The sequence below is a fragment of the Rhineura floridana genome, chromosome 6 (genome assembly GCF_030035675.1).
Source record: "Rhineura floridana isolate rRhiFlo1 chromosome 6, rRhiFlo1.hap2, whole genome shotgun sequence".
NCBI lineage: Eukaryota > Metazoa > Chordata > Lepidosauria > Squamata > Rhineuridae > Rhineura > Rhineura floridana.
Window position 1 is genome coordinate 143,358,767 of NC_084485.1, and position 72,089 is coordinate 143,430,855.

Consider the following 72,089-nt stretch of genomic DNA (forward strand, 5'->3'; position numbering starts at 1 on the left):
ATTGCCCTGACTTCAGATGATAACTACACACTTTGCTTTTAAGAGTCAGAAAATCTTGACAAGAACTAAACAATGGTTTTAAGAAGATCAGACAAAATGGAGAATAACTGGCAATTAATAAGATACCTGTATTTGTGAAGGGTGCTGTCTCTGTTTTTAGGGAATGCCCGTATATTGTAGAAATTCCAAGCAGAGGCTTAGAACCTAAGAAACACTCACAGAAGGGGATTGGTGGAAGGGGACATTGAATCCTTGCAGTCTCCAAGCCCTCTGCTCACAGATTTGGGGGAGAAACTCCCTCCTCCATACCACAGTTCAGCCCATTCAGGAGGGTCCTCCTTCTGCCAACCCCCTTCTGTATGCTTTATAGGAGCCAAGCCTTTGTGTGCAGAGACTCCTTACCCCTCCTGGACTCTGCCAAACAAGGCTGGACCATCCAATATCAGGGGCAGGATTACCTCCCACCCCTCTGCCACACCCAGGAGTGAGTGGCAGGTAGGAGTGGATGAGGTATCCGATGCAACATGTGGGATTAGTTTCAGTTGATGTGGCCTGATGACACGGACAAGGTGCTTGTGACAATGTGGCCAGCTACATGTCTCCTTGTCCTCTTGGGATATGAAGGTGATGATGATGACTGAATTTATTACCCCCCTTCACCACCACTTCCCAGGGTGGGTTACAATAGTTTAAAATTCAATATTAAAAACAATTTAAACAAATTAAAATCACAGGAATAGGGTGAGTACTGAAAACAGACATCTCAGGTGTCAAAGGCCAAGGTAAAGAGGTACATCTTCAGCATTTGCTGAAAACCAAATTAAAGCTTGCTGAGGTATGATTGAGTGGATCCAGGGTGTAGTCAATGCATCCTTGTGGGAGGGAGTGGTCCCAGCTGTCCTAGAAGAGGCAGGGATCTGACGGCTTCTGAAAAAGCTCACCCGGGGCCAATTGATTTGTGACAACTACCACCTAGTTGCAAATACCCCCTTTTAGGGAAGGTAATTGAGAGGGTTGTGACACAATCATTTTTAGTTGGATGACACCAGTTATCTTGACTCAGTTCAATAGGCCTTGGTTGCCCTAATGGATTACCTTTATTGGGAGAAAGACAGGGGGAGTGCAAGCAACCCTGTTATTTTTACTTGATCTTCCAGTGGCTTTTGATACCACTAATCATGCTATCCTTCTGAGAAGACTTAGTGAGATGGGTATCAGAGGCAATTATTTACAGTGGTTTCAATCCTATCTCTAGGGTCAAGTTCAGAGAATAGTATTGAGTGTTTGTCTTTAGGCCCTCTAGCAGGTGTGCTGTGGGGTGCCACATAGTACCATCTTGCTATGGATGGACAATGGCCTGCACTGGATGGTGTTGCAATGTGCTCTATATGAGGCTGCCCTTGAGGTTGGTTTGGAAGCTTCAGCTAGTACAAAATGCAGTGGCTTGACTGATCACTGAGGTAGGATATCACCACCATGGTATGCCACTAATGAAAAAAATTACACTGGCTGCAAATTAGCTACCAGACTAAATTCAAGGTGCTGGTTTTGGCGTATAAAGCCCTGCACAGCTTGGGACCAGGATACCTGAAGTATCACTTCTCCCCTTGTATACCAAATTGATCACTGCACTCTGAAGATGAGGGCCTCCTGCAGATTTCATCTTAGGAGATTTGTTCTGCAATATATAGGAATCAGGCCTTTCATGTTGTGGCACCTATCCATTGAAATTCCCTTCCATTAAATATTAGACAGGCACCGTTTCTGTTGTCTTTTTGATGTCTATTGAAGACCTTCCAACAATCTTTTTAAGTATAGATCTTGCAGAGTCTGCAGCTGTATTAGAACTGTTTTTAGATGTTTTATTATCGGTGTGTTTACTGCTCTGGACTTCTTTGGAGGAAGGGTGGGATATACATTTTAATAATAATAATAATAATAATAACAACAACAACAACAACAACAACAACAACAACAACAACAACAACAACAATAATAATAATAAAACCAGGGGTAGCTAACCTGTAGACCTCTAGATGTTCTTGGAGTCCAACTCTCACCAGCCCCAGCCAGCATGGCCAATAGTCAGGGATGATGTGATCTGTAGTCCAGAAACAGCTGGAGGGCCAATGTTAGCCACCTCTGACTGATTTAGAGGACATACAAAGTGCTGCATCCACAGAGATACTAATGGGAATTAAGGTTTAGCTTGCCTCCTGGGATATCTTAATGTCTGGCAATCGTCCCCTCAGCTAGACCTTTCTCAGATGTAGTTGTATGGGCTATAAAAGTAGACATAGCTGAAGGTGGAAAGCTGTTCAATATTTTAAACATACATACAAATCCCACCCCTTATGGGTTCTTGGTGCTTTTAAACACATTCCTTTTTTTAATATCGTCACTATTTTCATTATACACGTTTGCTACAATTTCCAACTTTAAAAAAAATACAAAAAGAAAAGATCTTTAATAAGTAGCTCTTGCCAAAATAATAAAATTTGGAAATTAAAATGTATTGATTGGGAAGGAACTGCAATTTCTCTGCTCCAGTGTGGACAGTAATGCACTTTATTGATCACCCAAGTGATAGGCATAATTCTTCATTACTTGTATCACTCCCAATTTAAGGAGAAGATTACTCAACAAAATGTTTGCAAGTAGTTTTACGTGACTTACCCAGGAGTAGTTAACTTGTATGGGGGGGAAATCTTCATATTGCAGTATATTAGCTCTAAAATATAAGTAGTTTTTTTTCCTTTAGTCATATTTTACCATTTTTCTGAAAGTATATTTTCAGTTACTATTTTCTTTAAAAAACCAATGCTATATTTCTTGAGCTTTTAAGGAAAGAGTAGAACAGAAAATAACTCAATATGCTTTGAGAATACATTTGCTGTCAGCCCACTCACATTGTATTTTCAGTTTCCATGGGGTGAAGCTATAAAATCCTTCTCTCATGAATACTTTTATTTGTGGAAGCTTCAAGATGGCCAAGAAAGAAATACAAGAAGCTGCCTTATACTGAGTTGGATCACTGGCCCATCTAGATCAGTGCTCTCTACTCTGATTGGCAGAGGCTCTCTAGAGTTTCAGATAGGGGTTTCTCATAGCCTTAGCTAAAGCTTCTGGGGACTGAACCTGGGACCTTCTGCCTGCACAGCAGATTCTCTGACACTGAGCCACAACCCTGGTCTCCACCTGCCTTGAGATTTTGGACTCAAGTCCCCTTGAAAATGGAGAGCAATGTATCTGGCTTTTTAAATGTTAGATAAATATTTGTTTGTTTCTGGGACTTTTGCCCTGGCTTGATCCAAAAAAGCACAAACAAAAAAGCACAACTCATGGGAAGAGGTGGTGTCTGTCTCATTTCTGTTAGTTTCCCCATCCTTGGCACCACATTCCACACACAGTTCCTGAGGGTTCCCACAACCCTCTCAAGTGGTTCTTTGGTGGGCAAAAGAGGCTGCAAAGGGCATGAAGAGGCTGGAAAGCTGCCCTGTGTCACTCGAATTTCTCTTGTAGTTCTCTGGATCTGATCATACATTTTTTTAGAAAAAGCAAAAAGACAAACTCAAAAGATAAAAGAGCCCTGCTGGATCAGACCAAAAGCCTGGCTAGTACAGCATCCAGGTCTCACAGATGCCTATGGGGAGCCTGCAAGCAACTCATCAGACTATCATAACAACAAAGAATAATAATGATTGGTGGCTGGGCTGATGGGACCTGGAATTCAGAGCATATGAAGGGCCACAGCTTCTTAGCTCTGCCTTAAAAAAACAGCCTTGATTCTTTCCCTAATAATCTGGAGTGACTCACCTTGGGTTATATGGTGAGCCTCTCCGGGCTGGAAATTCCATATGTGGGGAGCCTGGTAACACCTTGTAACTTTGCCTCCATGTAAAATCTTACAGTGCAAGTGTGTGTAGAGGTATTTCATATGATAACCAAGGCCCTGACCAGGTTCTCATTAGGAAAGATTTGACTGGTGATGGAGAGCAGGGGCAGAATATCTTTCTTCATCTTACCTGCAGCACATAGCCATAATCGGGCATTAGGCAAGTATTCAGTGTATGTGCATGTGTCTACATTACATCATCATCATCTTATTGAATTTATACCCCACCCTTCTTCCCAAAGGAGCCCAGGGTGACAAACACATCAACAAGACAATTTAACAACAACAAAAAGAAAATCATTCTAAAAACAGTTAAAAACATTCTAAAATACAATTACAGTTAAAAATATTCTAAAAACGGTTACAGTTAAAAACATTATTTCATCCAGTGATCTCTAGGTTTCCAGGAACAGTCCTCTTCAGCCAACAAATGCCTGGGTTAACAGGAATGTTGTCAAATTCCTCCTGAAAGTCAATAACGGAGACAGGTGCACGTCATTGGGGAGGGCATTTCACAAATGGGAATGCCCTCACACACTGAAAAGGCCTTGTCACAGATCAGTGCCAATGCCTCAGTGGTGGTACCAGCAATAAGGCCTCGTCTGCCAATTATAAGGTCCAAGATGGTTGATACTGGGAAAGGCACTCTTCTAGATACTTGAGCTCCCAGCCATGTAGGGCTTGATATACTTGTACTAACACCTTGAATTGGGCCTGGAAGCTCACTGGCAGCCAGTGCAGTGCTTTCAGGACCAGTGACACATAGTCCAATTGGGCTGCCCCACTTAGCCAGACTAACAGCTACATTATGCACTTGCTGCAACCTTTGGACCATATTCAAAGGCAGCCCCAGATACAGCACATTACAGTGATCCAGATGGGAAGTCACCAGGGCATGGACAGCTGAAGCCTGACTATTCCAGTCCAGGAATGGGTGTAATTTGTGGCTTAGCTGGGCATACACTAGCCAGTTGGAACTCTAGTGATGAGTTGAAATCCAGCAGTACATTGTCACTGTGAAACTGGTGAGGATGTTATAATAGTTATTCATTTCTCATAAGTCTTTTGATCAGGCAAGTATATGGCTATAACTACCAAAACTCCAGTTGGCAGTAGTCAATCTAGCCCAAGGGCAGAGGACCTTTGGTCCGTGGGTATAATTACGCCCACTAGGCCTCCACATTTGGCCCGTGAGACCATTTCAGCCAAGCCACAACCATCTGTCTTGTAACTGACATCATATTTATGATTGAGTGTAGGGGAGGGCTCAGTTGAAAGGAGGTGTGAAAGTACTGCTGATCACCTGACTGGTGGTGCCTGCAAAGCCCTGTGCAAAGTGCTCCCTAAGATCAAACTTGTTGGGTCTTGCAAAGCCCCTTGCAAAGCACTCTGCAAGACCTCTGAGGGCAAAAAGGGTCACCGGATATTCTGATGTCAGCGACTGACAGATGGACCAAGCCACCCACCTATCAAAGCTTACTGGTGAGGGGTGGAGGAGATAAAGATCCCCACCCTTGATCTAGTCCAGCATCTTGCTTTGGACAATGAACAATGCTGAATGGTATAGAGGAATTGGATTCAATACATAGAATAGCGATGTGTTGATTTTTGACCTGTACGATGGCTGTACTGGGCCCAGGGCTCTGTACTTGACAATTATTCCTTTGCTTTATTCGATATCATTTTCACACTTTTCTGTCCGTCTTTGCTGTCTTCTTTCTGTGCTAAGAAGTCTTATATGTCTGCAGTCATTTTGGTTACCCTTCTATGCACATTTTCAATTTGTAAGATCCTTCTTAAGAAGAGAAAAAAAACAGATCTACATAATAGTATTCAAGGTGGGCATTCATCTTTGATTTATACCAGTGGTGTTATGATATTTCTGCATTATTATTTTCCGCTTCATTTGAAATACTTGAATTCAGCTCTCTTGCCTTTTAGATAGATGCAGCACATTGAACTGATACTTCAAGGAGCTATTCACATGGTGACTCACACTGTAAATAATATTAAGAAAACTATAACAATTCTACAGGTAGGGCTGCTGGAGCCACAATTATTTCTATGGGATTTAGGCTTCAATACTATTTGCACTTACATGGGAGTAAGTCCCACTGAAGCTAGAGAGTCTTACTTCTGAGTAGACATGTGTAGGGTTGTGCTGCACAGCTATCTGGGTGCAGAATCACAGTCTGAGGGTCAGTTCACAAATAACTGCATCACCTGCACCATTCAGGGAGGACTCATGTGTGAAAAAGCCACCACCGATTTACAACCACTGTGGTGTCACCTCAGACACAATGCTTCTTAATGGAGCCAGTTCACACTTTCTCCTGCAAGCCATCAAGTGCTGAGTGACCAAATTGGTCTATAATCTATAATCTATAATGTGATGCTGCATTTCCCCCCTCCCAATACAAGTTATATGTTATCAGTCATCAAGGAACTGCTTTCACTGGGGTGAAAACAGCAACCTGTTGGGTGACTAATGAGGCTGGCAAATGACTGACCCATCAATAGACAAGATTTTAAAATGTCTCAGTGTCCCAGACTCAGTGAAAAAGCTTTTAGGAAGTTAACTGATACATTTACCTGGGATTTTGGAAGGAATTGTGCTTTGTTATGTCATTGAGGCCTACAACATTGACAGAAGGGCACATGCTTTACATGCAAAAGGTTCCAGGTTCAACTGCTGGCACCCCAAGGTAGAGCTGGGAAAGACTGCTTTGAAACCTTAGAGAGCTCCTACTAGTCAGTGTGGATCAGATGTGGGCAGATTTCAGGCTTGTGGGATCACTTTTCTGTTTGTACTAGAACCCCACGATCCATCAACCAGAGCAATGTGCAGAATTAAAGCATTCTGAGAACAGGAATTTGTTGAATGCCAGAAATGCCCTCCCTCCCCCCCCCCAAAAATCCTTTCTTGGCTACAGCTCCCTTCCCCCCAGCTTTCATCATTTCAGCAGTATAATTTGGAAATGGGCAGTAATTTTGTCGTTGCCCCTCTTAAATTACTGAGAGTCAAAAATCCTTGTCAATCTACTTCAAAATAACCCACAGATCTACCCAAAGATCTTGATCTTTTATTTTATCCACTCCTGATGTACACAATACTGAGTCAGATGGACCAGTGGTCTGATTCAGGCCACATATAGTCATGGCTTCCCCCCAAAGAATCCTGAAAACTGTAGTTTGTGAAGGGTACTGAGGGTTATCTGGGAAGAGGAACTGGTTGTTAACCCACTTTGGGAATTATAGCTCTGTGAGGGGAATAGGGACCTTCTAACCACTCACTGGTTGAACTGTGGAACTGCTTTCAGGCACTTGAGGGTTAGACTGGAGGATAGTCTGCACGGGAAGAATTACAGGAGACCCCATGTGACAGCAAGCAAGAAGCTGAAGTTCAGTCAAGCAGAGGCAATGAAACCACACCCCACGACAACAAGAAGAGTAGTAATAGTTGTGGGAGACTTCCTGCTGCTTGGATTGAAATCCAAGTATGCCGAGAAGATCCATGGACTCACCAGATATGCTGTCTCCCTGGAGGATGGATTAGAGATGTGACGGAAGGGTTGCCATCATTCATAAAGCCCATATATCCCTTTCTTCTCATCCATGCGGGAACAAATTATACTGCCAAGTGGAGCTACGAAGAAATCATGTCAGACTTTGAAGCTCTGGGAAGGAAACTCAAGAACTTTGGGGCCCAGATAGTTTTCTCATCCATCTTTCTGATATTTAGAAGTGGAGTAGAAAGGAAAAGAAAAATACTCTGGGTGAATGACTGGCTACAAAAGTGGTACAGATGCGAGAGATTTGTATTCTGGGAACATGGGCTATGTTTCCTGGAAGATGGACTGCTGACAAGTGAGGGATTGCACCTCACAAGGACTGGGTTGAATGTGTTTGGACACAGCATGAAAAACTTCATCAGGAGGGCTTTAATCCTAAGGGGGAGGGAGATGTAAACTTGGTGGTAACAACTAATAAAGGCCCATGCACAATAAGAGGACATGAGAGAACGGCTTTAATGGGGTCCAGTAATAGTCTTCATAAAAATGTAGGAAGGAAGCCAGGCCATAAATCACATGGTCTTCGATATCTGTATACTAATGCCCAGAGAATGGGAAACAACCAGGACAAACTTGAAGTCTTAATACGGGAGAGTAAATATCATGATAAGTATAACTGAAACTTGGTCGGATGACTTCCATGACTGGAATACAGCAATTGGAGGATATAGCTTGCTCAAAAAGAACAGAAGGAATAGGAAAGGAGGTGGAGTCATGCAATATGTTAAAATATATATCCCTGCACAGTAGCTTGGTAGCTCCATCGAGAGCATCTGGATTAAAATTAATGGGGCAAGGTATAAAAGGAACATGATGGTTGGAGTCTACTACGAACCACCCAATCAAAGAGAAGACAAGGATGAAACTTTTTAAAAGAAAATTGACAATGTTTCGAGGAGGCATAATGTAATAGTAATGGGGGACTTAAATTACCCTGGTATCTGTTGGGAAACAAATTCTGCCAAATATGGCCCCTCCAAAAATTCCTGACTTGAGTTGGAGATAACTTTCTCTTACAGAAAGTGAAGGAAACAACTAGAGAATCAGCTCTCCTTGACTTGATTCTGACCAATAGAGATGACTTGGTGGATGAAGTGGCAGTTACAGGAACTCTGGAGGAAAGTGATCACACTATACTTGAATTCTTGATTTTACAGGAGGCAACAGCTGAGAGTAGCCATTTGCATACCCTGGACTCCAGGAAAGCCAATTTTAATAAACTCAGAACAATGGTAAGTAAGGTTCTGTGGCAAGCGACCCTAATGAGAAAAGGAATCCAAGATGGGTGGGAGTTTCTAAAAGAGGAAATTCTAAAGGCACCATGCCAAGCAATTCCAACAAGGAAAAAAGGGGAAAACAGCAGAAGAAGCCAATGTGGCTTCACAAAAAACTTAGAGATGACCTGAAAACAAAAAAAGGGCACATAGAGTAGTAGTATAGTATAGTTTATTTATATACCACTTTTTGGCCAAAACCCCCCCAAAGTGGTGAACAAAATATTATAAAACATATTACAAAAAAAATACATAAGAAATAACCAGTAAAAATACAATGCAACAAAAACAATACAAATGCAATGCAACAAGAACAATGCAACACAAGCAAAGGAAAAATAATTAGCAACAAAAACAATGTTTCCAAATGATGCACACAATTACCCCAGCAGACGTGGTCTTAGGAGAGGCATTCCTTCTTTTCTCGGAGGTGCATAATGTCGTCGGACAAGTTGTCCCTCTCCACCTCGACTCGGCCCTTGTTGTTGGTGAGCTGATCCAGGCTGTGGGGAGGATGTCCATCTCAAATTCATCCTGGCTGAAGGGCTCTGAGCCTGGGATCTACAGCTTTTTCCTCGGCTTGTGGGCTTTGGGGAAGCTTGCAGCCCTATCCGGAGGACAGAGACATGTTTCTCTCTTGAGTGCTTGACTTTCTGCCAGAGCTACCCCTGCCAAGCTGACTCCGTTCTATTTATTCTTCGCCGCCCACTCCAAAAATAAACTTTACTCTCCCTCCCTAGGGAGGGACAGGAAAAAGCATCAGGGATTAAAGGGTGCAATTCTGCTGCAGACAAAGGCAGATATCATATTGTGCACGTCCCTGTAAGAAGGACCTCAGGGGGGGGAGGGGGAGTGTGAGTGTGTGTGTGTAGCACAGAATAGCAGGGATGACCAGCATTAAAACATTTTAAAAAACAACCTTATAAAAGGGTTTAAAACATTATTAAAAAACATATTAAACAATTCTGACACAGATGCAGATTGGGATAGGCCTCTTAAAAGGCTTGTTGAAAGAGGAAAGTGATACAAAATTGGGAGGGATAGCTAATACCTTGGAAGACTGGAACAAAATTCAAAGGGATCTTGATAGGCTGGAGCATTGGGCTCAAAACAACAGAGTGAAATTTAACAGGACTAAGTTCAAAGTTCTGCACCAAGGAAAAAGAAACCAAATGCACAGTTAGAAGATGGGGGGTACTTGGCTCAGCAATAGTACATGTGAGAAGGATTTGGGGATTCTTGATCACAAGCTGAATATGAGCCAACAGTATGATGTATCTACAAAAAAGGCAAATGCTATTTTAGGCTGCATTAACAGAAGTATAGTTTCCAAATCGCGTGAAGTATTAATTCCCCTCTAGTCTGCGTTTATTAGGCTTCATCTTGAGTACTGTGTCCGGTTCTGGACACCGCATTTTAAGAAGGATGCAGACAAACTGGAACGGGTTCAGAAGTGAGCAACAAGGATGATCAGGCGACTTGAAACAAAGCCCTATGAGAAGAGACTGAAAGAAATTGGCATGTTTAGCCTTGAGAAGACTGAAGGGAGATATGATAGCACTCTTCAAGTACTTGAAAGATTGCCACACAAACGAGGGCCAGGATCTCTTCTTGATCGTCCCAGAACGGAGGACACAGAATAATGGGCTCAAGTTTCAGGAAGCCAGATTTTGACTGAACATCAGAAAATATTTCCTAACTTTTAGAGCGGTACGACAATGGAACCAATTACCTAAGGAGTTGGTGGGCTCTCCAACACTGGAGGCCTTAAAGAGACAGTTAGACAGGCACCTGTCAGGTACAGTGGCATCACTAGGGGGGTGCGGACCGCACCAGGTGACACCATCAGAGGGGGTGACTCTCAGCTTTAATTTAAAAAAAAAATTAAGTTTCTAGATGGTCCGGTCTCGAGATATACATAAAAACATCAGCTGCCCCCCAGTGGTGTCACTAGGGGGGTGCGTGGGGTGCGGACCACACCAGGTGACACCATCAGAGGGGGGTGATAATCAGCTTTAATTTTTTAAAAAATAAGTTTCTAGGTGGTCCGGTTCTCGAGATATACATAAAAACGTCAGCCCACCAGTTAAATTTTTTTAAACTACTGTATAGCACTTCGTAGCTTTAACCCCACCTGTTCAGGATTGCAGCCAATCAGTGAAGTGTTTGGTTGACCTGTGTCTAGTAAACCTCATTGCAAGGCCAGAAAATGGTGGTCCCCCCCCCTGTTTATCTGAAAATCTCATAAATTGGGTAAGTATATATATTTCAGTTTTTTCCCCTCTTGTGTGTAGGAGTCAGATCCTGGGCAGTGTTTTCAAAACCTTCCCAATACTTGCTTTTGTGGGGGTAAACGCATTGCTAATCTCATATCTCCAGAGTAAATCCCATTGAATTCAATAGGATTTACTTTTGAGTAGACATGGTTATGAATGTGCTGAAAATCAATGGGACTTTGGAGTGAATGTAAAAAAGAATTGTGTTTGTGTTGTCTTTCTGTCCCCCCCTCCTCCAGTCCTATTTTAAAGCAAGTAGGCAGGGCTTACTTAGGTATTACAGTTTTTATTCTGTAGGAAACGAATATTGATTTTTAAAAAACTAATACTGATTTTTCTGCAATGACCAACTGGTTTGACAATAAACTATTATATGGGCTGTATTATACATCTGCAGTGTGTGTGTGTGTAGTCTTTCCAACAACACTGTGAGTTAGGGTTGGAAACCAAGGCAGCTCACAACAAGAAATAAAGCCACTTAAAATCCAATAACCATAAAGCAAGAATAAACAGTTGGAAAACAGCCTAAAGAGGCATGATTCTGAATTTTGGGTTGGGTGAATGAAGTTTATTTATTTATTATTTGATTTATATCCCGCCCTTCCTCCCAGTAGGATCCCAGGGCGGCAAACAAAAGCACTAAAAGCACTTTAAAACATCATAAAAACAGACTTTAAAATATATTAAAACATCTTTGAAAATATTTTTTAAAAGCTTTAAAAAACATTTTTTAAAAAACAAAGAAAAGGCTTAAAAACATATTAAAAAGCAATTCCAACACAGACTCAGACTTCGATAAGGTCTCAACAAGTTCCTTATAACTTGAGGTTGTAGTTCTCTGCACACTTCCCAGTTTGAGTAAGCCCCATTGAATACATTGCGACTTGCTTCTGAGTAAACAAACATCGGATTGCACTATAAATATATTTACAGATTGTGTAATTCATAAACAAATTTGAGAGTCATATAAATATTTCTTCATACTGTGTCCCAATAAGTATTTGATTTCACACTATGGTTGTAGATGATTTTTTCCTCTACATTTTAAGTGTGCCCTTCTTCCTGGGGGTGGTCATGGTTCTCCATTGTTTTCATCCTGAGGGGAGGATAGGCTGAGAGATGGTGAGTAGCACATTTAAGGTCTCTTCACCTCCCCCCCCTTTTTAATTTGTATTTATTTTATATTTCTCCAATATCTTCCCCTGGCTGTTTTTATGTATTTTAAATATTTTTAGATTAAATAAGTAGGAAATCATAATTGTGAACCTCCCTAAAAGCAATTTACCTATCCTTATGTTTTGGCAAAGTGATGGTGTGAAGGCATGCTGGTAGAACAAGAGACCATGTTTGAGGCATGTTATAAGGTGTTTGAGGACTTTGTCACACATTACTTTTTGAGACCTGTAGATTCATGTTGGAAAGAACACGTGCACGTATTGAATGGTGGCTTGGGTGCTGTTTTTTCAGTCTATGCTGCATGCGTAGGGAAGGTGATACATCATCTGACAGCTAGCTTCATAACGTGAGAATGAAAAACATTTGGATCACCATTCACTTGTTTACTTTTCTCCCTATTGAGACCACTTCATATATTACTTTTTCATACACAGAAATTTAATCTTTGTATAGGAAAAAGTATTTTGTAAAATGTGAAGGACAGTGGCTGCCCAGTCAGTATAACCACTGTACAAGATCTACTCAGCCACTGTAATTACCTTTTTGTTTTGAGTGCCCTTTTGTCTGGGTCTTGGTTCAGGTGTGTATCCAACTTTGATGTGCTTATGGAAGGGGTGTGCAAGTACTGCCCCCCCAAGTGTGGAGGCTTGGACAAACATTGTGTTATGGAAAACCAAAGTCTGTGTGAAAGTACATATTTGGGAATGCCATCAGTGTAATCCTAAACACATTTAATAAATAATATTGAACTTGGCACGTCACAAAATATATTACGGTCATGTCCATAAGCACCAGGAGGGTAGTCGCCCAGGGGATCTTAGTCCCTCTGCTTTTTTGGGAGCAGGGTCCCTATGTCTCCAAGCATCCTATGGTCAGCATGAAAAGGGAGTGTGTTAGTCACTGAGAAGAGTCTTCTAATAGGCTTCCTTGCCTTTCCAGCTGATTGGAGCCAATCAGAGTGAAAGGAGGTGAGTCAGCCACTGAGAAGACTCTTCTCAGTTGCTAACGCTCTCCACTTACATGCTGATTGGCTCCTAGAGATGTTTGTTGTGAGAGAATGCATTAACAAAGATCTCATTCTTAATCCAGGAGCAAAAAAGGGTGTATGTGGCTGCAACTATCATGAAGGGACTCTGCACTTCTGAATTTTCTACTAAACAACTGATAAATACCTAGGTAACTTTGTGTCTGGAGACTTATTATTAAGAATCACTTTCCATAACTGTAAGGAGGTATGTCCACACGCATGCATCCCAGACACCTAAATGAGGGGTGAGAGCAGCATAGGGACATAAGCAGATGTCTTATACCAGGGGTTCCCAAACTTTTCTTCTACATAGACCACTTGAAAATTGCTGAGGGTCTGAAAGTATCTGAAAATTTACTATGGGCATATGCAAGATAATTAACTCCCATCAGTAATAAGAGCAAGAATTTGGGCTGTGCGTATGATATTGTAATTTAAAGGTGTAATTTTAATTTTGCTAGTTGTTGATGTTACTACTATTGCCATTACATTCAGTGATATATGGGAATTACGATTTATGAGTAACATTAGTACAAAAAACATTACTAAGGATTCTGTATGGTCTGGTATGGGAGGAGGTCCATGGGGGTGACACCATGAGTTACCGCACCAGGTAACACCAACCCTAGTGACGCCACTGGTCAGGTATGCTTTAATTTGGATTCCTGCATTGAGCAGGGGGTTGGATTCAATGGTCTTATAAGCTCCTTCCAACTCTACAATTCTATGACTCTATGACTATTTGGAAATGGCATAATTCCCTGCAGCAATTCTAGAACTCATTGTTACAGTCCCATCCATTACAGGAGAAGATGCTGGAACTCTGGTCTGGAGACACATGCTACCACCTCCACTGCTACTTCGGGTGAGAGGAATGCACATCCATAAGTGCCTTTGAGCCTTTTGTGAGTGCCCAATTCAGGAGCTAGCAGAAGGCTTCAACTTTTTTTACCAAGCAGAGGAACGCAGGTGAAAGGGCAAGAAGATACATCACTCAGCTGTTAATTGTCATGCAATATAGATGTCTAAATTCACTCAATGAAGTGCTATTTCTTTCAAAGAGGCACTCATATGATTACTAATAGAGGTCCTTTCTCTTCAGCCTAGTTGCTTTTTCTTTAAATCGAATCTCTTCTACGAAACTGTATAAATATTAATCTGGTGTTAACAGAAGAAGCTGTCAGTGCTTATCAGTCCAATTTCTGCCTTCAGCGTGCCTGGTTATTATAATAGCACCACTCTGTTTGAATTGTTACAATGAGAACATTTTCACTTTTCATTTCCCAGTGTTGACTGTCTTAAAGCAAGTCAGATAATGATTCACCCAGTAAAAATGTGAGAAGAGGCTGACTACTTGGAAAAGCAACTTGCACCACATGTTAAAGTGGATGCCCAAAATGTGTTCTGCCAACATGCACATGTAACTCATTCACATTTTGTGAATGTCCAACAGCTCAAAGATACATCAGCAAATGTTGGCCATCAACTAAATGTCATTGTCAGTGTTCACTCATGCACAGTAGTGCCCTATAGGGTGGGGAGGATCCCCAGAGTCACCCTCCTAACACTGCAGCTTTCCCTGGATGGAGCAGGGTGATGAGAAGTTCAAGATTCTGCAGGCACACCACTGGGAGCACTGTATTGGTGCTACTGATGCCCCTCATGCAGTCCCAACCTCACCACCACATTGCCAAAAGCTACAGTGATACCATTGTTGGGAGAGTGGCTCCACTACACCACATGGGCCACTATGCTTAAGCAGAGAATTTATTTTGCCAACACACCCAGAGGAAGTCTGAAGAAACAAGAAATGGCACATATTTATTGGTTATAACAATAGAAATTCTGCAACCAATAATCAATACTATGTATGGGCAGGTAAGTTGAATAAACTTCTGGAGGGGGTACATCCCTCAAGTCCCCTGGGCATGTAAGCAGTCACATTGTATGGATCTGCAACCAAGAATTGGGAGACAATTCTCCCTCCTTGCTAAGTAAGCCTTGGATATGTGAACCCAACAAGTGCACCTGGGCCCCATTGTCCAAGGTGCCCACCCTAGGTTTAAAGGGTGCCATAAAGGACCTTCCAATGTGAAGGCTGTAGAAGGTGATTTAAGTGTGCCCTTAACCTAATAATGCCTCAGGGTACCTGTCAATTAAGTTCTTAAATGCTTACCTGCCCAAACTGAATGCCAAATAGATCAAATACATAGCAAGTCACCCTGCGCAGTGTGAAGTTAATGAAAAAATATGAATCCAAAGGCCAATCAAGGGCTTTGTGAAAAACCCCTTACTCAGGCCCCATAAAGCGTGACTAGCAAAGACCCACACTGTAGAGGGAGGGAGGGTAGACGCTGCAAAGAGAAGGAGGAAGAGAGAGTTGTGAAACATGCTTAAATGGCCACCCAATCGCCCCCTCAGATTGGGTGCCCCCACATATGTGCCTACCGAAACCCTTTCCCTTGGCAGAGACCAACTTGCATCTTCTCCCAACGGTGTGCATGTGTGGCAAATTCACTCCTGCTGAAAAGTGGGAGCGGCATTGGTATTCGTAAAATTCATTGCAGATCAGATGCATTCAGCAAGTTTAGGACATTCTGTAACATATATACAATGTAACCTATTGCCCTATCCCCAAAGGACTTTATATACCTTGGAAGCCACCTCCTCCATACATTTATTCCACCTCCTCCCTCTCCAAAAGTTGAGTGGATGCAGAGAGGTCATTCCAAGCATTAATTCATGCAGCGGATGATGTACATCAGAGCTTGGAAAAGTTACTTTTTTGAACTACAACTCCCATTAGCCCAATCCAGTGGCCATGTTGGCTGGGGCTGATGGGAGTTGTAGTTCAAAAAAGTAACTTTTCCAAGCTCTGACAGTATCAACTTGTTGACCTAACAGTCATCATAGTTTCCACAGATACATTTGTGCTCAAAGCCGTTTATGAAAAAACACCAAACAAAAATTCAGTCAGTGGGATAATCATAAATAACAATCAGAGCAAGCAGTATTAAAACTGGGAGGGTGTTGTGGGACTTAGAGGAGAAGTGGCAATCTTTGCCTCCTCAAGTGAGAGATGGAGGAGTGATTGAGAGAGGTGGTCTAGGTGAGCTGGGAAGGAAGGATACCACAAGGGAGTAGCTACCATCTGATGCATGCAAGTTAATTGTGGTGAGCATCTGTGGAATGTCTTTTGGGAACAGTGACTCCTTCCTGCCAAACCTTTTGTGTACTACCATGTTATTTCTGTTCTAGGCATTATTCTCTCTCCTGTTTAGTTTTAAGCTGTTAAAGTAGGTTAGTCCGTCTGTGCTGCTTTTGCAGTGTTGTATGGATTTATTTTCTGTATTTACTGACATCTGTAATTGTTATGTTTGTTTTAAATTGTATTACTGTTGTTCATTCAATGTGCTGTGAGCCACTTTGGGTACAATTTTGTGGGAAAGTGGCATACAAATAAGCATACGATGATGGAGATAATAAAAGTTATAGTATCACTACAACACTGGCAGTTAAACAATTAACCATTTGTTTAAGATATGTCAGAGAATGAAGTGAGCCTAAGCTTACCAACAGGCTAGTTAATATCGCCGAATAGCCCTAAAGCAGATGGGTGTAGTGACTAGCAATCCCCTGCCCCACTTTTATGCCTAGACTCAAAGGTCAGACTCCTTATTCTTCTGGCAGCTGCTCCCTTATGAAGGCTTCTGGGGCAGGAGGATGGGGCTTGACAGGTGGAAGCAGTCATCCCCTGATGACAAATACAGCCTCTCTCTCCCTTGATGACTGCAGCATTGTGACGAGTTACATAAGTGACATAGTCTTCCCAGATCACCTAGAGACAGCACCATAGGACAGATTTTATTCACTCCCTTGTTGCCCAGTTTGTGAACACTTTTGCTAGGACTCTTTCATTGTTTGTGTGAACATTTTCATTCCTGGGCCATTACTTAGAGCACTGAGCTAGAGGCAAAGAAACAGGACAATGAGCCATAGCCCAGTAGTGAAGCATCTGCTTTGCATGCCCAAGATCCCAGGTTCAATTTCTGGCATCTTCAGGTAGGGCTGGGAGAAGACTCCTTATCTGAGAACTACTGCCAATCAATGTAGACAATACTGAATTAAGGGATCAATGGTCTGACTCAGTATATCCTTGAATGAAACACCTCCCTCTCCCAATATTGGAAGACAAATGGCTTTTGAAACTAAGTGGACTTTCAAAAATGGTCTGTGGTATAGCAAACAGAGTCAACATTTTTTTTTTAAAAAAAGAAATCCATTTGATTAGCATAAATCTCTTGTAGTTCGAAGGACAGCTGTCCTTCAGTTCTCGCATTGTTTCAGTAAGTGCAAATTGGGCGGATTCACCTTTAAATGTGAACTCCCTCGAATTTCTCCCCTATCCCTACAACAAGTGGATTATGTCCCACTCTAAGATGGCACTAGCTCTGCCATTGTCTTTTAGATGGAGACAGATGTGAGCAAGAGATGGGGACAAGAGCGGAAAATGCCCACGTGTGACAAAAACACAAAAATGGGCTGTGTGTTATATACATTGGAGTTAAAAGTGGGCCTGAGTTCAAAAAGAACCTAGGCATGCAGGAGGAACAAAAGGAATAATTATGTTACTTGCATGAAGGGGCAAAAAGTGTAGGAAAGGGCAGTAGGGCTCTGTCCCAATGACACATGGGTGCCCACCCTTACCGTCTATGTATTAGCATGGAGTTGGGGAATCTGTCATGCATAGATTTTTACATGTGACCATGCAAGGACCCAGGAACTGGGGAAGATAATATGCCTAGAGGCATATACATGAAGGCTTCCCCATCTCAGACATCCACACTACCTTGTGAATGAAAAGTGAGGGGCTGGGAGGAGCCATGCCTGCTGTGAATAATGCATGAAGGAAGTTAGAGTAGCAACAGGTGGGTGATAGCTGTGGTGATACTAAGTTGTGGTTTGTGCATGTGTAACATCATAAAGGGTGAATTTCTGTGCTTCAGATGCATAGATGTGCTCTACGTAATTTCGGATGGATCTGCTTTATTTTTTATTTATTAAAGACTGTAAATGCTAACATTTGCCGTTCTTATTTAGGATACAAAGAAAAAGAAGAAATATATTTGACAAACATATTTTTTAACGTAACATGAGGAGACCTAATGTTCTCACAGGTGTTTGCTGAATGAGATGATGTGATGTTCATGTATTAGTGTATATATGGTAAGTGCTGTTTGTATAGGAGATACATGGTAAGTGGAATGAAAGAGGAGGGAGGAGTGAATGGGCAGTAGAATGCTGAATGATTGGCTGAGTGTTTAGAATGGCTGAGAGTATAAATGGAAGGATGACAGTTGAATCTGGGTGGACGGTGAACGTGAGTGGGTTGTTTTGGTGGGTTTTTGAGAGGAGATTGGGTGGAGAGTTGGTGGATGAGAGGAGAGTGTGGAGTTCGGATTAATACTAAGACCAGTACCTCAGGAATAGATGAAACCATATGCTTAAGTGCCTTTATAAAGTAATCTTGTTATCTCTGTTATTTAATAAATATATTTGGTTTACCAAAGGCCTGATCCTTGGCTGGGGTTCCACAGACCAGAAGGGAGGGTAAGGTAAATACCAAGGCTGAAGGGTAACAAATGGTGGCAGTGGTGAAGAGAATAACACCACAAGTATTCAGAGCAAACCAGGATTATCTGCATTGATACAAAGGGATTGGGACAGTTTAAGCACGCAGTCACAGAGGTAACCTGATAGAGAGACTCAGGCAGAGTCTCTGGGAATACGGGTTATAGGACGTGACTGGTGGTGCTGCCTAGCAGGGGGATCTGGTGAGGTCTATGCTAGAGCGGGGAGAGAAACCATAAAAAAGGACAGTCCGGACTGGTGGAGTCCCTGGTGGTGCCTAGTGACAGGCAGTAGCCACGCGCAGGTAGGAACCTGACAGGGAGAGCCAGGGAAGGGCGTCACAGGTGGTGGCAGTAGTGGTGGGATACGAACAAAGGAGACTACATCACAGGTGTTGGCTGTAGTGGTGGTATGAATACTAGAGAATCCCTAACAGTGGTGTGGCAAACAGAAATAACAAAACAAGATTACTTGTGAGAGTGACTAGCAAAGAGTGTGTGGCAAAGAGTGAGTGAACTCAAACACCATGGCTGAATATATAAAAATGAAAAGAGAGGAGCTGGTGGAGAAGTGCATAACATTCAATTTACCTCACGAGGGTTAAGGGGTAGATGAATTGAGGGTAGCACTTATAGGATTTGCAACTGCCCAGCAAAAACAACCTGTCAGGGAAGAGACCCCAGAAGGATACTTAAGCAATCCTGCTTATATAGAGTATTTGAGAGAGAAGTTAAGATGGGAGGCTGAGGAAAAAGACAAACAGCGAGAGTTAGAAACTGAGAAGTTGAGGATGGAAACTGAGAGATTGAGGATGGAAACTGAGAGAATGAGAGTGGATGCTGAGATACAAGGGGAAATATTAAAATTGGATAGAGAGAAATTTCACTCTGAGGAGACAAGGAAAGACAGAGATGGAGCAAAAATAAAAATTACTCCAAAGGACTTTGCTGTGTATGAGCCTGGTCAAGATCCTCAAATTTATCTCACAACCTTTGAAAAGGCAGCTCAGTTGTGGGGGCTACCTGAAGATAAATACATGCAGTATTTATCAAACCTGATCAAAGGGGAATTGGCAGAGGTATACCAATATTTCCCCTCAGACAGGCCCGTCACCTATGCTGAGTTTAAAGAGGCAGTCTACAAAAGATTCAGACTGGGACCTGACTATTTTAGAAAGTTATTCCGAAACTGTCAGATCCAAGCAGGGAGGTCTTTTGGTGAACTGGGAGCGAAGTTGATGGATATATTTGGAAAGTGGATGAGTAGTGCCAAAGCTCAGTCAGTGGAAGAGGTGAAAAGCCTCATGATACTGGATCAATTATTCCATCAGTTACCACCAGAAATAAGGCTCCTGGTCAAAGACCGTTCCCCTACATCGGTGCAGGAGGCCGCAGAGATGGCGGATCACTTCGCCTCCAATAGAACTGGCTGGGTGGGGAAAACATCAAGAGAGTTTAAACCCAGACCATATAGTGGCGGCAGAAAGGATGTGGTACCACAGCGAGTGAGTCCTCCAGTAAAATCTGAAGGGCACAGGACACCCCAGAGTGGATCTGTGTACCCTAAAACAGAGGAGAAATTATGCTATAAATGTGGTAGACTGGAGCACCTACGTTTTCAATGTGAGGTTGCCAACCCCATTAGTAATCCTGCTCAGGCAAGGGCAGTAAAAATAGAACCAAAAGATATAACCACGAAAAAGGTTCAGTTCTGCCAGATAAACTGGACAGAAGTAACAGACCTTGATTCAAGTCTGAGAGAGGAAGTGAGTGTACAAGGGGCAAATTATTGGGCATTGCTTGATACTGATGCTGCTCAGACATTACTGAGGCCAGATTTAATAAAATCTGAGGAAATATTACCTCAGGAAACAGTGACTATCCAAGGAGTGAGGGGTCAACCAGAAAGCTTACCCATAGCCCTAGTGAAAATGAAATGGAGAAATAAAGAGGGAAAACATAAAGTCGGTATTAATGCCCAACAACAAGAACCAGTGATACTGGGAAGAGATGTTATGGGGGCACAAGGGAAAATATATGTGGTGACCAGACAGCAACTTGGCAGAGAAACAGAAGCCATGTTAAAAGGGGCTGAAGGAAACAGGGTGGAATCTGTTTGCGAGCCTCAGGTCACCATAGCAACCCTTGGCAGGCCTGCTGAAGGAGACAAACTGTATCAAATGGTCTCTGGGGAAGAGACAAAGCATTTCAGAGAAGAACTTAATAAGGATACCAGTTTGAAGCAAATAAAGGAGCAAGCCCTGACCCAACAGATTCCTTTCACTGACAAACTGAGGAATCAAGTTGTGTGTGAGAATGGGATTTTATATAGACTGTGGATGCCTGCTGAGAGAAAGGATGAATATGAACCAGTGAAGCAATTGATAGTACCTAGCAAATACAGAACCAGATTGCTAGAGGTAGCCCATGATGTCCCATGTGCGGGACATCTGGGAATAAAAAAGACCAAGAGGAGATTGGCTGCACACTATTATTGTCCAGAGCTTGGAAAAGTTACTTTTTTGAACTACAACTCCCATCAGCCCCAGCCAGCATGGCCACTGGATTGGGCTGATGGGAGTTATAGTTCAAAAAAGTAACTTTTCCAAGCTCTGTTATTGGCCAAACATCTCCAAAGATGTAAAACAACATTGTCTATCTTGTGGTATATGCCAAAAGGTGGGGAAAAGTGGAGTAAAGACTAAGGCACCCTTAAAGCCCCTTCCTATAATTGGACAACCCTTTTATAGAATGGGAATAGATTTGGTGGGCCCTTTTTCCAAACCCACAAGGCATGGCAAGAAATATCTACTGATGGTGGTGGATTTTGCCACCAGGTACCCAGACGCAGAAGCACTAAGATCTGTAGAAGCCCCTGTAGTGGCAGAGGCTTTATTAAAAATCTTTATGAGGCTGGGTTTCCCTCATGAAGTGCTGACGGATCAAGGCAGTGTATTCATGGGAGAAGTGATGCAATGTATGTGGAAATGTTGCGGTCCAAAACATCTAAAGACCACTACTTACCATCCTGCCACTAATGGGCTAACTGAGAGATTCAATGGGGTTTTGAAGGGCATGATAAGAAGCTATGTTCAAGATCACCCACAAGACTGGGATGAACGTTTGGGATGCTTCTTATTTGCGTACCGAGAAGTCCCTCAAGAGTCAACAGGCTTCTCACCCTTTGAACTGATGTTCACTAGAAAAGTGAGGGGACCTTTGGAACTGTTAAAAAATTCATGGGAAGGAACCCTGGGAGGGTATAAAACATCTGTAGTAGATTTTGTATTGGAATTCCGCAATAAATTAACATCAATGATGGAAGTAGTGAAAGAGAATTTGAGTCAAGCACAGGAGAAGCAAAGTTACTGGTATGACAGAACAGCCAGGGAACATGTGTATGAGGTGGGAGATATGGTTATGGCATTCATACCCAGGAAACATGACAAATTACAGGCTAACTGGGAAGGACCATATACCATCAGAGAAAGGCTTGACACAGTGACATATGTAATCACCACAGACCAATTAAACAAAAGCAAAGTGGTTCATGTAAATATGTTAAAGCCTTACCATACCAAGGATGCAAAGGTGTTGCAAGTTACCTTATTCCCTGAGGGAAGTGGGCCTGAACTTCTAGATTTGGTACAGGAAAGCAAAGACAAAGGAGGGGTAGATCAATTGGAATGGTCAGAGGAGGTGCAGGAGGAAGTAAGAGAAGAGATTCTGAGAGTGTTGAAAAACTATGGGGATCTCTTTAGCAATAAACCTGGCCGAACCAGTATAGCCAAACATTCCACTGATACTGGAGATCATGCCCCAATCAGATCTATGCCGTACCGTGTGAATGGGAAAGTTTTGAGTGAAATCAAAAAGGAGGTCGAAGATATGCTGGAACTAGGAGTGATCAGGGAATCTATCAGTCCCTGGGCCTCAAGTATTGTCCTGGTTCCGAAAAAAGATGGAACGACAAGATTTTGCATTGATTATCGGCTAATCAATAAAATTATGGTCCCAGATGCGTATCCTATGCCCAGGGTAGACGCAATGTTAGAGTTATTGGGGGCAGCAACCATTATCTCTATGTTAGACCTCTGTAAAGGATTTTGGCAAATGGAACTAGACGAGCAATCCAGAGCCAAAACTGCCTTCAGTACACCAGATGGGTTATATGAGTTTGTGACCTTACCCATGGGACTAAGGAACTCACCAAGTTCGTTTCAGAGGCTAATCAATACTGTGTTGCGAGGCATGTCAGATTTTGCAGTGGCCTATATCGATGACGTGGCCATTTTTAGCAAGTCGGTGCCTGAGCATGTCCAACACCTGACAACAGTATTAGAGGCATTAAGAAAGGCAGGCCTCACAATAAAAGCGAAGAAATGCCAGTTTGGGTTGAAGGAGGTGGTCTATTTAGGACATAAGGTGGGGAGTGGGAAAATCACCCCCTTATGGAGCAAGGTGGAGGCAATACAAGCGTGGCCTATCCCCTTAACCAAAAAGCAAGTTAGGGCATTTCTAGGTGTGTCTGGTTTTTATAGGAAGTTTGTGAGAAATTTTGGGGAAATTGCAACCCCCTTGCATGAATTGACAAAGAAAAAGTGTTCTGAGCGTGTGGTATGGACGGATGAATGTCAGAAGGCTTTTGATCTGCTGAAGCAAGCCTTGTGCCAAGGACCCATATTAATAGCACCAGACTATGAGCAACCATTCATCGTGGCTACAGATGCGTCAGACCTCACGCTGGGAGTCGTCTTGCTGCAGGAGAGAGAAGGCACCAGACATCCAGTGGCGTATCTGAGTCGCAAGCTGACGCCGAGAGAGAAAAACTATTCGTCGGTCCAAAAGGAGTGCCTAGCGGTCATGTGGGGACTATGAAAAACCATAATACTATGCTGCAGAGGTGGTCCTGGGCCCTACAAGACTATCAAGTGGACTTCCAGTTCATCAAAGGCAAGGACAAGGTATTGGCCGATGGACAGTCAAGGCAAGTGGCTGGGACTGCAGTGACGTGACCAGACGGAGGAACAAAGAAAGACATTTTCCCCAGAGAGACTTGTTTTATTTGTTAACGCGGCGTATGAATCCTGGAACAGGAATAATACTCTGCCGTTATTTTAAGGGGGGAGAAATGTGATGTTCATGTATTAGTGTATATATGGTAAGTGCTGTTTGTATAGGAGATACATGGTAAGTGGAATGAAAGAGGAGGGGGGAGTGAATGGGCAGTAGAATGCTGGATGATTGGCTGAGTGTTTAGAATGGCTGAGAGTATAAATGGAAGGATGACAGTTAAATCTGGGTGGACGGTGAACATGAGTGGGTTGCTTTGGTGGGTTTTTGAGAGGAGATTGGGTGGAGAGAGTTGGTGGATGTGAGGAGAGTGTGGAGTTCGGATTAATACTAAGACCAGTACCTCAGGAATAGATGAAACCATATGCTTAAGTGCCTTTATAAAGTAATCTTGTTATCTCTGTTATTTAATAAATATATTTGGTTTACCAAAGGCCTGATCCTTGGCTGGGGTTCCACAGACCAGAAGGGAGGGTAAGGCAAATACCAAGGCTGAAGGGTAACAAATGGTGGCAGTGGTGAAGAGAATAACACCACAAGTATTCAGAGCAAACCAGGATTATCTGCATTGATACAAAGGGATTGGGACAGCTTAAGCACGCAGTTACAGAGGTAACCTGATAGAGAGACTCAGGCAGAGTCTCTGGGAATACGGGTTATAGGATGTGACTGGTGGTGCTGCCTAGCAGGGGGATCTGGTGAGGTCTATGCTAGAGCGGGGAGAGAAACCATAAAAAAGGACAGTCCGGACTGGTGGAGTCCCTGGTGGTGCCTAGTGACAGGCAGTAACCATGAGCAGGTAGGAACCTGACAGGGAGAGCCAGGGAAGGGCGTCACAGATGACTCTTCAATTCAATGAGGAATTAATATTCAGGTCATTAGAATTGGCTAAATGTGACACATATGGGTTTCACTGGGCCTATCCGGTTCAGCTCTAATTGAAAGCAAATGAACAGACAGCATCCCCTGACACACCAAAGTAATTTAAGCATGTGTTTTTAACTTAAAGCTGCACTCAAGTGAATAAGGCTATTAATACACTTGCTTGAATTGTCTGAGAGTACATCGCATAGAGAGGGTCACTCTGGATTTTAGTTATGCAAGTTCATAAACAAGCAAGGCCCGTGGGATATTTTAGCAGTAAGGATGTATAATAGATAGAATACTGACAGATTTTTCCTTACATAGATTACATTACTGATATCTCAGTATTAGGCACTTGGTTGTCTCCTACCAATGCCTCATCAATATATCATCTTAACAACTCTATGCCTCTGTAAATCTAGGGATATCTCATGGTTTATGGTGATATTATGCAAAATGAAACTATTAAAGATTTCTTAATAAAATTTGTGTGGCAGCACGATCCCTAGCTCTATTCAAGCATCCAAATCAATTTGTTAAAATAAAATCTCAAAACCTTTATACTCTGCTCACTTACGTGTAAGGATAGGATTTCTGTCTTACTTTCTATGCAAACCCCTCTATCTCATTATCAGGGCATATCAGCTACTAACTCTGAATCAGTCTTCACTGAAAATCTATCATATTTAGTACAATCTGCAACTCCCCAGTTCCAAGAGTGAGGTTGTAAGATTTTTAAAAACAACAGGGAAATGACATAAGATTGTGTTCCTCTGAAATTCTTTTATAGTTATCTCTTATAATTACTCTCACATAGCAAAAACTGATTTTAAAATATCCTCTCTATTGATAATATGCATGTCAGTTCATATGATTGTATCTCAGAGTAATTATGTGTCCTTTTAGGGGGGACACCTTTATAGGAGTAATTGCAGAAGAATTAAAATAGGTGGGGAACTCTTTTCAGTTTGAGGGCCACAATCCCTTCTGGACAACCTTCTGGGGACCACATGCCACTGATGGGTAGGGCCAGAGCCAAAAGCGGGTGGAGTTAGTTCCCACATTGTTTGATTTTCCCCTGCAGATACGTTGTAAATTGAATAAGTACCCCTAGTTCAACCTAGTTACGCTCTCTTGACTCCGTCTTCTTCTTCAGGTTGCAAATAGTTAAGGAGACCTAACTCAGCTTCACTGCTGTAATAAAATTCATAGCCTTCATCCCCTAAGAGTATGCCATTTTCCAACACACATTTTCCAAAGTTGGGAGATTCACCATGAATCATACGATATCACATGCAGTTTTTCCCTTAACTGTACAGCAATTGGGTCAGAATCAACTCAGATCAATGACCTTATAAATAAATGTGTCTAGATCCAAGTTATGCTGAGCTATGCTTCCTCAATGCCTTCTGAACCAAAACAGCAATGGACCTCTGGGTTGCTTTTCTGAAGCATAAATGTTTAAGAAGCTGCAACACCAAACCCTGTGTTTTATGCCTTTATTTATGAAGGGCTCTCCTTGGAAGAGTTTAAGGAAAGCAGATAGTCTTGTTCAACACTGAATGCAGTGCACCTGTGGCCTTTACTTGTGACTAGGTAAATGCCCTAGGGCAATTAAATATTATCCTGAACTGATGTATGTACAAGAAGCAAAAGTTTCCATAGTTTGTTTCTGATGATCTGTAACACAGCCACAGTCTAGGTCTCAAACAGAGAAAACAACTTCTCATCCTCAATGGGAATGTTAACAACTGTTTTTCTAATTAAAAAAAAGCAAAAACAGCCTGTGTGGTAATATATTGGCTTTGTGCTGAAGGGAAAATATTTCAGCTAGTAAACTACAGACACTTTTCAAATTACTGTTATTTTTCTTCACACATAAAAAAATCTAAAAAGTCCAGATGTCAGTGGAGTTGAGGTTTCCTAGCTTACATTTGCTTAATCTTCTTTAACCTTCACTTCACTAACTCTTTTTCAAAGTTTGTCAGCCAGTTCACAACTTAACTGACCACGATCAATAGGGAAAAGTGAATGAGTGCTGTGAAGCAGTAGCCTCATTGCCTGACACACACAAAAATATTACACTGGAAAACAAATATGACTATTCTAGTCTATTTTCTCCTGATGTTCTTCTAGCAGTAGGTGTTAGCTCTAAATTAGCAACCTACTTAGATGCCCTGTTACTAAGTACATCATTTGATGAGCACCACATCGCCACATGTCAATGTATTAAAGAGCTACCGCAGATGAACAATCACATATGGCCTGATCCAGCATGGGTTTTCTTAATGTTCTTATGTAATCAGTTGAACTCAAGGAAAATGGCGTTCCTGTTGAGGGGCGGGTTTGCCATCACCCTAATTAGAAGAAGGCTCGGGAACGTTCGTGAAGTTTGAGTTTGAGCCACGTGGGATTGTTTCGCCAATCAGGTTGGGGCTTGAGCAGCGTATTTAAGGCTGCTCCTTCCCCCCAGCGTTTGCCTTTCTTGCCTTGCAGCACCCACCCTCCCTCCCTTGACAGTATGGGCTTCGCTGGTCGCCATATGGGGCCGAGTAGGAATTTTTTTGGGGGGATACTGATTTCAGTATCCCTTTGGTTTTGCCTACTCCATACTGCTTGGGTTTAATTCAGTTGGCTTGTCGGGTTGGGTTGTGGTGTGTTTGCTTCGGCTGGCATGGAATTCAGGCAGGTGAGGTATATTGGGGTTAAACTGAGGCAGTCAAGGCATTCTGGAAAAGGGCACTCCATAGGGAACCATCAGGGCTTCGTGTCTGGTGGGGACCTGGGGAATGTCCTTGTGGGACCGGCTTGTGCAGCATGGTGAACGCCTGTACGGCGGGGCCATGGTGTGGAGGTTGGAACCACACAACTGACTCCAGTAGCAAGGAGGGAGGATTTCACCCACGTCATTGACTCTGGAGTTACAGTATGAGGAGAATTATTTGCCTTTATAAGTCGAGGGCATATTCCCTCACAGTTAGGTTTAGCCTCACCTGCCCGAAGTGAGTTAGATTTGAATAATTGGCTGAATTGTATTCAATTTAGTATGTTATATTTAATAAATATAACATTATTCCATTCCTGTGTCACGAGTCTTCTTTGGTGTGGTGGCAAACAACACTTGAGAAGATAGCGTCTATGAACTGTGGCACTGTTTTATTCCTTTTTAAAAAGCCAAAACATATAACATAATTATCAGTGTCCTTTCTCTGCTGGACAGCTTTGGAAGGACGTTTTAGAATATCAGTAAATGAGTTTGTTCACTGATTTACAGGATTTTATGGACGTCATTAGCTATTGGACTTAAGATATATGTACTGCATTGCGTAGCTTTTTATTGTTGTCTTTCTCCCTTTTCTGTTATGTGTTTGCTGCTCAGCCTGTTGTGATTGGTTTGGGTTTTAATCTTGTTCTGAAATAAACACAGAGATTGAAGGAAGAAAAGAACTAACCCTCTGTAAAGCCCTCACCTCAGACCATCACCTGCTCTTTTTCAGGCAGAGAGTGGTCTCTACATTAAGAGTAGTAATAGAGAAGGAAGCAGAGGTGGCAAGATCAATGGTAGCTGGTGCCCATTGTGACTGGTAGGGCAGAAGGCAAGGAGACCAACAGAGTGTGGAGCCAGAACCACTAACAGGTTGAGCCAACTCATTCTAATTTTGTTCCCATCCTCCTCCCTGGTGAGTTATAAAAGGGCAACACTAACAGTAAGGAGGAGAGTACTAAGAGGCAGTGTCCTCCCCCCAGAATGGTCATAAGTATGATGAAGGGCAGATGGAGGTTGCCTGAGAACAAACTGAGGTCTGTGGGGTGGTGTCCCATTAGGCCTAATGGACCAGCCTCCATTGAGAAAGACTACCTGGGGCTTGTGGCCCTCTGTTCTAAGTGCTGGAGGCATCCCTTGTGCACTGATAGTTCATGTTGTTTGGATACAAGTGGTCTGAATTTCTACTCAAGCTTCCCTAATGGCCATCTCCTCCACACCCAGTTGAGAACATGGGCAAGAACTGGCTCCTTGGACGACACAGTGGCAATATTCCCAGCATGGAGGGGCGGTTCCGGTAACAACTCTAACAACAGCATGTCCAGCAGAGGGGTTTCATCAACCCCAGCAGAAGGGAGAGGAAGACGGCTCAAAGCATCAGCATGGGCAATGCTCCTGCTAGGCCGATGTTGCAATGTGTAATGGTACGCGTTCAGGAAAATTGCCCACCACAACATGCTTGGAGATAATATTTGTGGTGTCTGCTGGTTAGGGGCAAACAATCCCAATAATGGTTTGTGGTCAGTAGCAATAGTGAATGGCTGACCATAGACATAGTCATGGAATTTTTTTACACTAGCCACAATAGCCAGGGCCTCCTTATCAATTTGGGCATAATTCCGTTCTGTTGAAGACATTGTTCTGGAGTGGAAAGTGATAGGCACACCATGAGAGTCCTCAAGTTGATGGCTCAGGACAGCTCCAATACCAAATGGAGATGCATCACATGTGAGAATCAAGGGCTTCCGTTCATCATAGTGCACCAAGACACTGTCAGACGATAACAGGTGTTGTACATCACAGAAAGCCTTATCATGCCAGGCTGTCCACTGCCATGCAGCATGCTTATCAAGAAGGAGATGCAATGGTTCTGCCACTGTAGCCTTATGTTTCAAGGAGGCGTGATAGAAATTCAAGGGTCCCAAGCAGGTTTGGAGTTCCTCTTTATTATGGGGCACTGGAGCTTCATGAATTGCTTTACATTTTTCCAGGGTAGGCCGAATGCCAGTGGCATCAATACTGTAACCAAGGAATTCAATTTCACCTTCCCATCCCAGGTAGTTGCTAAGCTTTTCACCTTCTCAACCCTATTTCTGAAGTTCTCCTTTCTCTTCTGCAGGCCCTTTACATCCGTTTTAATCTTCAACACTATTTTCATGCCTCTTCCTCCCTCCCTCCATCTCATATCCCCCTAATTTCTCCAAATGCCCCTCTTGCTCTTCCCCAGTACTACAAATGCTCCTTTGTCCCCAGCCACTTCATTGCCCCTTCCTAATTACTCCTCCTTTCCAGCTTTATTCCCACCCACCTGTCATGATAGACCTAAAACTCTCTCTCTTTCTCCTTCTTTTTCTGTCCCCCTCATCACCAGAGGACTAAACTATCACACATACATACACACATCTTTCCCCCCACCATCCAGGCCTTCCGTGAATCCTGCTTCCCTTATTCTGTCCTCCAGGGGACAGATGGGGCCACTGCTGCCTCCTTAGATTCAACAGCATCTTCACTGCCATTGCAGCAGCTTTGATGTTGGTCTACTCTTCCATCGACATGGTCTTGCAGTAGTTCCATCACCATGGCCTTGTAGTAGTGTGTGTGGGTCAAAAATGGCAGTGGGTAGGATCAGAGTTACTTCACACGCTTTCTCTTTCAACCCTCTTTTCCCTGTTGGGGATCCCTTCCTCAGCTGGTAAAACTTCCTTTTCTTGCAATTCCCATGATGATTGATTCAGTGGTGCCAGAGAATGTACAGAATTCAGGTGATATATGCACATTCCCCAAGGCCTTCATACTGAAAAAGGATACCCCCCCCACACAATCTAGATGAATTAAAACTCTCTTTTTGATATCCTGATTCTCAAACCTAGTTCCAAATATATCTTTCTTATAAGAAAGTGTGTTTGGGAAACAGGCTAAATGCATTTCCTGATACTTTCTAATGGGGTGGCAACAATTTAGTTTTTACACAACATCAGGTAATGATAAATCTGGCAATAAACCATGAAAGCCAATGAGGTCTTTTGGTTTAAAGGTGACCCACACAAAACGAGGAGGCTGGGAATTATTTACTGTTTGTTTTCTAAATGATGCATTTAAAATATAGCATGTAAAGATTCCCTAACTCTCCACACTAACAGATTTTGTTTTGTACACAACTTTTTTTTCTGACATTGTCCCGAAGAATTGACTTTGCTTCAGGAAAATGATCTTGCAATCGTAGGGCACCATGAATGTGTTTGTGTGGGATGACTTACATTTTCCCTTTTACATACTTAAAAATACATAGATGCATATATACATTCACACAGAGAAATGCACGTGTTCATCCTACTTAAAAATTGAACTTTGTTTATTCCTTCATTCGTTTATCAACTATCATATTTATCTCAGGGTTGTTTACAATAGTAAGATGTACACTAAAACAAATTAAAATGAATAAACAAACACAAGTAACTGCCCTGGGCACCTTTGGGAGGAGCAGCAGAATATCAATTTAAGGAATAAATGTTAAAATATCAATTAAAACAGTAGAATGAATACTTCATTTCCAGTATTTAAAGTCCAGCATCTTTCCAATACTTTATATATATATAATACTTTATATATATATATTATATTCATATATATATATATGAATGTAATTGTGATTAACCAAACAGAGGTTTTTATTGTATTAACAAAAGGTTTCAGCTTCCGCCTTCATCAGCTGCTAACATACAAATGCTGTTACCAAGGTGGCAGTTATAGAGCTTTGAGGATGGAATGCTCAGAGGGGCTTCATTTGCAGAAGATAAGTAGTGGTGGTACTGTCCTCCAGGTTCAGGCCTTGTGGTGCCAATGTGTCCAGAGAGTATATCCAAAAGTTCTCCCTTTTGGTCAGTGCTGCTGGATCTGCTGGGATCTCTATTACTGTTATGGAAAAGTCCAACAGGCTGTGACCCTTGATGTTAAAATTTATTTATTTATTTATTTATTTATTAAATTTATATACCGCCCCATAGCCGAAGCTCCCTGGGCGGTTCACTACAGTCAATATCAAAATACAATAAAACACATATTTAAAATGCTTTGCAACTGGTTACTCCACTTTTTTTGTCAAGATTGCTGACTTGTGGTTCCTGAAGCGCATGCGTAGGTCAGTTGTGGTCTTTCCTACGTATTGGATATGACATCCTGGTCTTTTGCACTCGATGATGTAAACTATATTGCAGGACCTGCAGGTGATGTTGTGTTTGATGTAATATGTCCTGCCTGTCCTAGTGCTTGTAAAAGTGGCTGTCTCCCTGAGATACACACAGGTGATACAGCATTTGGAGTGACAAGGATGAGACCCTTAAGCACAGGTCTCACCAACAGTCTGCACAAATTAGGAGGTTGGCGAAATGCTATAACAGGAGGCCTGCTAGATCTGCTGGAGAACTTTTGGATTTACTCTTTGGACACATTGGCACCACATGGCCTGAACCTGGAGGACAGTACCACCACTACTTATCTTCTGCAAATGAAGCCCCTCTGAGCATTCCATCCTCAAAGCTCTATAACTGCCACCTTGGTAACAGCATCTGTATGTTAGCAGCTGATGAAGGCGGAAGCTGAAACCATTTGTTAATACAATAAAAACCTCTGTTTGGTTAATCACAATTACGTTCATATATATTTTTAGGTGATTAACGGAATCCTTATAGGGATCCAGAGCAAGCTTGAGTGAAGTTCTGTTTGTTGCTTTCAAAACTGCCTTCATCAGCTGCTAGCATGCAAATGCTGTTACCAAGGTGGCAGTTATAGAGCTTTGAGGATGGAGTGCTCAGAGGGGCTATTATTGTATTAACATAATATAAACACACACCATCAATTGCCTGAGACAATAATCAAAACTCACTTATTCTGACACGTAAACGATAATATAGTGGATGCCAGACTGTTGCAATCTGTGGGTACACGCATGCATCAATGCACATGCACGTATTACCTTGCCCAGTAGCCATCACATCACCGGAACCATAAGTATGCACTGCACACATACATCTATTGTTTTCTCTTGGAGAGAAAGATTATTCAAATACAGCTTTAAATATAGGACACAAAAAAAATTCCCCAGGAAAAATGGCTTCAACCAGACTCTATACCAAAAAATGTACACATATACAGCAAGTGGGCGGGCAGTGCTGACATTATCACGCTGCTGCACTATTCTGAAATGTTACACTTGTGGATGGCCTGACACTCCTGCAATACATTATTTAAAGTCTTTAGCATGTTGTCAGTGCTCCCTGTCAGATTAATGGTAGTAAAACAGAACCGTAGACTCACTGGCAGCAAATACTCTGTGGAACTGAAAACAGATTTTTAGTTAAGTCGCAATTATTTTTCCCCTTTTGTCAGTTCTCAGCTAGATAATATGGAGAGGAACCTGAGCTACCTGTGCGTTTATACGGAAGTCCTGGTTCCCACAGCCCCTCATTTTTCTTTTCCCTGCCAAATCAGAAAGGATTTTTCGTCCCCTCAAATATGAGACATTTATTTGAAATAAACCAAACAAAGAGCAACCCTGAAGTGATTGATAGATTTGGACTTTGAGAACTGCCGGGTTGCATGTCGAAATGTTATATCTGACTTAGGGGCACTTGTTTTCTTTATGCATTGTGTTAAAAATAATAATGGAAGTTTATATATTTTTGGCAGGAGGCAGCACAAAGAATGCTATTCAGATCCGGGTGTAAAAAGGCTTCCTCAGTTTTGTAATTTGCAGGAACAGATGCCTTTCAGATAGAAATTAGTTTCCAATGACACATTAATTAGTTCACTTAGGGTGCAATCCTATATTCATTTACTGGGAGTAGGAACAGATGAATCTGTCCATTTTCGGCCCTCTCCGTTTCTCATTTTTTCCAGTCTTAAATCCAGTTCTCCAAATTTCTGCAGCAATTCAAGTTTTTTCTTTTAAAAATCTTTATGAAAATTCTTCAAACGTTTACTTTGAATTTCTCCTCATAAACATACTTTCTATGAATTTTTGCCTAATATGCATTTTTGCAAGCAATTCCTCCTACTATAATGCATTTCTGAATGTTATTTTTTACTAATACAGGAATATGCATTTCAATGCACATTTTACCCTAATATATTCAGTTTGGCACACAGTGCTTGGCCAGGGAACTGCACTGCAAAATTCAGAAAATTCAGAAAAGTGCAAATTTTGAAGGAAGGCTATGCTTTGGTTCACATGTTGTTTCAAAAATTGCAAATTTGATAAGTTCACCTTTTAAATGTAAATTAAATGAATTGAATGTCTCCCCATCCTTACTTGGGTTGGGACTAATCTCTATTGAAATCTGTGGGACGTAGTAGGGTGTAGACATGCGCAGGATTCCATTCTAAATGCCAATAATTAATCCACACCTCAGTTAGGCATTAGATAGGGGTGGAGAATCTTTTTCAGCCCGAGGGCCACATACTCCTCTGAGCATACTTCTGAGGGCCACATACCAGTGGTGGGCGGGGCCAGAGGCAAAAGTGGACAAAGCAATGAATATAAAATTCATGTTTGTATAATAGGCTAGTTTCTACACACACCCTTACACCCTTCTCAATCTTCCATGCAGGCAACCAAGAGGCATTATCAGAGTACAAGGTCATATTCCAGCTAGTGAGGTCTGTGGTCTAGGGAGATCTCCGAATGCATGATAGAGAAGCCTGAAGGATCTCACTCAGCCCCCAGACCTGTAGTTCCTCACTCCTGCATTAAGCCTACCAGATGGTTTATAACCAGTGCTTTTGGGTAAAAAAATGAGATGTCGGGATTCATATTCAGACAAAAGTGCTGTGGGTGCCAGCACACAATGGTTGCCATGGGCAACAACAACAACAAAAAGAGGTGCCAGTACTCTGTACCAGTGAGTACTATCCAAAGAAAGCACTGTTTATACAGTTAACCCAAGTCATCTTAAGATGTCATAAAGATCCATAAATCTTGCAATCAGAGCAAGATCTCAAGAAATCCATTCTTTCCAGCCAGGCAAGACTCTGAAAGCCATCATTTTGTTCCACATGTTTCAACAACATCTGAGCTGGGCATTTGGAGCGTGGCCACTCTACACAGAACCTTTCATCTAAATCAGCAATTTTCAAACATCCCTTGTTTACATGACGATCTCTCTCACGAAGTATGTCTTTCTATTCACCATGGAACTCCTGTACTTTTCTTCAAACTGTTGGCTATCATAGAGCCAGCAGTTGCCCTCACAAACAAGGTAGGAAAGGGTTAAGCTACTCTTGGGCAGAGCCAGGGAGATAACAAGACTCAGGTTACTGCTATCAGGCAGCTGTAACCACTAATGAGCCCAAGGCCCTATAAAGCAAGCAGGAGGGAATGTGTTGAGTGTAGGGGGAAAGTTGGATGGAGTTAACAGTGAGCTATGTATATTGAGACTGTATGCTGTCGGGGACTGATGCTGCCGCTGCCATGTATCCTGCATTCTGTAACCAGTATGCTGTATGCTGAATGCACAAGTAAAGTATTCTTGCACATAGACTGCTGTATATTATTGCTACCTCCCTCTGTGTCTTACATGACTACATTTTTGCCAGCTTCCAACACAAACTGAGTGCTTTCTACAGCACACTCGGTTGACACATATTGGATCTAAGGTCTTGCCTTGCACAAATTTAGAAGGTGCCAAATGTTCCTTGTTGTTATGCTTTATAGGGGAAGAGAAATTAAAAACCATTTGCAGACATTTTCTAAACATATAGAATAAGCACACATTGGGCAGGGGGAGAACAGGTATAAGTACACAAACCCTGCACCCTCTTGTTGTCATTGCTCTCCCTGAGTTGGAGGGTGACTCTCTGAAGTGGGAAGCCTCCAGTATTCATGGACGCTCCCCCTACGTTTTCAAAGGGAGTTGGCAGAGCTATCATGCTTGTCATAGCTCTCACCTCCCCATCACTTGTTTACACGTTTAGAGAACACAGGAAGATAGCTATATTTGCAGATTTTAGATTTATTTTTTGTTTTTTATGATGTTATTTTCTGATAGCTGTTTTAGGCATCTTGTGGATTTGGTTTTATTGTATGTATATTTTATTGCTGTAAGCCATTTTGAGTTTCTTTTTTATAAGGGAAATGGGATATACTTTAAAATAAATAATGCTGGACAGAATCTCTTTGAGGGAAGATTGGGCACTTCCAGACTGTCGCTATGGGATTCAGTCACATACTGGCAAACTCCCAATTATAGTTGATTGGGAGGACTTGCACAACAAACCGCTTTTCCAAAAGATCAGACTTTTTAATGGGGAAATGCACTGGAAAGTGTAAGGTAACACTTGCTTTGATGCAATGTCATCTAGCCTCGCTGGAAACCAATCAGAGTGAATGGTCATTAAATAGCCAACATCGTCTAATCTGCCTGCAAACAAATCAGGATGAATGCTCAACAAACAGGTCGTCTAGAACTGCTCATTATCCACCATTACTGATTTTTGTAACTGGTGATCACTTATCTCTGTGGTTATTGGGAAGTCTTGGGAACATTGCTCTCAGTCATTTCACATATATTAGACATGATGTAGCAACACCTCAGAAAAAAGCAAAATACAAGCAGTGCACAAGGACTCTTCATTAAAGAGATTTGCAATATGTGTCAGAAATAAATCATGCAAATTAGATAAATATGCACAACCAAATCTTAACGTACATACTTTGTTGAAATATCTTTCGGAGGGCTCTTATTTCAGGATTTGCTACACACACCCCTCAGTCTTTTCTGACATGGAATGAGTATGTGAACCTGTGTCTTAGAAGTGTGGTGAGCTGAGTGTTTGGAACAGGTATAAACACAGACAAGCTGAAAAACACAAGAAGGACAGAGACAGCCAGGGTATTTTGTTTAAACATAAAATGTCTGCTTCTGGCATTGGATGTCAGACACATTTATCCTCTTGCCCCTCCACACACACAGATTGCTCAGGTTATGCTGCCTTCCTAGGCCACATCCCCTCTTCCCGAAGCCACACCCCTCGCAGACCAAGTTCTGCATAAATGCTTTTGTTTGGCTGGAATGTGTAGTTGAACAGTGATAATGCATTTTACTTACTCAGATGGAAGATAGAGGTAGACGTGTGTGTGTGTGTGTGTGCACATTTTGTGGGGCAAGAATGTAGCCAAATGTACTGAAAAAGTCACATCTGTTGCTCCACCCAGTTTTTTGCCTCTGGCCCTGCTCATCATTGGTGTGTGGTCCTCAGAAGGTTGCTCATGATGGAACATGGCCTGTTCTGCTGGGAAATGTTCCCTCCCCTTTATGAAAAGGTTATTTCCATATATTCAGTTCATGAGAGATATGAGATTTGGACCAGATCTGAACTTTCTGGTTTACAGCTGCTATATTAGGAATATTGCAGGATTTCGGTAGAAATCGCAGTAGAAATTACAGCTTATTCATCCCACATCCAGAACAGAAATCAATACAGTGAATATCAATTATACTTGCTGCTGCTATTGTTTCATCTGCAAACAATACACAATGATATGTAATTGACGATTTTCCCCCTCCCCCATTTGAACAATGTTTCTTTCATTTGCATTTCAATGAATGGTATGGAATAACATAATGATAACATAATTAATAATTAAAATAATTTATGTAAAATCTTGCCATAGAAGACAGTGAGATGAATGTTTTTGTGGGAAGCTGAACTTCAGTGGAACAGAAACTGTGCTGCATGCAACAAATATGGGGCAGAATAGAGGTCTAAGCACTCTTACTAGTTATATTATGCTAGCTCATAAATTTGTCTTAACCATTTTTAAAATGTTGAAGACAGAGGCATCCTGAATGCCATTCAAGAATGTGTTGTCAAAGAATAGAGAGCACAAACCTACATCTTCTACAGCCATGAGAAAGTGGTGACATTTACCGAAGCCAGAAAGTTGGGGAAAGAGAAGCAGTCTCAGAAGTGCTGTTCGATCAGGGAGAGGGACTTGGATTGACATTGCTAAATTAATACTTCTTTCCCTTCTATGTTTAGGTATGCAAAGAGGACATTGCCTCAGCTGTGTAACAAAATTCCAGGACACACTTCTGCAGGCAACGTTGATCATCTAGTCCCACCATAACTTGGAAACATATGTGCAGACAATATGTCCCTGATTTTGGACTCTCTTATTTTCAGTTATGCCCTTCCTTTTTAGAAATAACTCAATGTAAGATGAAAGCTAACATTTATTAGACAAATAAAATGCTCCCCCTCCCGATGTTGTTGGACTACAGCTCCCATCAGCCCCAGTCAGCATGACCAATGACCAATGATCAGGGATGATGATAAGTGGAGTCTGTGACGATCCCACCTTTGGCTCCACCTGTCAGGTTCCCACCTGCTTGTGGCCACCACATTTCACTGGGCACCACCTCAGGACACCACCAGTCAGGATCGTCATTTTTATTTTTTCTCACTCCGCTCTAGCACAGATCTCTCAAGATCCCACTGCTAGGCAGCACCACCAGCCACTCCTTGTAAACAATACTGCTAGAGACTTCGCCTTAGTCTCCCTATGGCTTGTTACTTTGTGTCTGGGTGCCCTTGTTGTCCACAACGCCCCTGTATCTTTCGCTATAAAGCATACAATCCTGGGTTGCTCTGGATACTTGACGATGTTACAATATCTTCCTTCACCGCTGCCACCATTAGATACAGTTTCCCTCCAGCCTTGGTAATTACCCTGCCCTCCCTTCTGGTCTGTATATCCCCAGCCAAGGATCAGGCTTTTGGTAAACCATTAAAAGTATTTATTTGATAACACTAGGAAATAAGATTACTTTAGGAATGTTTAACAAGCATATGGTTTCATATAGTGTCACTCTTATGTTTCCAGTTATATATATTCTGTCCAAATATCAGCCTAATAGAATCCAAACCTCCCTCAGAACTCTGTCAACTCAATCCCAACTGCCTCCCACTTCAACTCCTTTCCAATCACTCTCCTCTCAACTGTCATCTTCTCATTTATACCTTCAGCCATTCAAAACACTCAGCCAATCATCATCCAACATTCTCCCGCATTCTAGCCCATGTACTCCCCTCTCTTACTCAATTCATTTACCATATATCCTTATATAAACCTGCACTTACCATATTTACAGTTTTTAACATATAAGGACATCACAGAGTCCAACAATATCCAGCAATGTCTACCTCTGCTTTAACCAATCTGTATTAAATGATACTCTACTACCACATGTTTTTGATAAGTTGCTGGTGCACAGAAATGCTGCCCTGGCCACATAGCTAGATGTTACAGATTGCCTGTGCTTCATTTGTCTTATGATTGTGGATGTGAGGTGGCAAACAGTGACCGTATCATAATAGGTGATAGGAAGCCAACCCATAGGTTTTTTCAGACTCTGATGAATGAGAATTCCATCACTAAGAATGGTTCTATACATTCCCTGGTAGTCCAGAGACTTGGCATACAGCGGGTGCTGGAAAAGTCCACTCTATTGTAGGCTGATAAAGGAGGTTTTCTTAAAAATATTTAGGGCCTAAGCTGTTACATGCTTTAAAAGTTAAAAGCATTACCTCAAATCGTGCCCAGATTGCTTGCTATAGAAAGCTAGAACAGAACGTTGGAATGCTGATGTAATCTGTTTGTTGCTTGTTATCATTTAGCAATAGCTGTTGAATACAAACTCTTCAGATGTGGCTCATTCAGTGCATCCTCAGCAAATTGGGTATATTAAGCTGCAGTCCTATACATGCTTACCTAGGAGTAAGCCCCATTGAACTCAATGGAACTTACTTCCTAGTAGACAGAGTTAGGATTACAGCCATAGTTGTATAAGAGATTAAAAATGCAATCCTATATATGTTTACTCAGAGTGAGTTCAATGGGACTCACTCCCAGGCAAATGTGTATAGAACTGTAGCCTAAGGCAGGCCTGCATAGCTTGTCACTCATCAGCCCAAATGTAGCCCAGGTAAGTGTATTTAGCAGCATTCCCCAACCTGGTGCCCTCCAGATGCTTTGGACGGCAATTTCCATCATCCCCAACCATTGGCTATGCTGCTGGGGCTGTTGGGAGATGCAGCTCAAAGGGAAGGCTGGTGTGTAGGGATTCAGTCAAAGGTAGGCCTGCATAGCTAGTGACCCATCAAGTCCAATATGGTATATCAACCATTTATTGTGCCCCGCCAAGTGCTTGACCTGATTTTGCAGTCCCAGGCTTCATGCACCCTGTGGTAGGAGTACAGCCCACCTCTCCAGATTTCACAGTGTTTATGAGAGCATGCTGTTTTCAGCTAGCTTAAACTTTAGAGGAAACTGTTATAAAATAGCTACACAGTGGCATTTAACTCTCTTGAAGACAGCAAAAATTTATAGAGCAGCAAAGGGTAGCTGCTGGTTTTGTGATGAAAAGAGAGCTGGCTTTTCCTACATGTAGTGGCATTGTAGAAAAGCTCATAACTTTGGGAGAATGGTAGCACACACCACTACTGATATGCTAAACATTTCAGTCCCACTGGATCCATTATTCTGTTTACTCAACTACATATGTGTGGTAAAACAGCACTTATTATAACTAAACTTACTAGTTACTGCTAGATTTGTCAATGGTAGACACTGAAAAATGTATACCTTCACACTCTAAAGCAGGAACAGTTACATACAGTTTGGAATATATTGTTTTTATTCAAGTGAGTAGCTTAGTGATAGTCACAAGATAAAATTTATCAAATGAACGAAGTGTGAGTTCACGTTTGTAGCATATATAAGGCTCAATGTCAATTAAACTCTAGCTATTTTTGCTGGCTTAATTCCATGTCAAATCTATGGTCATTAGTTGTATTCAACTAAGTTCAGATTAGACACCTTGAAATCAATGCACAAGTTAGTCACATCCATTGATTTCAATGTACTCTGGGTATGACTTAGTTGGTTCATTTTTTCCTTCTCATAAGTTTAAATATTTGAGTATAATGCATTTTTAAAGTTTGTTTTTAGATGTTTTGATGTTTAGTTGTTTTAGATGTAACTTTCTTCTATGCAATATGTATTGGTATGACTGATGGAATTTTAAAAATTGTGTATAATAATAACAACAACAACAACAACAACAACAACAACAACAACAACAATAATAATAATAAAGTTATGGGAACATTGTCATGCGCAGTTTACCACCAACACAGAGGCTACAAGCAACAGCCTCAGTAAGTGGTTAGAATGACACTGTGATGTTTTCAGCTGAAGTCACATACTAACCTTCATCCCTTTCAATAGTGTGATCAAGACTTATGTATTCCAGCTTCAAAATCAGAATCCAGGATTTGGAAGCTAAGATAATTAGCTGTTCTGAAACCCCTGCTCCTTTGCAGCATCTGAATCAGTCCCTCAACTGGCCCCAACATTCTGCCCATGTTTTATTTACCAGTTCATGTGTCAATGGGTAGGCTTTGTTGCCAAATGGAACTATGAGCCAAAGAAAATTTGAAAACACACATCCTTCCCACCCTTGCTGGATGTTGTTTCCAAGAGCTGTGTTGAAAGGGGTGTTGGAAGCTCTACTGACTTAGTAGGTTTTCAGCTCTCCTATTTCTTATAATTACTTATTGGGCTTTGGCTCAGAGGTTAATGGAAAGCAGCATGATGTCAGGGTAATAGATCTAGAGCCAGTCAAACAACTAATATTAGCTATTCCCTAAAGAGCTCTAACAATGTTTAGAGCTTCTATCAAACCCAGAACAGAAGGATTGCTAGGAAGCACTGAAATTTTTAAATGGCTATAGGAAATGAGTTAGGGGTTGATTCGCAGGCTGAAGCAAACAATTGGGGGGGGGGGATACAAAACAAGATTTTGTATCTGAATCCACAGAGGATGTGCACAATAGCAGCCAATAATCAAATCCTGCAGTACAAATATCTGTTCTACGCAACTGCATTGCAACATTGAATTATCAATATTTCACAACTAGTGCCTTTGTGACCCTAATTACATAAAGCAGGCAGCTGTAACAGGTTGAATCATTCTGCTGTGTACCTGGATCAAAATGGGTAAAGCAAAGATTTGATGCAGGGCTTACTACATAATGCGGAAGCAAGGGGGAGCACACCATACCTGGCCCAAGTCCTGCTACTGAGCACTGTGTCTTGACCTCTTCTCTAAGGATAAATCCTGTGTCTTGATTCTCCACATTCTGAACAGGCTCTGCTACTGTCAGGTTGTGCTGATGCCCATCACGCCATATACTGCTGCACTGGAGGAAATTCTGCTGGCTAAACATGTGCCTAAGCTGGTGATACCTAAAACATTTCCCTGACAGAGTTGCTGTTTGCTGTAGTAGACAGTCAGAAGTTAAGATAATTGGCCTCAGGCTTCCAGTAAGAAGAGATGCTATTTCTTACTAATGGAACTTGACCGTTTAACAAAAAACACAATTTAATTAAAAAAACCACCAATACTAAAACCATAACTAGGAGTTCTTCTTCCCATGTTGCCTCTGGAAGGCACATGGCTCCTCCTACAGTTATTCACTCTCACAGAACTGTTGCCTGCAGAGCCTATGTTAGTTGCAGAATCAATCTCTATGATCCTGTTTTGGCCATTCATCTTTTGGCCATGAGATGGCTCTTGGTTGGATCCCCAATCAGCATGGGAGTACAGCCTTCATGCACAGGAGTTGCAACGTGCCCCACTCCCAACCACTCTTTCCTGCAGAAATGCAGCTCACAGGGAAATGCAGCTGCTGCTTGTGATTGGATAGGACACTCCGAGAGTTGTGAGAGTGAGGTTACCAGTTAGGGATGGGCGTTTATATCCACAAGATCTATCTGCACCTTGTTCCTTGCTGCCACTCCTCTCACGGATGGGTTCCTCGTTGCTCATCTGCTGTGTCCATTGGCCTGTGTGTGTTGTTGTTTAATGCCAGATTGGTAGACAATAAGATCACTCTCATCCATGATTTGATTGTGGATGAAGGTGCCAATTTGGTGTGCATTACCGAGACCTGGGTGGGTGAGCTGGGAGGAGTTGATCTGACCCAACTTTGCCCACCTGGATACTCAGTGCAACACCAGCACAGGCTGCAGGGACAGGGGAGAGGAGTTGCTGTGGTCTACAGAACTTCCATCTCTGTCACCAGGAAACCACTCTGTCTTGGAGCTGGCTATGAGGGCCTGTACCTGGTGTCGGGCCAAGGAGACAGTAAACTAGGGTTGCTTCTGGTTATTGTCCACCCTACTGCCCGGCAGCTTCTCTGACCGAGCTGGCAGAGGCTGTCTCGGCTGTGGTGTTGGAAGAGCCCAGGACAATAGTGCTGGGTGATTTCAGTGTCCATGCTGAAGCTGCCTCTGTGTTCCGGCTCAGGACTTCATGGCCTCCATGACGACCATGGTGCTGTCTCAAGTTGTTACTCGCCAACACATAGGGCAGGGCACACCCTTGACTTGGTTTTTGCTCCAGATGGAGGAAGGGGTGGTCTGGAGATGGGGGGGTGGATGTCACCCCATTGTCATGGTCAGATCACTTCCTGGTGATGTTTAGACTTATGGCTCTGATCCTTCCCTGCAGGGGTGGTGGACAGATTAAGATGGTCCACCCCCGGAGCCTAATGGAATCCATAGGATTCCTGAATACCTTGAAGGAGTTCCCAGTAGATAGAGCAAGTGACCCTGTTGAAGCCCTTGTCACGCTGTGGAACAGTGAGATGCATCGGGCTCTTGACACGGTTGCCCCCGAGCACCCTCTCTGGCATTGTGGAGCCTGGTTTGCACCTTGGTACACCAGTGAGCTAAGGGCAATGAAACAGTCTGGATGATGGCTAGAGCACAAGTGGGGAAAGACGTGCTGTGAGGCTGATCAGGCACGAGTAAAACATCATAACTGTGCCTACTGTGTGGCAGTGAGGGTGGTGAAGAAGCCTGATAATTTTGATTGAATAAATTTGTTGTTATTCTTGACGGGGAGAGTCCACAGATCACAGTGATATATGATATGGGGTACCCCAACATATATTTTGGGGTTCAGATACATGTTAACTTTGGTTTGGAGTTATTGTAGCTGTGAGCTTTCTTTTTTTTAGTGTTTTTAACTTTCAAGCAAATAAGGAACTGGGAACTAGGAACCAACTTCAGCATTGTTATGTTATCTGAGACTTTTGGCTTTTGGCTCGTGCCTCTCTCCGCTGGTAAGAGAGGAGAGGTGGGGAGGGAGGCAGAAGCCACCTCGAGGTTTGCGTGCCCCCCCTATGTCATCATCTCTCACTTCCACAGACAGTTCTTCATGTCCATTTTTCTGCTGCCTCCTTGCCCTCCGGCTCTTTTCTCCCTTCACTCCTGTCCATTTTTAAACAATTGTTTTCTCCACCCCGTCTCACTCTCCACCTCCTCCCTCGTCACCTCCTAACCACCCATAGAGCATGAGGGAAGAGTGATGCTGCACAGAACCCCAATTTGAACCACATGTTTTTTATCCACAAATCAAAGGAGAAGAAGACTTCCCCTGCTGCCCCCCCCCAAGTAATGCCCCAAAGTATCTCTGGAAATGTTACTTACAGCTCAAAAGTAATGAAGTTACTACTTGTTCTATTACCAGCAAAATGTAATGAAGTTACCCACTAGTTACTCAAAAATGTAATAAATTGCAAGTAATTCAATTCATGGTTCTAATACACACTGAAATGTGACCATTTTATCATCCAGGAGAGACACACAGACTAGATTGAAAGCTGCACCCTCTGCAATCTAAATCAAGCTCATAATGCGTCCTTTCTGGGGAAATTTCAAAGGCAGCCCCTCCATGCTGCCATATGCATGATCAATGAATTTAAGAGTGAGCACCCTGGAGTCCCATAGGCAAAGACGTGTGATAGAAATAATTCTGATCTCTGTGGGCGAAATACCTACAGAGTGATTCTAGAAACTCAGGCCTTCACTTCAAAACCTGAGTGGAAGTTGGTGGTTATACCCTTTGCAAGGATAAAGAAGAGGCAGGTACAGAACTTGAAATGAAATATGTCACAACTTTATTGTAAATAAAAATTCTGTAAAAGGATTACAACTGAACAAATGCAGACCTCAAGTCCAGTGATAGAGAAGGGCACCCTGATGCCCCTAATCCCCTGGGATCTGGCTTGGCTTTCCTGCTGAATGGTGCTGTCCCGTCCAGAGCTGGAACCACGAGATGGAGACGTGGGTGCAATTAAATCTTGCTTTATTAGAGTAATGGATACATCTAGGACATTGCGCTTCATATAGAAACCTGCCTTACTTACTAGAAACCCCTAACTACACTCTAGATATGCTCTGCGATGCGTGAAGGAAGTTGACTCAGCGACTCCCCTCTTTGAGAGGCCAGCTTATGTAGGGAACGTTTTTGATCGTAATCTCTGACTCCTTCGTAAGTCCTGTCTCTGCCCTGTCCGTTTCTCATGGCGGCAGGCGCAAGGCGAGGGGGGGCGTGTTTCCAACGGCTCATTGGAAGACACCTGCTCTTGGGCTGCAGGTTCGAGGTCAGGAGGTGGCATCACGCTGGAAGCGTCCTGGGAACTGCTTGGCAAGGGAGGAGTTGGTACAACCTCTGGGGCATCCCCTGACGGGCCCTCGGGAATGACTGGGGGCAGCGCACTCTCCTCTATGGAGCTCGCACCACCCATGGGAATTGGCTGGAGTTCAAGTTCACTGCTCCCCCCAAGGCCCCGAGCTGACTCAACGACTCCTGGGTCTTCCGTGCCTTCTAGCAGCTGAGGCGCCTGAAACTCATGCCTCTCCCCTCCCTGCTCCTTCAGGGAGAGCTGAGGGTCAACAGGTGCTCAGGAACCATCCCTATACTGAGCTGCCAGAGGTTAGCATGACAAGCTGCCATCACATGAAGGTCAGCACTAGTCTGATAGCCATCACCTCGATGGAGCAATGAGCCTGGCTGTCCCTCCATTCATGTTTACCTATCAACAGCTCATGCAGCCGTCCTAACTTCCCCTGCCTGTGGTCACACATCACCATCCTATCTGAGCTTTAACCCAGCTGCTCCTTCACCACTGGTCCATGTGGCATAGAAGATAATCCAATAAATGCCAATTGCATTGGAGATATACCACCCTTGCCTTAAGCCCTGGGGAAGGTAAAAAAGGCACACCCTCCCAGCCAATCTGAGGATGCATAAAAAATATTCCTTCCCAGCTCCACATGGTGACCTCAATTCAGAGCTGAAGATGCAACACAGGGTGGGTGATCTGCCTGGCCTAAGTGCTAAACAGCCCTGAAAATCCCAGGCAAGGCTGGCTTAAATACTCAAGCCTCCCACATTTTCTGATCCATCCAGAACTGAATAAAACCTTCCCAGCAAACACAAATGGTCCTCCTATTGGTCATGTTCACTCTTCCCAACTGTACAAACCACCCCAACCTGGAAACAAGTGAAGGGACCTTGCAAGGATAAAGAAGAGATGAACACAGTACTTAGAATGCAATATTATTGCAAATAGTGAAAATATCAATTAAAATTCTGCAAAACATTATAACTGAACTAATGCAGAGTTAAAGGCTGGTGATGGAGGAGAGTGCCCTAACATCTCTAATCCCCTAGGACTTGGCTTGGCTGCCCCACCAAATGGTTCCCAACAGCCATCCCTACACTGGGCTGCAACCTGCCAGAAGTCTTTATGGCAAGCTGCCATCATGTGGAAGAGAGGTAGCCTGATGGCTGCTACTTGGACCAAGCAATCAAGCCAGCTGCTGCTCTGCCCATGTTTACTTGTCAGAGCTCAGGTAGGCATCCTAACTCCATCTAGCTGAAGGTGGATAACTTCACCCATTGAGCTTTCACCCATCAGTTCCTCCAGCACTGGTCCACCTGCCACAGGAAAGGGGCAACTATGCTTGGTCAAACTTCACCAAAAAAGAGAACTCCACCCTGACACCTGAGCCCAGACACTCAGGATGCCAAGGTAGGCACAAACAAAGAAATACCATGAAACACATTACAGATGTAGAGATCACATTTCTCATCTGAAAGGTGGATGCCATCCCTCCAAGGACATGGCAGCAGGTCCCTAGAAATCTCTAGCTGATGAATTGCCACCCTATCCTACTGAGAAACCACTTGGGCAATCTCAGCATTAACATTCCTGCACACCTGCTCAATAGCCTCACGGGTTCCTGCCCACGCCCTTCTGGACAACAATTTCACCCGGGCCAGTCAGATCTTGGAAAAGATCTTACGGAGTTCAGGGAAATCCCTCACAATCATGGATATCAGCCTCAACCTTGGCAACTTAACTAAATCATTCTCTCCCAAGTGCAACACCAGGTTATGGGGAGCAAAAGTCTCAGCAAAGTCCAACAGCCTGGGCATCAATGCACCGCATTCCATTCACTGGAACTTGATCCAATGTATATTTGCCAGCCAATTCAAATTTGGGGGGGGCCAGGAACCACAACTGCCACTCATCTTGCTGCCCAGTAGACAAGGCTGTGCCTCACCATGATCCCCCACCTCCAGGGGCAAGCATGCTGCAATGAAAGAGAGAAAACAGGGTGTCCTTGCCTTGGATGTGCCTGTAGGGAGAAATAAGGAAAGGAGGAGGAAGAGAGAAAAAGCAAGAGAGAAAAAGCAAGAGAGAAGGGAAAGGGGGAGAAAAGAGCAGGACAGAGAAGAAGGGGATGGATGGGGGTTGCATCCAGATGGAAGGGAATGCTCTCATGTTCCCAGCTCTTCCCTGATGTGCCATAAATCCTTGCTGCTTTGGATTGCGGGATTTCAACAGGATGGCACTTGAAGTTATTTCAAGTGGTGTTCTGGAGTGCAACCAATATATAACCAGGCAGGAGTTATATTGCTGTTAATAAGTGCTGTTATTAAACATGCCTGCTTCCAACTCCACACTCTCTCGGTCTCCTCCTGCTCTGTCCCTGTACTGTTTGCTGAGTCATTTTCTGCTGGGAGCTGTTCCCTCAGTCTGTGCTTTCCCTTTATGACAGGTATGGGGGATCTTTGGGTCTCCAGATGTTTCTGAACGACAGCTCATACCAGCCCCAGCAAGCATAATGATGGATGTTGTAGTTCAGCAAGATCTGGAGGGCCACAGATTCCCCACAGCTGCTTTATGTCTTTGAGTTATTCTTCTGGCTGCTGTTCACAGCTTTGCTGCTTAATTCCACATACGCTGTTATATCTTTCCTTCTATTACCTTTAACAAAGAAGAACTATTTTAAAAGCTAAGAACATAGAATCAATTGCATGGCTTGCACTGCTTTGCTCCCCAGCAGTGGTCTGTGGCATCCCTCTTCAGCTATAAAAAAATTCTAAGTGATCAAGCTTGTTGTTCTTTGAGTTCTGAATCTTGAGTCTGCACCTGCCCACAGGTTTCATGCTACGTTATAAATGACAGGCATCTGTCCACATGCTTCAGTGTCTACCTTTTCATTGATTGGTGTCAATGACAGCACATTGCACCCTGCTGCAAACCAGCTGAAAGCCAACTGTGTTTTTCTTTAGCAGCATGCTGGCAAACAGTGCAGTGCAGTATGAATCTTTCCCCAAGTATTTTTCACTATGTGGACATCATAATTTGCTGATCCCAAATTCCGGTTTAGAACATCCTCAGTGCTTCAAATTCATCACCAACTCCCTGCACTGCTCTTCCTGTCAGTCTCTTCACCACTCTCATTTTCAGACTCTTCACACCCTTTCACTGATGTTATCATGGGATGGTTCTTCGCTGCCTAAAGATCTGGATGGAGCAGCAAGGAAGGGGATGCTTGTTCATTTTTTCTGCTCTTCATCATTCATGATGCCACTGTTGGGCAGTTTGTTCTCCTTCAGTTCCCTCTGCGACAACGAGCCCTTTCTGGGAAATTTCAAGAGCAGCACCTCTATGCTGCCACATGCAAGACTAATGAACGCAAAAGTGACCATCCTGGAGTCCCACAGGCAAATAAGAGTACTGTAGGGCCGCACTCATATGGCGGGTTACGTTCCAGACCCCCTCTGTAAAGCAAAAACCACTGTAAAGCAGAACCCATTGAATAGAATGGTGCACGATGCCCAAAAACCGCTGTAAAAGTGGAACAAGCACCATATGAGTGGAGCTTTAGTCTAATTGTGTCTAATTGAGACCGCTGTATTAGCGAAGTGCTGTAAAGCGGGGCCCTACTGTAATGGAAATTGTCTTGGCTCCATACTAGGGGTTCTGGAAACAGAGGCATGAGAAACTTGGTGGTGGTTCCTTTTTTCCAGCCATCATGATGAATGATGCTTTTGATGGTTTGTTTGCTCTTCTCTGGCACCTTCAGTGGGAACTGAATGAAGGAAATGAGCGACCCTGTTGATGAAACAGCGTGAAAGCAGAAAAGAAATTATCTCCGTTCCTAAAATGGACTGCCACTGCTCAACCATGCAGTCTTCTTGAATCAGATGTGCGCCTCTTTCTCACCCAGTTTGCCAGATTCTCACTGGCCTCACAATTACCCATCACTATAGGGCATCTCCTCATCCGAAGAATCAGAGCCAATGCTATCCAGCCTCAGGACACAAAGCGACTAAAAAGTGACATGGATGTTGGTCTCTGCACGGAATGGACTTTACAATTTCAGCAGCTCTGCCAAAAGTTGATTTTGTTCTCCTCCATCTCTGCAGGGTAGTCAAGCTGGCATTTGACAACATGGTTATTATACAGCCACGAGAGTGGCTGTACACTATAGCCAGTGTGGATTTTTCACTTTCGCAATGTTAAATTGAAAATACCCTCCCATGCCATTCTGACGCTTCAAAACAAAATCTTACAAAACCTATAGTCCTGAACTCAGAAATGCTTGCTTAACAACCCTCTCAATTTTCATGGCGATACACAAAACAGTCAGAGAGAACAGAGAGTTCAAAGTCTAAAAAGAGAGGAAAAAACCCCAGAGCCCCTTTGGACTTTTTTCTCTGAGAGTTCTCATAATCTGTTGAAATTCATTTAAAACCAGCCATGTTCACAGAGTACCTGTAATCCTAATACTGACCTTGCCCCATACTCTGACCTTCATCTTCTGCAGTTTAAAAGTTAAAAAAAATGCCTGGCTGATTTTTAATTAATTTAAGAAATTTTGGCTGGAAGCCAATGATAAGGGCAGGCATGCTCAGTAAGAACCAACTGTCAGTGTTCTAAAAGCCTCACAGCTGCTAGGCTTGATGAATCAGGGGGCCACACCCATACCAGACTTTGATTTCATGTGAGAAGGTCATGGCTTCACTCAGAGAATCCTGGGAAGTATGGTTTTGTGAAGGGTGCTGAGAGGAGACTCCTATTCCACTGACAGAGCTCCAGTGGCCAGACTGGTTTAACAGTCAGGCACTCTGATTGAAGCTCTGTGAGGGGAACAGGGCGTCTCCTAGTAACTCTCAGCACCCTTCATTAACTACAGTTCCCAGGATTCTTTGAGAGAAGCCATGACTGTCCAAAGTGAAATAAAGGCCTGGTGTGGATGTGGCCTGGGACAGCTTTGGTTTAAATTTGGGTGGGAGGCTACATTTGCCTTCTGTAGAATAAAAAGATGAGGGAAACGATGAAAAGCAATTATACTGTTTACAATGTTTTCCTTCTGGAAAGGAAAGGGACTTCCCCTCTGCCCAGTGCCCACCCACCTAATCTCCTCCCCTCCCTCTCCCCGCCCCTTCCCTGGGTCAGTGTTGGACTATGACCTAGGAGATCAGGGTTTGAATCCCCACACAGCCATGAAACTGACTGGGTGACCTTGGGCCAGTCACTGCCTCTCAGCCTCAGAGGAAGGCAATGGTAAAACCACCTCTGAATACCATTTACCATGAAAACCTTATTCAAAGGGTCACCATAAGTTCGGTCGACTTGAAGGCAATCCATTTCCATTTTCAAACATGATTGCACAGAAATAAATCCCATTGAACTCAAAAAGTATGCAAATGATCAAACTAGGGTTGCCAGGCCCAGCCTCCAAGAGGTCTTCTATATCTTTAAAAGCTGTGCAGGGGGAAGGGAGAATTTCACCTCGTGGTTTTTCCCATTACAGTGTTGCAAGAAAACCTGCACTTGGCTGAATTTTCTTTTCTCTGAAAGATATAGAATCATTCTCAGGCCCTGAGTCTGGCAACCCTAGATCAAACCCACTCTCCCTTCTCCCTCCCATCCCCTCCCTCTTGCCCCTTCCCTCCCCCTTCCTTTGCCCCTCCGTCCCCATCCCCATCCCCTTCCAATCCCCTTCTTCCCCTTGCTCCTCCTCCTCCTCCCCTTCCTCTTCCCCATGGTCAGTTTTGCCTATCTTAAGCATGATTTCATGCAAGTAAATACTGTTATGTGCATGGGGGTCAGGATGGATGATTCCTATGGGTCCCCTTCCAACCTCTGATTTCGAATCCTATGCCTTGGGGACAGAAACTCACTCTGCTGGTCAGGTAAGATAATGGGCCTATCAGTTGCCCAGCAATGGTGAATGGGCCAGGAAGACCCTTTTGTCACTGAAACTCTTCAGGAGAGCATCCCCCCCTTCCTAGAGCCCAGCAGAGGCTTGTAGTTTTGAGTTGTGTCTAGAGAATTGCTGGGAACTGGAAGGGAGGCAGAGAGACTGGCTCTCTGCACCATGGCCTTTGGGGTGCCTCCTGCAACACAGATGGAAAAGCTGGATATTGGACGGCTGATGCCTTGAACCCCTCCATTCTGAAGCTCAGGTTGGAATGTGTGTAAATAAACAAACCATATTTCATAAAGACACCACAGTCTCCGCTGACCTTCTTTCCCAAAGGAAACCAAACCCTGAAGGAGCACAGGGACCCCAGAAATCTCACCACTCAGAGATTGGGGGAGGCACACAACAATACAATTGAACTCTATAAGCATGCAAATAATCAAATCAGCCCCCCCTCCCCCTTCCTTTGCCCCCCTCCAATATACTCCTTCCCCTTCCCCCCTCCTCCCCCGTGGTCAGTTTTTCCTATTCTAACCATGATTGCATAAGAGTAAATCCCATTGAACTCAATAAGCATGCAAATGATCAGACCTGCTTTCCACCTCTTTCTCCTCTCCTCTCCCTTCCCCCTCCTTCCTCCTCCCCTGCCCACTCCAGCCCTCCCTCCCTCCCCCTGGTCAGTTTTACCTATCCTAAGCATGATTGCATGGGAGTAAATCACACTGAACTCAATAAACATGCAAATGATCAAATCTGCCATTCTCCTCCCCATCCTGCCTATTCCCATCCCAGTCCTCCCCTCTGCGTTTCCTCCCCTCCCTCCTTCTCTTCCTCCCCTCCCCATCCCCTGTGGTCAGTTTCACCTATCGTAAGCATGACTGCAGGGGAGTAAATCCCACTGAACTCATTAAGCATGCAAATGATCAATACATTCTCAGCAAACTTGGACAGGATCCCATTTCTTATCTCCTGGATTAAAAAGCAGAGAAATTCACTAACAGGCAAAAAAACTTGCAGTTTAAGAATGTACCTATAGCCCACAGATATTTCTATTAAAATTCAAAAAGCAGGGAAATTGGGCAGCTATAGTGAATGCACCAGGGGAGTAGGAGACCTGAACTCCTCTCTGAGATATTGGACTGCCCTACAAATTTGTCAAAATGCAAACACCATTTGGGTTGGTCTTTCACAGTCCTGGTCTTTCACACTTCCTGTGTAGCTTGGAAGAATTTGGTAACGTGCCTCTGAGCATATGGTGAGTAGTGGCAACACCTGTACTCAGCCCAAATAATAGGAAGAAGACATGTGCTGTGCTGATCTTGTTTTAGCAGGGAGGAAGCAACATTATTAAGACGGTTGATATAGTTCAGATGGTCACTTTAAATATGTCTGGGATGATTGCGAAGAGATTCTGGCCCTTCTCTATTTGGCAACCTTTCAAGTACTTGAAGAGTGCTATCATATCTCCCCTCAATCTTCTCAAGGATAAACATATCCATTTCTTTCAGTCTCTCCTTAGAGGTCTTTGTTTCCAGTCCGTTGATCATCCTCATTGCTCTCCTCTGAACCTGTTCCAGTTTGTCTGCATCCTTCTTAAGGTGTAGTGTCCAAAACTGGATGCGGTATTCAAGATGAGGCCTAACAAGTGCCGAATAGAGGGGGACCAATACTTCATGTAATTTGGAAACTATACTTCTGTAATGCAGCCTAAAATAGCATTTGCCTTTTTTTTGCAGCCACATCACATTGTTGGCTCATATTCAGCTTGTGATGAACAACAATCCCAAGGTCCTGCTCACATGTAGTATTGCTGAGCCAGGTATCCCCTATCTTATATCTGTGCACTCGCTTTTTTTCCTAGGTGTAGAACTTCGCACTTATCTCTGTTAAATTTCATTTTGTTGTTTTCAGCCCAGTGCTCCAGCCTACCAAGATCCCTTTGAATTTTGTTTTATTCAAACAAATATAGGATAGGTATTATGTATCCCACCCAATTTTGTATCATCTACAAATTTGATAAGCATTCCCTGCACCTCCTCATCCACGGCATTCATAAAAATGTTGAAGAGCACTGGGCCCAGGACTGAGCCCTGTGATACCCCACTCGTTACCTCCCCCTAGTTTGAGAAGAAACCATTGATAAGCACTCTTTGAATACGATTCTGTAACCAACTGTGGATCCACCTGATAGTTGTTCCATCCAGCCCCCATTTAGCTAGCTTGCTAATCGGAATATCAAGGGGCACTTTGTCAAAAGCTTTGCTGAAATCCAGATATATTATGTCTGCAGCATTCCCACAGTCTACCAGACAGGTTACCCAATCAAAAAATGAGAATAGTCTGGCAGGATGTGTTCTTGATAATTTATGGTTATGTGCAGGGAGTTCTGTCTTGCTTTGTGCAGCATCTTCCTCCACCCCAGCTGGCCAGATTTAACATAAATATGATAAGAAGATAAATATCTGGTCTCCTGAACCAAAAAGGTTCCCCACTGTTGCTTTATGCCCTCCCTGATATCACATAGTTGCTTCAGCACTGTGTAGTCTTGTATTTCTTTTCCTTTACCATTTGATATAATTTTTTCAGGAGGGACATCTTACCATTCAAATTGGTTCTTTCATGTAGCCTTTGTAATGCATCCCACATGCCCTTTGCATGTCTTGTTTCTTTATATGGATTAGCTTTTTATCTTCCACTAGTAAACATGTTTGTTGCCTTTGCTGGCTATCCTTTTTGACCCATTTCTGGCGGTTTCCTTCTGGCATGTTTGTGTTGATTGCCTCCCATAAACCATCTTTGGAAAGGACATTTTAACTTCAAACTTCCATAACTGATCATTCACATTATTCAGCCTGGCAAAGGCAAACTTGAACACAGAGCTACTAGCCATGCTTGTCCCCCCTTTATTCTTTTCAAGAGGAAAACAATGGTCTTGGGAATTCCAGTTTAGTTTCCTTGCAGTCAACATGCCTTGTGATCTTAATCCTTTCAGGTAGCTACAAGTCCTTAAGGTTATTCTGGGCCATTTTCCAGGTTATCCTCAAGAGTTGACATGGCTGTACACTTTCAAATGAACCTTAATATCATCAGGCATTTCTGGCTGCTACTGAAGCAAGCTAAGAAAGTAAATAAGAAAAACAGACAAGTCAGGAAGGCCACACAGGAAGTTAAAAAGCCCAACAACTTATCTTTCTGTTCCTAGATACATTAACCACTTGGTGGCTTTTTCAAATAACATCTCACCTCAGTACTCTGGGTGGTAATTAAAGGCTATTGGTTATTCCAACAATTGTGGTGATTACTAATTGTATTTTTGTGTGTATGCTCTATGCTCTCATACCATATCTTGTTATCCTACAAGTTGTGTTTGACATTTTGAAGTAAGTTAGTTTGTCGAAAAGTCCCTTTTGTAAGTTTTTTGTCCTTAAATATCTTTTGTCAGTGCAACACCTGATAGAATGCACAGCAAAGCTTAAGGAGGCTCACTTCTTTCATAGGAGATCTTACATCGCCCAGGTAGCTGATAGCCTAATACAGTTATGGGGCATCTGTGGCCCCCCAGATGAGGTCAACTCCCATCAGCCAGCACAGCCAATGGTCAGGGATGCTGGGCTCTGCAGTCCAGCAATATTTGGAGGGCCATAGGTTGCCCCACTGCTAGTCTAGTGTAATCTTTGGAAAATAATTCAGCCCTGACTTGGGATGGTCCCTTATGGTTCTGAATCTTCATAGATGAAGAAGCAGACTACAGAAAATAAAAATCTTATTTACATTCTGAAAGATGAAATGCTTCCCTGTATCACTTTCCCTCTAACACTGTAACTAATATAGCTCTGTAATGTTATAATTCTCAAATGCAGGTGTGGGGAACCTTTGGCCCCCCAGATGTTGCTGCACTGCAACTCCAATCTTCCCTAGCCATTGGACATGCTTGACAGGGCTGATAGTTGTAGTTCAGCAATACCTGGACGGCCAAAGGTTCCCTGCACCACCTCTAACACATTAACTCTCTAACTTGTTCTGCAACACTCTTCATTCTCTCCCACTCTCTTTCACTCTATAACGTGGTCTCTTTCCTTGACTTGATCTTCTTACTCCTCTCAAAGAATTGCTGTTACCAGAACATTCTGGTAAGTCAGCCAGCAACAGACTGTGTAACAATAGAGAACATGTCATCACTACTGTAGCAACCTTGATCAACAATGGGAGTTTGTCTTGATAGTCTTTTTTATAGCTTTTAATGTCAAGTGTGCATTTATTTTATTTTAAAATCTAGACCATCTTCATCAAGTGGATTCCTGTGCTGTGTCCAATGATAAAAACAACAACAGCAATAAAGGAACATAATATCCTTCAAACTATAATAAGAGGGAGAGGGGAGGTAGAATGTAGACCTTGTGGCTAGAAGCCATCAGTAGCCTTCTCTTTTGAAGCCATCCAAGTTGATGGCCATCATTGGCTCTTGTGGGAGTGAATGTCGCAGTCTAACTATGCACTGTGTGAAATACTTTCTTTTGTCTGTCCTGAATCTTCCAGCATTCAGCTTCATTAGATGTCTACGAGTTCTAGTGTTATGAGGGAGAAAAACTTTTCTCTATCCACTTTCCCCATGCCGTGCATAATTTCATACCTTTCTATCATTTCATCTCTTACTTGCCTTTTCCCTAAACTTAAAAGCCCCATATGTTGCAAATTTTTCTGATAGAATAATTGCTCCAGCCCTTTGCTTATTTTGGTTGCCTTTTCTAATCCTTTTCCAGTTCTACAAAATCCTTTTTGAGGTGAGGTACACTGTACACTGCATACAGTATTTCAGGTGTGGTCTCATCACATATTTGTTTAATGGCATTACAATATTGGTAGTTTTTGATTGCTTTCCTAATGATCACTACCATGGGTATTGCCTTTTTCACAGTTGACACACACTGGGTTGATATCTTCATTGAGCTATCCATGATGACCCCAAGATCTCAATCCTGACTGGTCACTGACAGTTCAGACCACATGAGTGTATATATGAAATTAAGATTTTTTGCCCCAACATGCATCACTTTACATTTGTTTGCATTGAATTGCATTTGGCATTTCCTGCCCATTCACTCAGTTTGAAGAGATCCTTTTGGAACTCTTCACAATCCCTTTTTGTTCTAAGCACCTTGAACAATTGAGTATCATCAGCAAACGTGGCTATCTCACTGCTCACCCCTAACTCTAGATTGTTTATGAACAAGTTAAAAAGCACAGGTCCCAATACCAATCATTGGGGAATTCCACTTTCTATACCCCTCCACTGGGAGAACTGTCCATTATTTCTGACTTCCTGCTTCCTGCTTCTTAACCAGTTATTGACTGATAAGAGAACCTGTCTACTTGTTCCATAACTGCTAAATTTACTAAGGAGTCTTTGGTAAGGTACTTTGTTAAAAGGTTTTTGAAAATCTAAGTACACAATATCAGCTGGACCACCTCTATCTATATGCTTGTTGACATGCCCAAAGAACTCCAAAGGGTTGGTGAGACAAGACTTACCCTTGCAAAAGCCCTGCTAGTTCTTCCTCAACAAGACTCGTTCTTCTATATGCTTGGTAATTTCTTTAACAATACTTTGCACCATGTTTCCTGGAACAGATATTAAGCTAACTGGCCTGCAATATTCTAGAAACCCTCTGGGTCTGTTCCTAGTATTATATTGGCCCTTTCCAATCCTCAGGTATGAAGTCTAATCTTAGGGCCATTATTTTTTTTGTTAGATCACCTATTTCACATCTGACTTCTTTAACAATTCTCTTGTGGATGCAATCAGGGCCCAGCAATTTGTTGGTTTCTAATTTGTCAATTAGGTCTAGAACTTTGTTTCTTGTCATTGTGACTTGTCTTGTCACTGTTATCAGTCTCAGTTCCTCAAATTCCCTTCCTGTGAAAGTTGCTTCGGAACAGGGATCTGCCCTATATCTTCTACTGTGAAGACAGATGCAAAGAATTCATTCGGATTCTCTGCAATCTCCTTTTTCTCCTTTAGCACACCTGTGACTCCCTTGTCTTCCAAAGCTCCAACTGCCTCCTTAGCTGGTCTCCTGTTATTAACGTATGTAAAAATTTTGTTGTTGGCTTTTGCTTTTAGCAATGTGTTCCTCATTTTCTTGCTTGCATTCATTTTGGCAAAGCTTGCATTTCTTTTTATTCTTATTTGAGCAAAACTTCCAATTTTTTTTAAAGAATTCTTCACTCTAATAGCTTTCTTGACTCTTCTAATTAACCATGCTGGCATTATCTTGGTCCTGCTGATCTCACTTCCCACAGATCTTGTCTAAAGCAGGAATGCTTTAGATAAGCCGGTTCACTTTTATCTCAATTACATCCCCTCCTATATTTCTCCAAACAACTTTGTGAATTTGGGAAAGTGTGAGGAAGGGATGGTGAAGAGAGAGTTGATGCTGAGGCATTATTAGAGGAAGCAAATAGTCTGAGGAGTTTTGGGATCAGTTCATAATGGCTTGGGGCAGAAGCAGACAGCTTTTAGCAAACAGCTTGGGGGGGGGCAGAGATGCTTAATTTGACCTCTGGCCAGTTAAGTCACTCCTGCTTATCAGGAGGAGGGGTGGTGAGATGAGATGAGGTCAGCATGATGCAAACTGTTGTGCTATAATGCAAAAAACGTAAGAGGCAGTGCTGGAGGATGGAAGGGGAAGGGGGAATTGGTAATTACTGTTCCCCCTTCCTCTCCTGGGGAGCCTCTACTGCAGGCATTCAAGGGTTCAAGGACACTTTCTAACCAGGCCAAGACACTCAAGGAGGGTGTGAAGCAAGGCCAGTGAAGGGTGTGACCTTGGAGGAGAGGGAGTGGCTGGAGAAAAGTCTCAAGGGCAAAACGGAGAGGCCTGGAGGGCCACATTTGCCTGAGGTTTCCGACCCTTCCTCAATCAGAGCCTCTGTGAACAGAATGACTCCTGTTTTTGGAGAGGAAAGTCTTGATCCAGTGCATGGAAGTCATTTGTGTGTGGAGAGGAGGCATGACCAGTGGGTACATACTTAATTTCCCACCACTGCCGCTTATACACAGTACCAAGAAGAACATCTGCACAGGGTTTGACAACAGAACATAACTTTACCAATCATGATTAAAACACTTTTTCCCCTTTGGGTCAAAAAGACATCTCAAATTTCACCCCATAATACACATTTTGAGTCTTGAAAAAAAAAAAGTTATATACCACTTAAGTATGTTCATTTTATACACTACTTATTATGAACATTAATATGAGAGTGGATTTCATATTCTGTCATGTGTGAGACTTTTATCCAATATGGGTAGATGGTGTGTGTGTGTGTGTGTGTGTGTGTGTGTGTGTGTGTGTGTGTGTGTGAGAGAGAGAGAGAGAGAGAGAGAGAGAGAGGAGTTTCTCAAAACGCATATGACACATTACTAAGAAAAACAAAGATATTTAAAAAGGCACAAGTATGTTTTGTGTTTCAACGTAATATGTTACACTGGTAGAGCCTTGACAGGGGTGGGGATACAAAAAAACCCCTCTGTTCATTTAGAGCCAATCATCAGACACTCAGGTTTGGTCTTCATATAGTTACCATACACCCTACAATGCCCATATATTATTTTTTTTATTTCATTTCATTTGTTAGTGACCTAATACCAAGTGGTTCCTAGGTGATGTACAACATATTTTGTTTTTTAAAAAATCACACACACAGAGAGAGAAATTTAAAATAAGAATCATAGATAAAAACACATACAATCAATAAAATTTAAAACTTCAGTGCACTAAAAGCCAAACACAGACATACCTAATAGCCAATGAAAACTGAGAACCCACCAAATATCTGTGGCTCCCATGAACTATATTCCCATCAGCATTTTTTTTCTTCTCAGTTCTACTTCAGACAAGCAGATACTGTTCAAATAACATATGATATTAAACAGATCACTTGAGTTGCCTCATTGTTTATGTAACTGTAAATAGGCACCCCAATCAAGTTTGGTTAATTCTTAGAATCACAGAATCATAGAATAGTAGAGTTGGAAGGGGCCTATAGGGCCATCAAATCCAACCCCCTGCTCAATGCAGGAATCCAAATCAAAGCATGTGGGTCCTGATGAAAATCACAACCCCCACTGGCACCCACGGGAGCTTCCATCCCAGGTCCAGCAGCAGTTTCAGGGGAAGATTTTCATTGGGATCATGGCAGGGGTACAGAGGCAACCCCGTCCCAGTGAGTTAAGGTTCTGACCCTGGTCACACATCCCATGCCTGCTAAAAACCCAAGCAACTAATGTGACACATTTAGCATCCTGCCTAGTTTTGCCCAATGATCCCATCCTCTTATCATTCATATCTGGGAACTTCTCTTAGCAGCTGCCAGTGTTTGTAGAGAGTACACTCTTCAGGGCAAAAGGGAACAGCCTGGCACCATGGAAGGGTCATAGCTCAGTGGCAGAGCATCTGCTTTGTATGCAGAAGATCCCCAGTTCAAAAGGGATCCCTGTCTGAAACCCTGGACAACTGCTCTCTGCATTATGCCTGTGCACAATACTGAGTTAGATGGACCGATGGTCTGACTCAATATAAGACAGTTTCCTATGCTCCTATGTAATGTCAGAAGACCAAAACATATGGGAGGAGCCAGACTGTTTCTGATGCCAGGATCACCTCTTGCAGGAGCTGGAGAAATGCTAGCATGAGAAGCAGCCACAATATGGACTTGTCCTATGTGACCTAGAGATTTCAAAATTCATAGAAACACACACTGCTTTACCCCCCCCCCCACACCATCCAGTAGTGTGGTCCTGAACAGATTTTCCCCAAGGGAATGTGGCCCTCTAGAGGAAAGTGTTTCCCACTCCTGATCTACAGTATGAATACAGGTGTGATCTTTTAGCAGCTCATTTCCTTTCAATAATTGCTCCACGAGCTATAATTTTTATGTGGGGCTGAAGTGACAGAAATTCTACACGTTATATGGTTATTTGAAGAAAGGCGTTATTTTTAATTTTCTTTTAAAGAAGTGTTGTGGTTACCTTTTCCGTTGAGTTACAAAAGGTTCAAATTGTACATCTGCCAAAAGAAGTCCCAATTACAGCAAAGCATATGCTTGTGTTGCCATACAATTATAACCAGTAAACTGTGTCATGCCTCAGAGGCAAGAGGCATGTCTCGTCCCCTCATTGCTTGGTGGGGAAGCCACTGTGCGCCATTCTTAGCTTAGATGCAAATTGCCTCCCCTGCTGTGTGAATGGATCTCTGCCAGGGCCAGATGAGAAATCAAGAAGGGAGCCAGAGTGAAAGCAAGAGGGGTGTCTTGCTTGTTTGCGGTATTCTGTCTACGCAACATAATGGACCACATTACCTCTTATTTTGAGCTTCTCTCAGATATCAGGCAAACTTACTTGGTACATATTCAAGCATATGAAACCAGCCAAGTTAACAGATTCAGGAGAACACCCAACTGCATCCACAGCCAAATACACTAAGCAGGCTACCTATTAAACATTTGAGCATACATACTGCACAGTTCCAACAAAATAATGTTGTGAAGACCAAGTCCCATCCCATTGTTTTTAATGTGATGGAAACGTCTTTGCAATAGGCATTCACTTGAACATGCATAGGCTTCTCTTACAGGCTTTCTGCTGAAAGAAGAGAGCCAGTGTGGACACAGTGTTGAGAGTGGGGCCAGGTCCACTGGGCCTGGCCCCACTCCCTCTCTTCAAACTTTCCTGACCATAGGAGGAAAACTTGTGAAGGGAGCTTTATTCACAACTGACCCTTGATGGTTTTAGTCATGCCTGACACTTAATGGCTTAATCTGTGCCAATATATTATGGATTTGATGGGAATCAGACCATGATTAACAACTGCACAGATTTGGGGCCGTATCCAATGCTCTCGTTCCACTAGCTCAAGAGATACACATTTGTTGAACAGAACTTTCCCCTCCCCTCCTCTTTAGCCTCCTACATTCTTCCAAAATCAGTTCCAGAAAGTTGGGGGATCTCTGGAGAAGAATTGGGGGGAGGAGGGAAAACAGAAGTGCCGCTACACTAGCAGAACTCTGCTGGCTTTGCTTTGGATGTAACCCTTTTATTTGTAAGAGAGCAGAATAAAATAATTATCATGCTAAGCTTGTTGATGAGCGCAGTATTACATACAATATGAACTTCTGCTTCTTTTTTCTTCTTTTTATACAATAACTTTCAAAACAGGAGATCTCCTCCCTTAGACCTATTGCTAAGAACCCCATCCACCCTCCACTTTGGTCCCAGACCTACCAAATGTTTCAACTGGCAGTCCCAACTGCCCCCTTTACAACATTTTGTCCTCTTGTAGACTCCCTTAACATTCCATCTTCCAAGGAATTCTGCACTCCTATCTACTCCCACTCGAAAACACAGTTCACTACATTGTTTATGTCACAGGAAGGCTGCAATTTCCTAGGGTGGAGTCACATTTGGTCGTCTTTAATGCATGTAATCATCATTGCTTACAACAGCTACTCAACTTAGACTTCATTTGCACTGTACATTGACATCAGTATTGCACTACTTTAAACAGCCATGGCTTCCCCTAAGAACACTAGGAACTGTAGTATGTTAAGAGTGCTGAGAATTGTTAGAAGACCCTTAATCCGCTCTCAGAGCTACAGTTCCCAGAGTGCTGTATCAATCAATCCCTCTTCCCAAGGAACTCTGGGAATTGTAACTCAGTGAAGGGAACAACGGTGTCCTAACAAGTCTCAACACCCGGTACAAACTACAGTTCCCAGGATTCTTGGGAGTTTAAAGTAGTATGATAATTCTTTAAATGTCTAGTGCAGATAGGGCCTTATATGGCTACTGCTGTGTTTGATTCTGGAACACTGTTATCTGTTGCTGAAACACATACGTCTTTGAAGATATCTGTCGTAGGACCACAGCTCAATGCTGTAATCATCTATCAAGATATACAGCTGTTCACAGGGCTCAAACATTGAGTAATCAGATGACAAGAGATCAAACAATATTTATGCAGATATGAATTAGCCCTTCCTCATCTTTGTTTATCAGGCAAAAACACCCCCCCCAAAAGGTGATTGCTAGCAACTCCATATTAAATGAATAACTTTTCCTCATTTTTGTTTTTCACTGTTTTGCATTAAGCAGAATGAGTTATATTTGATTGTTATTAACTTCAGTATCATGGCCTGCAACACACAAACATTAATTTCCCCAAATACACTGCAACCTATTATTCGGTATTGGCAGTTCACAAATCTCACCATTAAATATGCAAAAATGAATTAAATTAACACAGCAAAATATAATTAGCAAAACAGTTTGCTAGCATAATCGTTGCCAGAGGCCTTAATTAACATGAAAATTAATTTCAGAACCTGATGTAAGAAACTGTAATCATGTACATTATCATTGCACGAAAACTCAGAGTGCCTTAGGACACAGTTTCTTGAAGAGGATCTCAATAAATCTTTTAAAGTATTTTGTGTGTGCTATGTATGTATCTTATAAATTTCAAAAGTCTGCTTTAAGACAGGCAACAAATACTTTGATAATGAAGGAATTATCCGATTTTGTCCTCTTGCTTTGTAGTTAAATGGGAAACCAGAATAAAGGTGGTGATAGAAAATGCAAATCCATTGTTATGTTCTAAATACAATTTCATTTCTTTTTTTCTTGGATTCAACCATTGACCATCTACCATAGTTCTGTACTGAGATCCCAGCATCAATCCCCACCATCTCCAGGTAGGGCTGGGAATGTCTCCAGTCTGAAACCCTGAAGAGTCACTGCCCGTCAGTGTTAACAACACTGAGCTAGATGGACCAATGGTCTGAGCCAGTATAAAGCAGTCTCCAATTGTCCAATGTACTCTAGCCTACAAAACAGATGCCCAAGAACTGTACATGTTTTGGGAGATCATGCAGGGCAGCTACTGGGCGCTTCCCTGTAACAAAGTCTCCTATGGTACTCTCTTACCTAATTTTGATGTGCCTTACTTCCTAGTAAATATGTTTAGGATTTTGGCTATAGAGTAATGCAGGAGGAGCCAATGTGGCGCCTTCCAGATGTTGGGACTCCAAGTTTCTTCAGCTCCAGCCAGCATGGTCAATAGTCAGGGATGATGGAAGTTGCAGTCCAACAACTTTTGGAGGGCATCATGTTGGCTATTCCTGGATTACAGTAAATAGAATAAACTATAAGATATCACCAATAATGATGAAGAACATTTATAAATGCACCTAAAGTTGCTAGGAGTGAGAATAAAATTAACAAGGTGTTGCCCAAAGACTTACAGAGTGAGGACAATATAATAAAGCTTGAAAAACAAGGAGAGAGAAAAGAAATAATAAAGGAGGAGAGCAAAGCTAGTCATAAAATTACCCTGAAATGACAGGATGGAATACACTATTGTGTCACAATGAAACAATAGAATGGTGTTTTTTTTTTTAATAAAAATTGCAAATGCATTATTAGGATATTTCATGGTATGCAGCAATTGTAGCAGCCAGTTGTAGTAGTCAGGGACCCCACCCTCTCCTTTCAAAGCAGAATCACACACCAACCGAAAACTCAACCAGAGAGAGAGAGAGAGAAGGGTGCTAATATGGATGAAGACCATAGTGTGTGGACAAGAGCGCTTTAACTCCTTTCCTCCTTGCCACAGTCCCACCAAGCTGTTATTTCCTCCTGGAGCAATTAGCAGATTTGAGTGGAGGCAATTTCAATGGAGGCACAATAATGGTTACAGAAAGGGTTACAACAGTTGCATGGATATGGGGGTTCGATTTGAGGCAATCCCGCATGCCATGGTCTCAATCCAGACCTCCCATGCAGCACTTATGTCGAATTCTTCAAGAAATGCATGCACACATGTAATGCCTAACATTTAGTTTAGACGGGTGTCCTAAATGTACTGTATGAAACTTCACTACACAATGCCTAACAGTAAGGGCTTGGGGACCCATCACTTTCAGTTGCTGCTCAGTGGCAAGGCCAGTTCCTATCTGCTGCTCCACGTCACTGGCTTCCCCCAATAGTATGACTTGTCAGACATTCTGAGACAACCTCCTTTTTGAAAAGCAATGCCCTGGTGCTTCAGGAACAATCTTTTTAACACAGACATAAAAGGAGAGCACTCATTGCCTGGCAAACTAGACCACTACTGCTCATTTAGAAACTGTAGTGGCACATGAGAATTACTAACAATTATGCCAGCATGTTGGCTTGCGGTGCCAAAGTAACATCACTGTTTGTGATGTTGCACAGGTGTAAGCTGTCAGTACTGCTTAATTTATGGGTTGCCACAATCCGTGTTAAGGGAAGGGAAAAATCAAATACAGTAAAAATCCTATTTGACTTGCTAGAATATCTCGAATGTTTTAATCCCATTACTCTTTGGGGTTAATGTCAGCTCTGTGGCCCTAAAATTCCGTTTGGTTTGGCTACAGACATACAATCAACATTTCTTCTTACCATTTAGGTTGTTGGTACCAATCTATATTATTCATGTTACTTTAGTTGGTCTGCAGCCGAAAGCCCTATTTAGGTGTTTTCCTGAATGTATGTTGGGGATAAAAGTGGTGTGTGGATAGAGGTGCAGATGCAAGCCCAGCCCCCAATAACACCTCCACTCATATTTGGCAGCTCCCTTTCAGACCTTCTCAGGTTGAGCGAGGAAATCTGAAGAAAGCATCTCAGTGGTCAGCTGAATGGGTTTAAAACCAATTCAGTGATCAGAAACTCTGTCAGGTCAGAGCTCCTGATCATGAGGAAGGTTCTGAGCACATTCACCTGAACACACGCAGAGCTTGGAAGTAACTAGTTACAAGTAACGAATTACTTGTAATTCATTACTTTTTTGAGTAACGAGTGGGTAATTTCTTTACATTTTGATTGTAATAGAACTAGGAGAAATTTTACTACTTTTGTGGAGTAATTGTAACGTTTCCAGAATTACTTTTGGGCATTACCTGGGGGCAGCAGGGGAAGTCTTCTGCTCCTCTGATTTGTAGATGAAAATCATGTGCCTCAAACTGGGCTTCTGTGCAGCGTTGCTCTTTCCTCATGCTCTGTAGATGGGCAGGAGGCGACGACGGAGGAGGCAGAGAGTGAGATGGGGTGGAGTGGAGAAAACAATTATTTTAAAAAATGGATAGTGGTGGTGAAGAATGGAGTGGAGGGAAACAGGATCTGGAGGTCAAGAACATGGATAAAAGAGGAAGAGGCAGCAGCAGAATGGAGATAAAGAACTGTGGAGATGAAGGATGATGTGCGTGCGTGCGTGCGTGCATGCGAGAGAGAGAGAGAGAGAGAATACTGTGTTTGCACTTGGCACACAAAGTGGCCTCCACCACCCTCTCTGGCTACTGTGCTGCATTTGCAGTATTTTAACTTTTTTGCATCTCAGGGGAAAATGTTTGCTTGAGTGAGTGTCCCTTAGTTGTTGGCAGGGCAGGGTCTGGGAGGTGGTTAAGTGAGAGAGATTATGCTGGCTGGCTGAGTGGGGGAGGGGTTGCACTTGGTTTGATGTGCAAAGATCTGAGTAGTGGCCTCAGCCTCCCTTCCACCACCCTTACCAGCAGAGAGACCACCATTGCTATCTTATAAAAAAAAAGTTATTATTCTACTACCTCTGTATGTGTTTGTTTATTTTTAATGTTTTTTTAGGCTGCTTAGATGTGCAGTAGCCAAGACCAGCACCTTGTAGGCTTTTTTTAAAAAGTAACTAAAATGTAATTGTAATGATTACTTTGGAGGAAAACTAAAGTAGTCAGTTACTTTCAGAGCAATTGTAATGGTAATGGTAATTACTACTTTTTTGGGCCATGTAACTGTAACTTATTACTTTTTAAAAGTAATCTTCCAAGCTCTGAACACACGTAGAATTCCTGTTCAGACCTTCTTTCTTAATACAGGAAGGTCTCATGAAGAACTAGCATACACAGGGGCTTCAGTGGTGAGACCTGTGTGCATACCTCTACTCTGCATTTTTAGCCCACAAGCATTCACTCCAAACACCTGGATGGACACAAACCACTAGTGGAATGGAAATATCAAGGCAAAGCTGCATTTTTTTAAAAAAATATATACAAGCAAGAATACATACCACTTAGCCACCTCCTAATTATTTTAGAATAAAGAAGAGCAAGAGAGAAATCCCTTTATGCGGTTATGGAGGAAGGTAAATCCCCTTTACTTCCCCAACAACAACAAAATCCTCTGGACCTATTTGTCTGCAATTTGGCAGGCTTCATCCACTCAGGAGGGGCTCCTGTGCCTGTATCTTTCATCCACTTTGGCCAAAAAAAAAGGAAAAATACAACTGTTTTTAGATTCCCCATTATAGTGAATGAGGAACTCAGAGCTTCATTGTATATACACAGCTCGGAAAGTGAAACACAGATCAAAGTGGAGCAATTACAGAGCAACTCAGAAACAGATCTGAATTTTTTAAAACACACAGATACAAGATGAATCTTGGGACCAATACACATCCCTCATTTCTAAGCCTATGCACATGTACTCAGAATTAAAGCCTTTAGCTCAATTAAATTGCATACAGTAAGTGTGAATAGAATTGCAGCCTAATGCAAGTATCCTAAGACTGCAGCAAAAACAGCTGACCTCTATTCTGAATTCCTAGATTATAATTACTGAATTTTGCATTGTTGGCCAATGCTCTTTAATTATCTCTCCAGGAGATGTAATTGCGTATATTACAAGAGTTTTAAGAGGTTTAATTAATTATTGTTTGTAAGGTACAACATTATAAACAGCAATGTTAATTCTGGCACTGAATGTACAAATCACTGTTAGCAAGCTGCTCTTCAAATGAACAGTGTTATTTACCATACGCGGAAGATGGGAAGTTAAGCTGTACATCATTATCAGACAGAACACACAATCATCAGTATGTCATTGTTTTTCCTATGACTGACTAGAAGAGGTCAGCTTAAACGTAATCACTCTCCTAATGACAATCCATCCATATGTTAAATGTATTAATCAAAAGTCTTTTTGAAAGCTCAATGGCATTAACCAAGAATGAATTTATTAAAATTTTATATCTTGCAAAACCTGCCTTAATAACACAATTAAAGACATTATTGGAACCAATACCAATGGGAGAGACAGCTATCAGGTCCAATCCCATGGAAGCCTCAAGGTATGTGGAAAGTGTCATGATATAGTTTAGTCACTAGGTGGCACTGGACTTAATTGTATCTGAGTGGAGTCATGTGTTTCCGATTGCTCTTGTGTTCTTGTTTAAGGGGACGATAAAGTTCTTTCCTAGTTTCCTGACTGATGCTCACCTGACCTCCTGACAGCTGAATTGCTGTCGCTTACTAGGAAGGAGATGCAGAGGGGTAAGTTGGAGGAGAGGTGATAAAAAAAGAAAAAAGAAATGAGGTGAAAGAAGGAAGTCTCTTTCAAAGAGGCAGAAAACTTTTGAGCAAATGGAGGACAGAATTTGGTACATTAATTCAGTCACTTGGGAATATCTCAATATCCATATGGTAATCCAGTTTTTATACACGAGAGCACCCAAACATACATTTGCTCATGTGCAGTGTGAAGCAGCACAATCCAGAAAAATCTGCCTTTTGTCACTGCTGTGATTGTGTCTTTCAAGAACCAAAGGAGAGCCCTGCTAGAGCAGGCCAAAAGCCCATCTAGTCCAGCATCCTTTTCACACAGTGGCCAACCAGATGTCTGCAAACAAGACCTGAGTGGAATTGCACTATCTCTACTTACAATTCCCAGCAACTGAGGCATACTGCTTCTGACAGTGGAGGTATATTTTCTATATATATGTAAGAGTCAGTGTGTGTGGGGAGGAGGATGAAGAGGCTGCTCATTTTGTGATCAAAGAGATGCGGAGACCCTGTTGCTCTACAATGGCATAGTATGAGGGAGAGGCAGAAGATGATGTACTGTGCAAGTGCTGTATCCAGAAACATCTTTGACCATAGAGCCTGCATTATGTATCCTATCACCCCATGTCTCCACAAACAGAAAGAATGCCCTTTACAAAAGATTGGATCCCTTTCTTCACCCCTAGCCACCCTACAGCAGAGGCAGAAGGATAATACTTTCAGAGGCCCCTCCCACCCATGAGTTAGTACGGATGAGAGTGAATGTTGGGAATTTTTAAGGTTGACATCCTCCAGACAGGTGCTGAAGGAGGAAGCTGCACTTTGTAGTGATAGCAGTGATCTTCTTGGCATGGTTCAGCAAACACATATTCTTCTTGATAGCTATACTCAAATATCATCATATAGAGCCAGGGGAGTCACAGGTTGAAAACCACATTCAAAAATGGTGATACTGTCCTGGAGCTTATATCCTATTCCTGAGGGAAAGATGAGTTGCATCTAAATTCTGTTTTTCATATCTCTCCATACACAGGACCGATATTAAATTCTTTTCTGTGATGGCAAGCAAGTTCCTTGGGCTTGTGTAGTTGTTTGTCCCTCATGTGACTCTGGGACATGAGGCAGTTTCAAAATCTATCTTCCTTTTTATTGGACTGTTCTTGAAAGCATATTCTTGAATAAACTCATCTTGTAACTGTCTCAGATTTGTTGTGGTTTCCAGAAGAACCATATTTCCTGAGTCTGAAAGGGCAATTCAGTTGATAATTCAGAGACCCAGTGCCTGCAGGAGGAAGGGAACCACCACCACCCAAGGAAGGAGGACAGCCCTTTGCTGCTGCTGCCTGCCTGCCTGCCTGCTTGCCCTCTCCCTGTTGGACTTCTGCTCTGCAGGTTGTCACGTCTTGCAGGACCAGGCCCCCAGGTACTCAGCCAGCTGTTGCTGATATTGTCCATCTGTCCCTTCCCTGGAGGGAATACATAAGCTGGCTGGCTGAGGTGGCTCCTGCTCTGCAGACTGCCTGCCATTTTGTGGAACTTGCTGGTCTTGAGTCATGTGCCTGGGAAAGAGGACTCAGAGCCAAGTGGGGAGACTTGAGGGCCCCCCAATTAGTATAGTGATGGGTAGAGGGAGATATGGAGTCGTGAGGAGGACTTGCCAGGTAAGGGGAATGAAGCCCAGGCAGTTAACGACTGTGCCTTGTTCTTGTCCTCCCCACACCCGCAGGTTTGTTGGTTGCCCTGTCAGCCAGCTCTCAGACCTCCGGATGCTGCTACTAAACACCAGATTGGTGCAAAATAAGATCTCCCTCATTCATGACTTAATTGTGGATCTGGTATGTATAACTGACACCTGGGTGGGTCAGCAGGGAGGAGTCAGTCTCTCCCAGCTATGTCCGCCAGGGTACCTGGTTCAGCATTAGGGTAGACCTGAGGGTTGGGGAGTTGGGTTGCTGTGGTCTATAGGAGCTCCATCTGCCTCTGCAAGCACCCTGTCCATGTGACTACTGGTCTGGAGTGTTTGCACCTTGTGTTGGGTCAGCGGGACAGACTGGGGATTCTGTTGGTGTACCGCCCACCCCGCTGCCCAACAGACTCCCTAGCTGAGCTGACAGAGGTGGTCTTGGGTGTACTATTGAGATTCCCCGGACTGTTGGTTCTGGGGGATGTCAACATCCATGCTGAGGCCAGCTTATCCGGGGCAGCTCAGGATTTCATGGTCTCCATGACAACCATGGGACTGTCCCAATATGCCATTGGCCCAACATATATAGCAGGGCATACTCTAGACTTGGTTTTTGCAACTGAACATGGAGATGGTGATCTGAATGTGGGGGGCCTTACGTCAGTCCCTCTGTCATGGACAGATCACTGCTTGCTGAAGTTTAGACTTACAGCTACTCTTCCCCTCTGCAAAGGTGGGGGACTTATTAAGTTGGTCTGCCTCCAGAGACTAATGGATCCAGATGGTTTCCAAAGGGCTCTGGGGAGTTTTCCGGCTGATAGGGCTGGTTCTCCTGTTGAAACCCTGGTTGAACTGTGGAATACAGAAATGACCTGGTGGTTGACATGATTGCTCCTGAGCGCCCTCTCCTGTGTAGAGCTCGTACGACTCCATGGTATACCCCAGAGCTGAGAGTGATGAAACAATATAGGAGATGGCTTGAGTGCAGATGGAGATAAACTCCTGGTGGATGCAATTACACACTGGTAAATGCCTATGGTAAGCTGTATTTAGGGGCAGTGAGGGCAGCAAATAAACCCACACAATATTTTGCTGCCACTATCAAATCATCAATCTGCCACCCAGTGGAGCTCTTCAGAATTGTCTTGGGGCTGTTACACGCTGGCCCCAAGGACATGGTAGAACCATCTGAGGCCTGCTGTAATGAATTTGCTAGGTACTTCCGGGATAAAATCTTTAGCATCCACCAAGACTTAGACTTAAGTGTTATAGCAGGTGAATCAAGTGAGGTATCCAGAGCAGAGCCTTGTCCTGATTTCTTGGATGAGTTTCAGTTGGTACAGCTTGAGGATGTTGACAAGGTGCTTGGACAGGTTCATGCAACCACTTCTGTGCTGGATCCCTTGCCCTTCTTGGCTAATAAAAGCTAGCAGGGATGGAACAGCCGGCTGGGCAGGGAAGTGATTAATGCCTCTCTATGAGAGGGAGTGGTCCCAGGGCCCCTGAAAGAGGCAGTAGTGAGACCACTCCTGAAGAGACCCTCCCTGGACCCAGAAAATCTTAATAACTATAGGCCGGTAGCAAATGTTCCATTCCTGGGCAAGGTCCTTGAACGAGTGTTTGCAGGCCATCCGGAGCTTTGGAGTGCTGATGACACGCAGCTGTATTTCTCCTTTTCATCTTCTTCAGGTGAGGCTGTCAATGTGCTGAACCATTGCCTGGCTGCGACAATGGACTGAATGAGGACTAATAAACTGAGGCTCAATTCAGACAAGACTGAGATGCTGTTAGTGGGTGGTTCTTCTGACCGGATGGTGGATGTCCAACCTGTCCTGGATGGGGTTGCACTCCCCCTGAAGGAACAGGTTTGTAGCTTGGGGGTTCTCCTAGAACAGTGTTTCCCAACTAGTGGGCCACCAGATGCTGTTGGACCACAATTCCCATCTTTCCTGACCATTGGAAATGCTGGCTGAGGCTGATGGGAGTTGTGGTCCAACAACATCTGGTGGCCCACTAGTTGGGAAATGCTGTCCTAGAACCATCTCTGTTACTTGAGACAGAGGTAGCCTCGGTGGCATGGAGTGCCTTCTACCAGCTTTGATTTGTGGCCCAGCTACACCCCTATCTGGACAGGGATAACCTGGCTTCAGTTGTCCATGCTCTGGTGACCTCCAAATTAGATTACTGCAATGCTCTCTACGTGGGGCTGCCTTTGAAGGCGGTTTGGAAACTGCAGCTTGTGCAAAATACAGTGGCCAGATTAATAACAGGGACCAGACGGTTTGAGCATATAAAACTGATTCTGGCCCCCTTGCATTGGCTGCCTGTATGTTTCCGAGCTCAATTCAAGGTACTGGTTTTAACCTATAAAGCCTTACATGACTTGGGACCACAATACCTGATGGAACACTTCTTCTGACGTGAACCCACCCATACACTACACTCAACATCAAAGGCCCTCCTCCGGGTGCCTACTCCACTGGAATCTGGGAGTCTGGCAACAAGGGAGAGGGCCTTCTCAGTGGTGGCCCCCAAATTATGGAATGATCTCCCTGATGAGGTGCACCTAGCTCCAACACTGTTATCTTTTCGGCACCAGGTCAAGACTTTCCTCTTCTCCCAGGCATTTTAGCATTTGTTTTTAAATTGCTTTTTAAAAATGTGTTTTGTTTAAATTTGTATATTTGTGTTTAATGTGTTTAATTGTTGTAAACCACCCAGAGAGCTTTGGCTTTGGAGCAGTATATAAATGCAATAAATAATAATAATAATTTACATACACTATTTTTTTTAAAAAAAGAAAACAACAAAGGTTGCATCCAACACTAGGTCCATTAATTGTAATGGGCCTACTCTGAGTAGAACTAAGTTAGATACAGTACAAAATTCACAACTTTTCTTTGTTGTAGGATGTATCTGCATCTCAAGGATCCTGATCTTTAATGGAAAGAAGAGAAATTTCTATTGCTGAGCAAAAATGGTATCACAAAATTCTTCATGGTATTTGTGGGTGGCAAAATGTATGGGAGGAATGTTTGCTGAATACTCTCAG